This window comes from Camellia sinensis, unplaced genomic scaffold, assembly GCF_055761805.1.
Source record: "Camellia sinensis isolate YWXY unplaced genomic scaffold, ASM5576180v1 Unanchor3, whole genome shotgun sequence".
NCBI lineage: Eukaryota > Viridiplantae > Streptophyta > Magnoliopsida > Ericales > Theaceae > Camellia > Camellia sinensis.
This window is the reverse complement of record NW_028129178.1, coordinates 4258853-4330941: the sequence shown is the minus strand read 5'-3', so window position 1 is coordinate 4330941 and position 72089 is coordinate 4258853. Positions and strand designations below refer to the sequence as shown.

Here is a 72089-nt window from a genome sequence, read left to right as displayed (position 1 = left end):
AGCTGAGCTGGGCGGAGACATGAATCGAGGTGGTGAACTTTCATGCACAGGAAGTAGGAGTTCTAGGGATCGAGAGAGGCGTCAATCTCCTCGACGTCGAAGCAGGTCACCCCGGTGGGACAAGCAGTCGCAGGGCAAATCTCCGCAACTCCGAGTCGAGAAGGGATCTGACGCGAATCTGTGCCCATTAAGCTTTGCGGTATTTGTGGGGAATAGACCCATGACAGAGGCGGACTCGATCGTTCGAGACCCAAATGTAGCGGTCGAGTTTGCTCGACAAATTTTTCCTCCTGAGGTTTAGCAGTCAATGGTAGGCCGCCAGGACTATGACGTATTTCGCGAAGGCATTCACGGGGCGGTGAAGGGGCTTTACACTGCCTATGAAATTGGCATGCGGGTGCGCGCTGCCCGTCGAGAGTTGGCAAAGAGGGAATAACGTATTCAAATTTTGGAGGCTCGCGCGGAGGCGGCTGAGCGTGAGTTAAGGAAGACCAGGGCGGCTCAGGCACAACCTGCCGGGTAGGGAAACCCAATTGTGGAGGAAAGGGTTACCAGTCGGCTTATCAGTACCGCGCTCGCCGATCGTGAGACGGCGAGTATGTTTGCAATGGAGTCTGCGAAGGGGAGATCCTATGAAAAAGGTTTTCATGAAGGCCGAAAAGTTGGAATCGAAAAGATCAAGGAGAAGCTTGTCGAAGAGGTTTGCCGATGTGAGAATCGTGGATTTAGGCATGGTTGGATCAAGGCATCTCAAGCCGCGGAAGCTCTTCGAGCGTCGGGCATTGATTCGGCATCGCCACTCTACCACAGTAAACATTTTCTATTTTCCGTTTTTGAAGTCGAGAAAAGTGAGGATGAGGGTGACACCGTATAAGAATACGCATTGTAAGGTTGAATCGCAATAAAAACTATGTAATTTATCGTTGGATTGAATAAAAACGTTCTATTATAAATATTTCGTCGCAGTTCGTATTCGGCATACACGTGTTTCGTTTTATTACATGGATGTTTGAATGAACGTACAAACATTGATCGTATAGTGATACGCCGGCTTATAGGCGGAGTCGGCCCAATCGTGATGGCCGTTTATTCTTGAATGTGGCCACTGTAATTTCAAGAGGCCAAAAGCAGTACGTAGAGTGGCTGTGGCAAATTCCAGTCGGCGCGGGGTCTAAATGCTTGGCCGGTTAGATTGATAGCGTTGCCCCTGTCCCAGTCAGTGCATGTGTTCCAAAGAGCCGTTCGGGTACCTAGGCCGTGGTGAATATCAACCGACGTTCGTCTCTTGGGGTTTTGGCGTTAATGAAACTGCCTCGGGGTCACCGCCAGCATTTAAAAATAAATGGAATGGACTCTTCGTGCCAGTGACCTCATTAATATAATGCCATTTGTTGCGTGGGGTTATATAATATTGTGGATGTAAAACAGAGTTTCTTTAATCAGCCAAACTCGAACTTTGGCCGAGCTTGATGCCGCAATGGATCGCAGCGGAGAATTCTCCGGTGTGGGAGGTAGGTCGTTAAAAACGAAACGGGAGGCGCGTTAGCCTCCAAGTCGTCGAAGCAGATCGCCCCGAAAGGAGACACAACGACCGTTGCCCTTAACCTTCCTGGTCTTGGATCTTGGCCTTGACATTGTCGATGGTGTCAGAGGGAGGTCCAGAGATACGCTAATTCGGGCACGGTTGGATCAAGGCATTTTGAGCCGCGGAGGCCTTCCAAACAATGTGCATTGATTCGGGGCCTCCGCTGTATCAACGTGATTAATTCCCCTTTTTGCCTTAGAAGTTAAATATAGATATTGCAATGTTCGAACGCGGATTGCGTCTATGTAACAACTGTTTGATCAAATAAAAAGTTTTATTTCAAACATTTGCATCTTACTCTGGATTTTTTATATGCTTAGCTAAGCACCTTATTGCGAATGTTGGCATGTTTTGTTTCGTTTTGTTCGTGCCGAAGGGTGCTCCGAATTCGGAGGTATGATCTGCCCTAGGGTGTCACGCGTCAGAGGCGCTGCGAATTCGGAGTCTTAATTGGCCCAAAGACATCTTGCACCGATGGGGCTCCATAACTGGCATTTCGATGTGGAGACTTTAATCGGCCCTAAGGTGTCATGCACAAAAAGGGGGCTCCGAATTCGGAGACTTAGTTTGGCTAATCATGATATCCACGAAGGGCGCTCTGAATCCGGAGTCTTAGTCGGCCCTAAGGTGTCATGCACCAAATGGGGCTCTGAATCCGGAGATTCAGTTTGGTCAATCGTGATATCCACGAAGGGCGCTCCGAATCTGGAGTCTTAATTTGGCGAATCGTGATATCCACGAAGGGCGTTCCGAATCCGGAGTCTTAGTCGGCCCTAAGGTGTCACGCACCAAATGGGGCTCCAAATCCGGAGACTTAGTTTGGCCAATCGTGATATCCACGAAGGGCGCTCTGAATCCGGAGTCTTAGTTTGGCCAATCGTGATATCCACGAAGGGCGCTCTGAATCCGGAGTCTTAGTCGGCCCTAATGTGTCATGCACCAAAGGGGGCTCCGAATCCGGAGACTTAGTTTGGCCAATCGTGATATCCACGAAGGGCGCTCCAAATCCGGAGTCTTAGTTTGGCCAATCGTGATATCCACAAAGGGCTCCGAATCCAGAGTCTGAGTCGGCCCTAAGGTGTCATGCACCAAAGGGGGCTCCGAATCCGAAGATTTTAATCGGCCCTAAGGTGTCATACACCAAAGGGGGCTCCGAATCCGGAGACTTTAATCGGCCCTAAGGTGTCATGCACTAAAGGAGGCTTTGAGAAATGAATTGAGCGACAAAGAAAAATGGTTTGCATTGCAGAAGTGATATATGTACAAGTATCAAAGCCCACAGGTCGGGTCAGTGATAAGGTTTTCATAAAATCTCTGCTTGTGGCAATTGCGGGGAGCCACGGATTTCTTCAATGCCATGGGCTATCGGGAAGCGCACAAGCTGATGATAAGTGCTTGGAACGGTTTTCATAATATGTAACCAGGTTCGCTCCATGATGACATTATACGGCAAAGAGAGCTTCACGACCAGGAATTCTACTTTGACCGTTCTGGCGCTCGGTCGAACAGGTAGTATGATCTTCTCTAATGGGTACTCAAGATTCGTATTAAAGCTGAACAATGGGTGAGGCACCGGAGACAGATCTAACTTGTTAAAGCCGAGTTTGATGAAAGTTTTGTAATACATAACCTCTGAAGTACTCCTTGGGTCTATGAGAATGCGTTTAATGGTGAACCGATTTACGCGTAATTTGATGACCAACGGATTGATATGGGAGGCTGTTGTGCCGCTAAGATCGGAGTCATTAAAAGTAATTGTCGGAGTTTTTCTGGGCCATTCGGTTGGAATACGTTGCTTTTGGGGGATTGGATAAGATTGAATTGTATGCACGGTTGGGGATGCAGGCAGGCTGTAGATTATATAAATCACACCAAGTGGAGGTGAGTCCTGCCTCAAGGCTAATGCCTTGATTGGCTTTCCCTTTCTCACATACTGTTGTAGTCGGCCGTCTTGCACCAGTTCTTCCAGGTGATCCTTTAATGCATAACAGCTCTCGGTTTCGTAGTCGTGATCTTTGTGATACTCGCACCGCCTATCCCTTCTTCGCGTGTCGGGTGGCCCTACCATCTTTGACGGCCATTTAAAGAATAAAAGGTGTTGGACTTTGGTCATTATTGCAGTGATTATTTTTGACAACTCTGTGTACTTCTTGTCGGCATGCCTCGAGCGCCTGCTGTTGACTTGCAGTTGTTCATTCGTTCGGTGGGAGCATTGATCGCTTGATCAGCGAGAGTCTTGCCTTTTGTCTCGTTTAGCGCGTTGCCGTGGCTTAGGGCTCGGAAGTGGCACGGAACTTATTGGTTGGGCAATTTCAAAGGGGGCCGTTTTGTTAGACATTTGTCTGGCTTTTATTCTCAAGGCATCATCTTCCACTTTGCAATACTCTTAAACTTTCTTCATCAACGCCCAGACTGTTTTGGGGGGTTTTCTGGTCAGGAAACTGCGAAGAGCACTGTCGGGATGTAGTCCCATTTTGAAGGCGGTGATGGCCTTGGAGTCGTTGCAAGCATCGTCGACGAGGTTGAAGCACTCCCAATAACGCGCCGAATACGCTCTGAGCGTTTCTCCTAACTAGATCTGCATAGCCCAGAGAGAGTCGGCCTGTTTCGGTTGTACCTCGTTGGTGATGAACCTGGCCTTGAAGGATTTCTGTAATTGATGGAAGCTTTTGATCGAAGCCGGCTCCAGCTTGTAATACCACCTGACAGCTAATGGCCTCAGGCTGCTGGGGAATATTCGGCACATGAGGGCTTCGTTGTTTGCATGCAATGTCATGGCCAGCTTGTAGTGATGGATATGATTAGTTGGGTCTGATTTTCCGTCGTAAAGAGTAAATGACGGAGCTTTGAACTTCTTGGGCAGGGTCGCCCTTGCAATCCGTCAGACAAAAGGATTGTGCTGGTCCTCTTCGTCTGAACTGCTTCTTCTGCGCTTATTCCTTGTATGTAGACTCTTTTCGGAGGAGCTGGAAGTTTCAGATCCTCCCTTTTTGTTGAGCTCCGTGGGTAATGAGTTGGAGTCGCTATTGGTATCCTTTGGTCGGGCTCGAGGTCATTGTCCACCTACCCTCGGAGGTCGTTTGGGATCTTGGCGCACGACTTCTTTGGATTTTGCTACTTCCAGGGCCAAATCTTGACGGAGACGTTCATTTTCAGCAATCATGTTCTCCAGCCTTTGTTCATTCTGCTTTGCTTGTTCCATGATCGCTTGCATTGTCTGTTGCACTGAAGTCGTTGGTGAGTCGAAGTTCAAGGTGCGTCTTGCAGCGATAGTTTCCTTTCCGAGCATATTTGCTGGAGTGAGGTCATCTCCCTGTGCGGTCTCCTCAGTGGCTATCGGAGGATCTTCAGTCACGCTTGCCATGGATATATTTGATTATTCTCACAGACGGCGCCAATTGTAGAGAAGTGGTTCGGAAATACTCTTCAGATCCTAGGAGACGCTAGTGATCCTCAGCTAGTCACCTGAAAAGATATAAACACTCTAGTCGGGGGTGCCAGAATTAGCACTCCGACGGACAAGTCAGTTCAGACACTCTGGATAGCTTGTTACTAAGTTAAGTGAAGTGATTCTTACATACCTTTCTCAATCCATTGTTCCTGTATTTACACCTGTTCCAGATCAATCCTCGGGGCCAGGGCTTACTTTTTAATCATTGTCCTTTCTCTTATCCGGCTCTAAGGATCTACACTTATTCGGCACATATATTCTATTCGGCTTTCCATTCCTGTAGAATACAGTCGATTAATATCAGTCTTCTAAGGTACGCACCTTCTGATTCTGTCATTATTCGGCTCCCACAATTGATGTTAAAGAAATTGATATTGGTTCATTGGAGTGAGATCCTGGATTTCGTACACAGATTTGGGATAATCAGGTTAATAACGTGACGAAATTCGACGAGCTTATATTAAGGCTGGTCCATACCAACCTATACTTTCAAAGTATCCGAAATCTGGAACAACAACTCATCTCCGTAGCTTTCAAAATGGAAGATGAATTTCTTACAGACTCTTTGCTTGTGTACATTGAAAAGGAAATTGCTGAAAATTTAACCACAGAGTCAATCATTGAAGACTTTCGAGATATGAAAGAACGTCGAGTTCCACTTTGTTAGATGATTGAGTTGATTTGTATAATTAATTTTTTAATACATGCCTTTGTTTTTATGCATATATTAAATTTACAAAATATATGGTTTTATTTTTTACGTACTAATTTAATATTAAATTTTAGTTTACTTTTTGAATTCAAAAAAATAGTAATTTATATCAGTTCATATAAAAAAAATTATTTATGTCTTGGCCCCCCTACAAATGAATTTTTGGTTTCGTCCCTGCTTAGGGCATTTCTTATTTGTTTAACTTTCATATTTTTTTCTCTATTAAGTAACATATGTTATAGATTCAGGGTTATAATTATGAATGTATACCTTCATATGCTACTATTTTCTAAAACTAATTGGAACTAATGGAAGATAAGTATCTTGTCATGTGTTGTTATGTAATTAATATAGCGGATGGTTAATAGTAATTATTTCGAGGCGTTACAACTAAATTTATAGTCAACTTAAATTTATCATACTCTATCAATTGACAAACTAAATTATACTAATACTAGAATATTTTTCCTAATATATATACTAAAATAAATATAAAAATTTAAATATTTCATTTCAATTTTTTTGCCACATCACCTTAAAAATAAAGAGAGATAGAAGACGAGTGGGAGAGAGGAAGAGAGACAAAAATGATAAGTTTGTTATATTACTTGACAAACTGTAGTATGATAAATTATAATTATGAATTTCGTTGATAATGTAATTATAATTAACCGAAAGTGTAATTTTAGAAAATTCATTTGTTTTAATTTTACCAATTGAACTATTATATATCTATTTGTTATATAATACTTAGGACAAAACATTAATAGCAACAAAAAACAAAATAAAATAAAAATTATGTAACTCATGCCATGTTTGAGATGTTATCTCTTTGATAAAAAAGTTAAGAAACTAAAGAGTTGTAAAATGTATTTGGCATGTACTAACAAAAAAAAGTTAAAAAAATCTTTGTACTAATTTGAAAAGATTAAAATTTCGTTTGGCATTGGTTAATATAGTCAATTTTTTTTTTGTGTTGGGACTTTTTTAGACTCGCTTGGTTTAGATTTTTTGACTTTTTTTATTTTTGTGAGAAAAAAAAAGATATAATGATTATAGGTTGAATGTGATATTTTGTCTTATTAATTTATTTAGTCAATTTTGTCATTTTGTACTTTTTTTAGCCCTAAAATGATAGCCAAACCAAGACTAAACAATTCTTGTGAGTGTGTATAGGTGTTTACACATTTGGAAGGATAAAATGGAAAATTTAAGTAACAAACAAAAATATTTGCAATTTCCCATACAATTAGAAAACGCATTCCTAAATACATTAACTTCTTTTATCTCTTAAAAAATGTAAAAAGTCACTTAAAAAATTAATTTCAAACACTTTGTTTGTTAAAAAAAAAGTAAAAACTTACTTAATATTATTTATCTTTTGTTTTATAAAATTTGTTTTAATTAATTTAAAAATAAATTTATCAATCATTATTTAATTCCGTACTTAACACGAGTAATATGCTAATGATTTTAAAAATAAAAAAGGTTAATTACACTGTACCTGGTTAAAAAACACATTACCTCCCTATAATTTAAAATATACACATAACCTCTTTATAATTTGGAGTAAAATTTACAGAAAGTCTTTAGGCCTTGTTTGTCATCTACTATATAATCCATCTTTTTATTTTTTTATCTTTTTTCCATCACATCACCTCTCTACTTTTCTGCACATCTTTTCGTAAAAAGACAAAAAGTACACTTTTTTAGGACACCCCAAACCAGTCCTATTATCCTTATTTTGTTATGTAATTTTCTTTTATATGCCATCACAATCCAATCTTTCTCATCGTAACGGAGCTTAACCCACGAGACCACCAGCTGTTTTCACATCCAAATCCAATGACCATCATCTCTTTCTATTTTCTTCACCTTCTCTTTTTCTCCTTTCTTCAGCACTCACTATTCTCTTATTTATTTATTTATTGTATGGAAGAAGCCATGGTTATCATATCTGAAGCAACCACACTCATCGGTAAGTATATCGGGTAGGATTTTGTAATTGAAAACATTTTGTTTGTCTTTGGATTTCTCTAAACAATTATGTGTATATGTGTATATATACACTATTGACTTACCATTCTTTGCATTGCAATTTGTAACTTTTATTAAACAACTCAAACTATGTTTCCTTTAATTCCAATTTGTTTGGAGATTTGCTTTTGAACCCAGATATGTACATATATATATATATATAGTTGAAGAGCTGGTGGATGGTGTGATTAGAAATAGTGGCAGATGGTGTGGCCTTGGGTTGTTGGATTAATTGAAGGATAAGGAAAGAGAGATGTGATGAAGGAGATGGATAGTAAACTATGGTGGTGTTGCAGGTTAGAAAGAGGAGTAATGAAGAAGAGAAGAAAAGAAACAGAGGATAACAGTGTCATTTTCTCAAAATATTTTGCCACCACACGCATAATTCAGTGTGTGTTAGATACGCATCGCTAATTTAGATAGAACCTGTTGTTTTTGCACTTGTTCAAAAAAAAATAGGGTGCACTTCAAAAAAATGTATTTATCGTAAGAGGATAAAATGTATTTAATCCAAAAAAATAAATAAATCAATCAATTTATCCCTCCTGAAAAATTATACATGTCCCTTATGCTGTGTTTGGTTGGGAGATTTGGGGAAGAATTTGAAAAGAGAAATGAAAAAGGTAGGTGAAATGTGAATAAATCATACCTATATTTCACATAGTTTCATACACCTTTTCCCTTTCTCTTTTCAAATCCCTCCCTAAATCCCCCAACCAAACACAATATTAATCTTTCCTAGATTCTCCATTTTTTTTTACTTTTTTCAACTGAAACCCCATTCACTGATCTGGTAAATAATTTATGGGTACTATTGAATTTGTGGTTTGGAATTGTGTGATTATATGAACTATATTCATATTTGGGTTATACACAAAGGAAGTCATTTTTTATTGCATTGATATTGATATTGATTATCAAGCCAAGTTTTCCAAAGATAAAATTGTCTAGATCAACTTTAAAAATACACATTTGAAACTTTCTTGATGAATTTTTCTAATCAGTCAAAACTCTTGCACCTCGTTAAAGGAGGTCAGTGATTCGAATCTTCCCATCTACATATGGGTCTTATTTTCAGTGTATTTATTTGAAATTTTACTATTATGACTATAATTTATTGGATTTCATTATAATATCTTATATGAATAAAAAAAAAAAAGTATATATCACTTTATTATTATTGATTACCAAAAATGATTTATAAAGTTATGAAGTTTAAATCACATAATTATTATTGATTACTGAAAATGATTTATAAAGTTATGATTAATCGTTGCCGCTTCTGAATAAATTTTTTGACTCTCTCACTGCAAATAATCGTATATAGAGCTTAAAATTTGGGATAATTGATAAGGCTTCGTTTGGGAAGAACGTAGGGTTGGGTTGGGTTTGAGGCTATTTTATCCACAAAAAGGCAATATAGTTTTTTTAACACAATAAGATAAAACATCACATCCAACCCATAATCATTACATTCTTTCTCTCACAAAAAGTCAAAAAAATCAAAAAAAATTCTTCCCAAACGAAATTTTTTTAGCCTGAGGCAAAAAATAGTCAAAAAGTCAAAGAACAAACCTAATTTCCAAACGAACTCATATTAAGACTCAAAAATATATTTGTTAATTGACCATTTTTTGACATGATCATTTTCTAACATATTCATTAGAGATACTCAGTTGTTTTTTTTATTTTTTTTATTTTTTTTATTAGCAAAAAAGGAACCATTATTGATGAAAACACTATACAAAGATAAGATTACATCAAATAAAGGAGGGGAAGAGCAACAAGCATCATAGCAAACTATCCCAATCCCAACTAGGTTGGCACTGAGAAGAAAGTCCAATCATCTGCAAGCACAACCCCAGGAGTTTGGAGAGAAACCAAACCCGACATGAAGAAAAACCAAACAAGAGAAACAAAAACACAAACAGAACATAGCACAGAATGGGTAGACAGACCAAAGCATAGAATGGCCACGCACAGAATGGGCAGGCAGACCAAAGCATACTTGAAGCCTTAGCCAAAACCAATTCAAAATGCATACTTAAAACCTTAACTCAGATCACACACAAGAAGGGAAAAGACCCCAAAAGCTATCAGTAGCAGCAACTTATCACACACATTTTATCAGTTCATAGCAGTCCAAAGCATAGAATCTGCAAGCACAGAATGGATAGGCAGACCAAAGCATACTTGAAACCTTAGCCAAAACCAATTCAAAGTGCATACTTAAACCTTAACTCAGATCACACACAAGAAGAGCACACCAACGGAAAAAACCCCAAAATCTATCAGCAGCAGCAACTTATCACACACAATATATTAGTTGATAGTAGTCCAACAACAGTAGAAATTCCTAACATAGCAAAATTAACCATAACAGCAGAACAGATCAACAATTCATCAGACCAACAGCAGGCCAAAAACAGAACAGATCATCAAATCATTAGATCAAAGCAGAGCAGATCAACAATTCATCACACCAACAACAGACCAAAAACAAAACAGATCACCAAGCCATAACATAGCACAACCTTCCAAAAATAACCGCCCATTGTTTCTGATGCAGGATTGATAAGGAAACAAAACACCAAAGTCCAATCCACAAACCAAATAACAACCAAACATACATCAAAGTTGATGTTTTTACTATTTTCCTTCTTTTTTTGTTCTTTAATAGATATTTGACAAAATTATTTATTTTTTTAGTTTGAACTCGTCTCATTTTGATTTTGGAAATAAGACTTTCTAAGAAGGCAATATAAAATAAAAATAATATATATATATATATTTTTTAATACGCAAAACACCAAAAAGAAGTAGAGAAATGCTTCATCCCTCTAATTTTTTCACCCCCACACTCCCCCAATAATGTGGTAAAGAGTACCAACTAATTAACTCTCTTTAAACTCTTCTCTTTCATTTCAAAATTGTTTGCCACCTCATTAAAGGTGTAATTAAGATTGATGAAAGGAAAGGATGTAGCAAAACTCAAAGTATCCCCATATATAAATCTGTCATTTTAACCATAGATTTGTGAGTTCATCAATTATAATAATGTTCATAAGGCAAAAAATTAAAAATGAGGTATTTTAGAATACCTTTCTTCTTCTTTTTTCCTCTTCTCTACCAAGTTTTGAACCTTGACCGTTGGGGATGTCAGAACACTATCACCCACCAAGCGTCAAAGAAACTTGGTGATATCGAAGCTTGATTTTATATAATTAACTTGAAGGTTGAGTAAAGTTTCAGTATGCATATGTGATCCTCTGGAGCGTTTTACTTAAAACATGTTGGATTTTAAAGTTAAAATCAAACTACTGCTTACAGTTTTATACAATTTGAAACTAAACTAAATCATGAAAACGCAATTAAATAAACCACAACTTTTATAAACATTGTTGTCGTCAAACATCAAATAATATGCAATTATTTTACAAATAAGAATTGTTTAAATAATTATTTAGGCCAAGTTTGGCTATCCAAAAATAATTCATCTTTTTATCTTTTTTCCATCACATCACCTCTCTACTTTTCTGTACATCTTTTCGTAAAAAGACAAAAAATACACTTATTTAAGTTATCTCAAATAAATAATTAATATCTTAAAAATATATATGGAATACTAATATGTTACTTGAGTATCTATAGCAAATAACAAATTATTTATATATATATAAATAGTCCAGTTTAATTTTAAATCGGAACTATAATTATAAAATTAAAAACAAAATCATAGAGTATAGTTCGCCTATTTTAAAAATCAAAATTCAACTGTACATTTAAAAAGTTGAATTGAAAAGGAAGTAAAGACATCAATTTGTGGGTGGATAAGTTGATGACAGCTAGGGCTGTTCATAAAACCATATGACCTGTCCAAACCCTCTAACCCAGTTCGACCTGCCACTCTATACTCTATGGTTGGTTTTGCTGCCTTTCATGGTTGGAAACAGGTGCTAAACAATGAAAAAATCAAGTTACGGTGCGGTCATTGAATTCAAAACGTTCGACCTGAATACAATTCGATCGACCAAAGGTATATTTACACTCTACTTTACACATGGTATAATTTTGTTTGTTGGTGACTTATCACTTGTTGACTTATCACTCACAACATAATTAATGCTCTGCCATCAGTCCACTTTCTCAAATAAAGAGTTTTTCTTCACCAACACACTACGGGATATTTTGGAGAGGTGATTATAATTAATTTTTTGGTTAAAAATTATTTATAAGTAATTTTTTTTGTGAGAGAGGAAGTGAGTTATAATCTGAGAAGTGAATTATAACCTATTTTTCAAAAGGGGCCAACATCTATACTATATATTAAGCAAAAGGGAGTTTTTAACTCCAATCCTTGTGAGAGCTCTAATCTCCCAATCTAAATTTTTTAATTTTTAGATTTAAAAAAAAAAACTTAACATTTACTAGCTTCTCCCAACCTCCAAGCCTTATCTTCATAATAACACTTTAATGCATTAAGAACAATCACAAAAAAAATTCTTTGAAATCCAACACATAATTATTATCCCTCATAATAACACTTTAATGCAATTAAGAACAAGCATAAAAAAAAAAAATTCTTTGAAATCCAACACATATGAATTTCTTGAAAAGTTTCAACACATATAATTATTATCCCTCATAATAACACTTTAATGCATTAAGAACAAGCATAAAATTTTTTTTTTTAAAAAGTCTAACACATATAATTATTATCAAAATATTAAACTTTAATATAATATAATAAAAAAAAAGACATTTAATTCCTTGAAAAGTCCAACACATATCATTATTATCAAAATATTAAACTTTAATATAATATAAAAAAAAGAAAAAAAGAAGACATTTAAAAAAAAAAAAAGATTTAAAAATCGCAATTCACGTATATAGATAATCTATATCTATACTCTATACTATCTATACTATATATTAAGCAAAATGAGATTGTTAACCCCAAGCCTTATGAGAGTTCTAATCTCCCAATCTAAATTTCCTGATTTTTTAATTTAAAAAAAAAAATTAGCATTTATTAACTTCTCCCAACCCCCAAATCTTACTCTCATAATAACACTTTAATGCATTAAAAACAAGTATAAAAAAATTCTTTGAAATCCAGCACATATGAATTCCTTGAAAAGTCCCAACACATATGATTATTATCCCTCATAATAACACTTTAATGCATTAAGAACAATCATAAAAAAAATTCTTAAAAAGTCCAACACATATGATTATTATCAAAATATTAAACTTTAATATAATATAATAATAAAAAAAGACATTTAATTCATTGAAAAGTCTAACACATATGATCATTCTCAAAATATTAAACTTTAAAATAATATAAAAAAAGAAAAAAAAAAAGAAGACATTTAGATATATGATAGAATTATGTGTTATGATATGTATGATTTATTTCTTGATTTTTTGATTTAAAAAAAAAAAACTTTAGCATTTATTAACTTCTCCCAACCCCCAAATCTTATCCTCATAATAACACTTCAATGCATTAAGAATAAGTATAAAAAAAATTCTTTGAAATCCAACACATATGAATTCCTTAAAAAGTTCCAACACGTATGATTATTATCCCTCATAATAACATTTTAATGCATTAAGAACAAGTATAAAAAGAAAATTCTTAAAAAGTCCAACACATATGATTATTATCAAAATATTAAACTTTAATATAATATAATAAAAAAGAACATTCAATTCATTGAAAATTCTAACATATATTATTATTATCAAAATATTAAACTTTAATATAATATAAAAAAGAGAAAAAAGAAGACAGTTAGATATATGATAGAATTATGTGTTATGATATGTATGATTTTTTGATTTGTTATACAACCAATAATGTCGACTCCAATTTTATTATCATATCATTTTGGGTGAACTTGTGAGTTTTAAATATTTCTTCCGAATTCATAAAAAAAAAAAATTACAATGTGTAGTTGTTTTCAACAGATAAATATAAAACAAATATTAAAATAATTCTCTCATTTTAAAAAAATACTAAGATAAGTCACTGAACTAATAAAGAAGCAGAAAAAAATAAATACATATACAAATGACTAATTTTATTAATACATAAATTATACTCTCACAACAACTGATCAATTTTATTAATAATTTTTAATGATATGAAAAAAGATTTCAGTTAATCATTTTGTTAATAAATAAATTATTAAGTCAATTAATAATTTTTTAATGATATGAGAAATATTTTTCAATAAACAATTTTGATAATTTATTATTGCATAGAAGAATAGTTTTTTTTTTTTTTCTTTCTTTCTTTCTTTTCCTTGAGTATTATATTAAATTAAAATTTATCACAAACGATAGTTGTAATTCCTACTATTATATGATCAATTCATATTTTAAATAAATTTTATGGTATATTTGTAATTTGTTAAAAAATAAAAGATTTATGTTTCATAATTAACCAAGAATATCCCAATCTAAATTTTCTGATTTTTTGATTTAAAAAAAAAAAGCCTTAACATTTATTAACTTCTCCCAACCTCTAATTCTTACTCTCATAATAACACTTTAATGCATTAAGAACAAGCATAAAAAAAATTCTTTGAAATCCAACACATATGAATTCCTTGAAAAGTCCCAACACATATGATTATTATCCTTCATAATAACACTTTAATGCATTAAGAACAAGCATAAAAAAAAATTTCTTGAAAATTTCAACACATATGATTATAATCAAAATATTAAACTTTAATATAATATAATAATAAAAAAAACGTTTAATTTATTGAAAAGTCTAACACATATGATTATTATCAAAATATTAAACTTTAATATAATATATAAAAAAAAAGAAGACATTTGAAAAAAAAAAATATTTAAAAATACCAATTTACATATATATAAATAATTATAAACACGATTCATACATAATGCGGATGATTGGCTAGTCATTACATAGACAAAAAACCCCTTTCCTCTCCTCTTAATTAATAAATATCTCTCGTCAATTTACTTTGATAAGAAATGCACTTCCATCGATCCACTCTCCCGATCAGAGAGATTCACTTCACCAATACACCATAGTGTTATTACATACACAAAAAGTCATTTCCTCTTCTCTTAATTAATAACTCGCGTATCACTCGTGCTATGCACGAATTGTATTTACAATTATTTATATAAGTGAATTGTAATTTTTAAATATTTTTTTTTAATTTTAAATACCTTCTTTTTTTTCTTTTTTATATTATATTAAAGTTTAATATTTTAATAATAATCATATATGTTAGACTTTTCAAGGAAGTAAATGTCTTTTTTTTATTATTATTATATTATATTAAAATTTAATATTTTGATAATAATCATATGTGTTGGACTTTTCAAGAAATTTTTTTTATGTTTGTTCTTAATGCATTAAAGTGTTATTATGAGGAATAATAATCATATGTGTTAGGACTTTTCAAAGAATTCATATATGTTGAATTTCAAAGAATTTTTTTTATACTTGTTCTTAATGCATTAAAGTGTTATTATGAGGGTAAGACTTGGGGGTTGGGAGAAGTTAATAAATGCTAAGGTTTTTTTTTTTTAAATAAAAAAATCAAGAAATTTAGATTTGGAGATTGAAACTCCCACAAGGCTTGGGGTTAAAAATCCCCTTTTGCTTAATATATAGTATAGATAGCATATCACCCATGCTATGCACGAGATTAAATTTAAAAAAAAAAAACCATTCATAGTTATGTCAAACATATTTTTAAATTGTTAGCATAAAATATATGTAATTTTAAAAGAAAATATTGACATTGCATAATTAAAGTAATAAAAATAAGAATTTATTACATTTGTTCGAAATTCACCGAATAAGTAAAACAAAAAATGACTAAGATCTAAATTGTTGTGAGCCTTCCATCAGCATTCCTGCATTGTCAACATTATAGTTAGTATTATAATTAATGAACAACACATATATTATGTATTTATAAAATGTTATAAAGTAAAAACGTTATACTTACATGTTTTTTTTTTTTTTTTACTTTATGAAAGGTATAGACTTTCTTCAGACCAATCCATATTTAAAACAAAGGTTACGCACGGTGCACAATCTAGTTGACGTGGCATTGTTGGTACAGGTATGATAAATGCATAGGTACGGTCTTGGCATGACGAAATATAATATTTAATCATTCTAACGCCATTATCCTATAAAATTTTGGAATTATAACTTTGTGTTTGAAAAAGTAAGAATAAGTTATTTATAATAAATTTTATGATTTCCTACCTTTGATCTCATATTCTTCAAATATGACGGTTGACATCGCAAAATAAACTCTGCCCGTTTATCTTGAACATTGAGATTTATTGAACCAGTACTGTCTTTGACCACAGGGTTAACATTGTATCTTATCAACCACAAAAAAAAAGACACTTGTTAAAAGGAAATATTGTACTTAATAAAAAATTAAAACACTTGTTAAGTTTGAATTATTATTGTACATAGTAATTACTTACCTAAAGAAAATTACCTTGTTATAATATCAATATCATCATGTAGGCAGTGACGACAAACAATGTGACCATAATGATATTCAACTTTTTGATAGCAACTTTTGCACAAATCAATCTAAAGGTTGTCAACATCAATTTGTTCGATGTACCCAAGTATTTGAAAATATGAAACCTACAAAATATTTGAAAAAAACATAAATTAATCTCTCTATAAACAAATTATATACATATCATTTAATTTTCATTAATTGGGATGATAACAATTATATTAAAAAATCATATTAAAAAAAATCAAATTATAAACAAAAGGAGATAACTCCAATCATACAAATCACATTTTTTTTAATGCTATCTAACTACAATCACATTTTTCTCATAATAAAAAAAAATAATTGAAAAAAAGAACCATTAAAATAGTAAATAAAAAGATTATTTAGAAGCATTAAACAAACTACAATCACATTTTTTCTTTTTGTGAGTGTTTATGTTTATCTAAGTTCAGTCATATTTAAAAAATCAAATTATAAACAAAAGGAGATAACTTCAATCATACAAATTACAATTTTTTTAATGCTATCTAACTACAATCATATTTTTCTCATAATAAAAAAAAATAATTGAAAAAAAGAACCATTAAAATAGTAAATAAAAATATTATTTAGAGCCGTTGAACAAACTACAATCACATTTTTCTTTTTGTGAGTTAACTTCAATCATATTAAAAAATCAAATTATAAACAAAAGGAGATAACTTCAATCATACAAATCACAATTTTTTTTAATGCTATCTAACTATAACGACATTTTTCTCATAATAAAAAACTAATTGAAAAAAATAACCATTAAAATAGTAAATAAAAAAGATTATTTAGAACCATTGAACAAACTACAATCACTTTTTTCTTTTTGTGGGTGTTTATGTTTATCTAACTTCTATCATATAAAAAAATAAATTATAAATAAAAGGAGATAACTTCAATCATACAAATCACAATTTTTTTTTAATTCTATCTAATCATCATCTATAATTAAAAAAAATCAATCACAAATTAAGTCAATTGATAATTAAAAAATACAATAATTTATTTTTCAAAAACAATAGTGAGTTAAAAAGATCAATTACAATTTTTGTGGGTCAAAATACAATCTAATCATCATCAATAATTGGTACATTATGTGACCCTAATGAGTACAATTCATTTTGTTTTTCAAAAAACACAGTGAGTTAAAAATCAAATCACAAATTAAGTGAATTGATAGCTAAAAAAACACAATAATTTTTTTTCAAAAAACACAATGAGTTAAAAAAATCAATTACAATTTTTTTTTTCAAAATACAATCTAATCATTATCAATAATTGGTACTTTAAAAATCAAATAAGAAAAAAAATCAAATCAAATCACAAACATTTTTATGCTATCTAACTACAACCATATATTTTTCATAAATAATTGTAAAGAAAAACCATTAAAACAATAAATAAAAGATTAAATCACATTAAAAAAAAGAACCATTGAACAAATTACAATCACATCACATTTTTCTCATAAAAATAAATAAATAAATGAAAAAAAGAACCATTGACTAACTACAATCACATTAAAAAAAAAAAGAACCATTGAACTAACTACAATCACATTTTTTTCTTTGTGAGTATTTATGTTTATCTAATTTCAGTCATATTAAAAATAAAATTAAAATAGTAAATAAAAAGATTAAATAACATTAAAAAAAAAATCATTGAACTAACTACAACAATCATATTAAAAAAAAGAGTCATTGAACAAACTACAATCACATCACATTTTTCCCATAATAAAATAAATAAATGAAAAAAAACTATTAAACTAACTACAATCACATTAAAAAAAAGAATCATTCAACTAATTATAATCACATTTTTCTCTTTGTGAGGGTTTATATTTATCTAACTTCAATCATATTAAAAAATCAAAAATAAAATTAAAATAGTAAATAAAAAGATTAAATAATATTAAAAAAAACCTATTGAACTAACTACAACAATCATATTAAAAAAAAGAGTCATTGAACAAACTACAATCACATCACATTTTTCACATAATAAAATAAATAAATGAAAAAAGAACTATTAAACTAACTACAATCACATTAAAAAAAAAAAAGAATCATTCAATTAATTATAATCACATTTTTCTCTTTGTGAGGGTTTATATTTATCTATCTTCAATCATATTAAAAAATCAAATTATAATTTTTTATTCGCTAGACAAATCACAAATATTTTTATGCACTATCTAACTACAATATTAAAATAGTAAACAAAAGGAAAAGTCAAGAAGGAGAAAACAAAAAGAAGACTTACTGTTTGCATACGTGGTCACTGAAGTTGAAAGTGTAGAAGTGAGAAGTCAAGAGGAGAAAACAAAAAGGAGACTCACTGTTTGCAATAGGTATGTGAAAAGTTAAAAAGAGTGTATGTATTGGAGAAGTTAAAAAGACTTTGAAGAATTTAATAAGTGCTACGTTTTTTAAAAAAAAAAATCAAAGAAATTAAGAAATTAAGGTTCAGATATTGAAACTCCCACAAAACTTATGAATTAGAGATAGAAATAAATAAATAGATAGATATAGATATAGATATTTATATTTGTTTTAAATTTTTTTAATATACAAATTATTTGTTTTGGAAAAAGTACTGCAATAATTATGAGAGAAGTCAAAAAGTCTTGTGGGTTGAGAGAAGTTAATAATTTTTGTTTAATATATAAATTATTTGTTTTTGAAAAGGTACTGCAGTAATTATAAGAGAAGTCAAAAAGTCTTGTGGGTTGAGAATGTTGAGATTAATTTTTTTTTTAAAAAAAAAAAACAAAAACTTAGAAAATTAGGATTGGCATATTGAAGCTCTCACAGGCCTTGGGGGTTAAAAATCCCCTTTTGCTTAATATATAGTATAGATATAGATAGATAGATAGCATATCACCCGTGCTATGCACGAATTGTGTTTACAATTATCTATATATGTGAATTGCGATTTTTAAATGTCTTTTTTTTATTATTTTAAATGTCTTTTTTTTTTCGCATTTTATGTTATATTAAAGTTTAATATTTTGATAATAATCATATGTGTTAGACTTTCAAGGAATTAAATGTCTTTTTTTTATTATATTATATTAAAGTTTAATATTTTGATAATAATCATATGTGTTGGCTTTTTCAAGAATTTTTTTTTTATGCTTGTTCTTAATGCATTAAAGTGTTATTACGGGGAATAATAATCATATGTGTTGAGACTTTTCAAGAAATTCATGTGTTGGATTGCAAAGAATTTTTTTTATGCTTATTCTTAATACATTAAAGTGTTATTATGAGGGTAAGACTTGGGAGTTGGGAGAAGTTAATAAATGCTAAGGTTTTTTTTTTTTTAAATCAAAAAATCAAGAAATTTAGATTGGGAGATTGGAGCTCCCACAAGACTTGGGGTTAAAAACCCCCTTTTGCTTAATATATAATATAGATAATTTTTTCTCATTAATTTACTTTGATCATGGAAATGTCAATTCACCGAATACACTACATTACCAATACAAAGCCTTTTCCTCTTCCGTCAATTGATCTCTCTCTCTCTCTCTCTCTCTCTCTCTCTCTCTCTCTCTCTCTCTCCCTCTCTCTTTACTTCAGTAAAAAATCAAATATCTCTCATCACTTCTTTCTAACAGACTCTCTGTCTCTCCTTCATCTTACTATTTGTAATATCTCTTCCCATATTCATAATAGCTGAGCATGAGGTGATGAGATGTTGGCGTTGACATGTTGGCTTGGACAATGGCGGTGAAATGGTGGTGTTATTGTTGTGCTCATTTCTCGTAATTTGCTTATTCTCTTTTGCATCCCCTCCCATTCTGCCTTTGATGTCCCTTTCTTCAAATCCTAATCTTTGATCCAGTTGAAGAAGATAATGGAAAGCACTACCGACCGAATCCCGACCGATTTTTATGCAACCTGAAATCAATGGTTTTGAAGCAGTAGAGGTCGATATCAGTTGACGTAATTTCTAAGCCGAAGTGTTCGGTTCGGTTGACGGATGGTCGGGAAAACCGACCCGACCCGTCAACAATCTAATGTCTGTAATGCTTTGTGTTAGGGAAAATATGTGATTCATTACAAGTAAATCAATCAATTGTTAGCGAAAATATGTGATTCCCCCTACAAGTAAATCAATCAATGAGAATAAAAACTAATGCGAAAAAATTAAATCAAAAGCAACACAAGAATTTTTACGTGGTTCCCTCAATGTGAGGTACGTCCACGGGATCGAAATCCGATTCCACTATCAACCAAATAAGTTTCCAAACGATTACAAACAAGACACGAATGGTCTCACAAACCACCGTTAAACAAGAGGAAAGATCTCACCAAATAGATGAACAAAAACCTTCCGAAACAGAGTTGTAGAAGATCCAAAATAACAATCCAAATTAACTTCACCAAAGCAATCAAGATGTACACGTACAGTGCTTCAAAAAAACAATAAACCGCAGGATAGAGAACTTCAAATTCAGCAGCCGAAAAGTAACACTTTTCACTCACCCAAAATTTGATTCTACCAAATTAATTTTCAATTTCTCTATAGCAGCGACACTCTCTATTTCGGGAACAAAAAAAAAAAAAAAAATATATATATATATATCATTATTAAATCTTGGACTTGTTTATCAAAACCCTAATTGTATCCGAATTGAATTAGGTCTCCACAAATTAGATATATTATATAAAAATATATTATAACTAATACCAAACTAAATTAAACTCTTTTAATAAACCAATTGGGTCTCAAACTCCAATACGGAGATATACCCCAACAATTTTTCCCCTATCGACTTAGGTGGAGACATCAACCATACCCGCTAAAGTTCGGTACTTCAAATGTTTAACCCTCGACAAAGTCTTAGTCAACATATCCAAAATATTATCATCCGTGTGAACCTTTTCGAGTTGTAACAGTTTCAAATCTAACACATCATGAATCCAATGGTATCTCACATCAATGTGTTTCGATCTCGAATGAAAAGTAAAATTTTTACTCATAGTACTTTGACTATCACAATAAAGCACATACTTTTCTTTCTTTAAACCCAACTCTTGCAAAAATTTCTTCAACCATAACTCTTCTTTGCAAGCTTTCGTAATGGCAATAAATTTAGCTTTGGTAGTTGAGAGAGCAACACATTTTTGTAATTTAGATTGCTATGCCATAGCTCCCCCTGCAAAAGTCATCAAATATCCCGAAGTAGATTTTCTAGAATCAACATCACCGGCCATGTCAGAATCTATGAACCCATCAAGCATCGGCTTACCATCCCCAAAACAAAAACATACCTTTGAAGTCCCTCGAAGATACCTCAGAATTCATTTTACCGCTGCCCAATGTTCTTTACCCGGATTAGAGAGAAACCGACTCACCACACCAACAGCGTGAGCAATATCCGGCCTTGTACAAACCATGGCGTACATCAAAGAACCAACTGCTGAAGCATAAGGAACTTTCAACAACTTTTCCTTGCCTTTCTCACTTGTAGGACATTGATTCAAACTAAAGCTTGAAGTGACCTACAAGTGGACAACCAACCGGCTTTGCTTTATTCATGTTGAACCTCTCAAGAACTTTCTCAATGCATTTTTCTTGAGACAACCAAATCAGCCCCTTATTGCGATCACGAACAATTTTCATACCAAGAATTTGCTTTGCCGGTTCCAAATCTTTAATTGTTTGGTCTTCAAGAAACACAACATCACGGCTTCGAATGACTTTCTTGACGGCTGGATCCCACAATCTATACCCGAATTCATCATGCCCATAGCCAAGAAAAATACATTGTCTTGACTTACTATCAAGCTTGGATCTCTCATCCTTTGGAATGTGAACAAAAGCTCAGCAACCAGACACTCTCAAGTGCTCATAAGACACATCTTTGCCGGTCCAAACTCTTTCAGGAACATCACCATTCAAAGGATAGAAAGGAGACAAATTGATCACGTCAACTACTATCTTCATTGCCTCACCCCAAAAGGATCTTGGTAATTTAGCTTGTGAAAGTAAACACTTTCCACAATGGTGCGATTCATCCTTTCGGCAAAGCCATTTTGTTGAGGAGTCTTCTTAACTGTCTTTTGGTGCCGAATACCTTGATTGTGATAATACACATCAAATGGTCTAATGTATTCACCACCATTGTCTGATCGAATGTACTTCAATTTTTGCCCTGTTTCTCTTTTAACCATGGCCTGAAAATGTTTAAATACTTCTAGAACTTGATCTTTAGTTTTTAGTAGAAAAGCCCAAACTTTCCTTGAATAATCATCAATGAAAGTAACAACATAAAGTGCACCACTATGTGTTCTAACTTTTAAAGGACTACAAACATTCGAATGAATCAACTCCAAAACATTTTTTTTTCTAGAAGCAACATTTTTATGAAAAGAAACTATGTTGTTTACCCGCCAAACAATGAATATAAGTTTTGAGATGTGTACCTTTCAAACCGGGTAGAAGCTCTTTCTTGAACAAAACTTGTAGCCCCTTTTCACTCGTATGGCTAAGCCACTTGTGCCACAATTCGGTAGAAGTATCATCTTGAAATGCATTGACAACACCTTTACAAATTTTTCCTTGCATCGAATAAAGTGTATGAGTCTTCTTGCACTTAGCCACCACCAAAGAACCCTTTATGAGCTTCCATATTCCATCACCAAATTTGTTGTTGAAGCCTTTATCATCTAGCTTCCTAGTAGAGATCAAATTGAGGCGAATGTCGGGAACATGCCTCACATCTATAAGCAATAACTTGCAGCCCAAATTTGTTTCCAAGAAAACATCACCATGCGAATAATCTTGGACAAACCTTCATTACCCATTCGTACAGAACCATAATCTCCTCTGGTGTAGGTAGTGAAGAAATCAACTTGAGAAGTCACATGAAAAGAAACACCGGAATTAATCACCCAATTGCTCTCTTGGCCCACAAAATTGATACAGTCATCTTCACAAACGACCATGAGATCATCGGTAGTAACTGTCATTGTGTCTTCTTGCTTCTTATCCACACTTTTGTCACGCCTTTTCTCTTTGTTCTTGAGCTTTTGGCATTCCCGCTTCATGTGCCTTTTCTCATGGAAATAATAGCACTCAATGTCTTTCTTTGAAAAAGAACCATCTTTTGATTTGTTACGGCTTTGATCGCGACCATGAGGAGTCTTACTCCTCCCCCTTGTTTTGCTTCGTCCTCTCACAATAAATGCTTCCGAATGAGAGGAACCTGCTGATTTTCTTCTAGTTTCTTCATTTAACAGGCTACTAATGACTTGGCCCATTGTGACAACTTCATCGGGCGCCGAATTACTAACTGTTACAACAAAAGTCTCCCAACTTTCGGGTAAGGAACTAAGTAGTATCAAAGCCTGCAACTCATCATCAAAAACAATTTTCGTAGAAGCAAGTTGGTTAATAATACTCTTTATTTCATTCAGATGTTCCGGAATAGGACTGCCCTCTTTACATTTTAAATTAACCAACTTACAGAACAGAAAAGCTTTATTTGTGGCTGATTTCCTATCATAAAGGCCTTCTAATTTTTTCCATAAATCATGTGCTGAAGTTTCAGTAGTAACATGATGAAATATACTGTCATCAATCCATTGACGGATAACACTAATGGCTTTTCGATTAAGCCTCTTCCATTCATCATCTTTCATATCATCAAGTTTGCCACTATCACCCTCAATAGGCCCATTCAAATTTTTACAAAATAATAGGTCCTCAATTTTAGTTTTCCAAGTTACCCAATTGCTTTCATTGAAGCTAGACATATGACTTACATTCCCCTCCATTGATTTACACAAATAATTAAACCCAAATAAACTATAAGCTCTGATACCAGTTGTTAGGGAAAATATGTGATTCCCCATAAGTAAATCAATCAATGGGAATAAAAACTAATGTGGAAAAATTAAATCAAAAGCAACACAAGAATTTTTACGTGGTTCCCTCAATGTGAGGTACGTCCACGGGATTGAAATCCGATTCCACTATCAACCAAATAAGTTTCCAAACGATTACAAACGAGACACGAATGGTCTCACAAACCACCGTTAGGTGAATTCTAAATAATCACAAATAAACAAGAGGAAAGACCTCACCAAATAGATGAACAAAAACCTTCCGAAATAGAGTTGTAGAAGATCCAAAATAACAACCCAAATCGACTTCACCAAAGCAATCAAGATGCATACGTACAATGCTTCAAAAAAACAATAAACCGCAGGATAGAGAACTTCAAATTAAGCAGCCGGAAAGTAACACTTTTCACTCACCCAAAATTTGATTCCACCAAATTAATTTTCAATTGCTCTATAGCAGCGACACTCTCTACTTCGTGAACAACAAAAAATATATATATATATCATTATTAAATCTTGGACTTATTTTATCAAAACCCTAATTGTATCCAAATTGAATTAGGTCTCCACAAATTAGATATAATATATAAAAATATATTATAACTAATACCAAATCAAATTAAACTCTTTTAATAAACCAATTGGGTCTCAAACTCCAATAAGGAGATATACCCCAACACTTTGCCGTGAAAAGAAGATGGCTCAAATTTTGTGGAATTGGGCAATTGTTGTGCGGCCAATGAGGGGTCTCATTTTAATAATTTAAATCAATCATTTTGTAGGATATATCGAGTAGAATATATCTACAAAAAATAAGTTAATTGGATATTGGTACCCCTTTGATAAAGGGTTAGAACTATAAAGTGCATTTGTATCTAAAAAGATAAACGATAAATGTGATTTGAAGTATAAAACTGTAGGGCTGAACAAGAAAATCAAAAAATCTGTAAACTGAACTAGTCCAGATCAATATGGTAGGTTTGGTTTTGTTTTTTTAATTCGTGCTTCGGTCTTGGTGTAGAAAATTAGAGAACCAGTCTCCACAAATCAATTTCAGATTTAGGTTAATGATTCCAGATTTAAACAAAACCAGACCGTATAACTTAAACCATAAATGTTTATTTTCTAAATATTATATTTGTTTAAATTAATGGTGGAACAATGTGCATGTTTATGTTTTGAAAGTTTATATTTCGAAAAATCATGACAGATTAATGTTGAACAATATTTGTTTATTGTTATGTTTTTGCTTAACTAGTGAATATTATGAGAGTAGTTTGTTTAATGTGTATGTTATTATTATTTTTATAATTTATGATAGGTTAATTTTTTATTTTAAAAGTGTTATATTATTTTTCTTGTGAACAGATTATGTGAAATAGTGGTTCCAAACTGAACCGAACCGAACCGAACCGAACTGTAACGCCTCGACTTTTATTACTCGAATAACATTACCATATTCCTTAAATGAGTCCATTTCAATTAGGGGTGGTCGTGGTTAGGATTGGAGCGGTTTGCGGGTCGGTTTGGACCCGTCGCACCTATGCGATTTGAGGAAAAGTCAACCCGCAACCGCCCGCAGTGCGGTTTTTGTGAATAGGGTTCGCAGATGTGCGGACAGTTGCGGGCCTTTTGCGGATTGAATTTTTTTCTTTAAAAATTTATTTTTGAGCCTTTTTTTTTCCTATTTTGTAAATATTTATTTTGGACCATTTTCCTTCCCATTTTCTAAAATGTTCCAACATTAATAATTAATGAATTAAAAAAACACCGATATCTAATATATACGACAGAAACATACTGAAGTAGTCACTCCCAATTAGTTTCCAGGAATAATGCTAAGGTATAAAATCACAGAATCACAAGTCCCAAACTAGAGACTACATCATCAAATTTCCAACCACAGACAACTCAATATCACCTAAAAATCCAAAAAATGATAGTTTTACAACCCTTTCCACATAGATCGGTCTAATATCACAATCATTCATTGAAAACTCAAAAATGATAAAACAATAACCTCCAAATCAATCTTCAACTTATAATTCAGCAAGTAAATATTGACAATTTACTCAGTCCAATTAACAATTTCATAGAAATCAGTAGATAACACACCAAAATATTCATTTCACTCATGGGCAAAAACACAAAAAATTACCTTATTATTTCTTGACAAAAATGGCACATTTCACTAACCAAAAAGAAAATATTCCTGAAAATCTTTCACACACAACTCTCTCTCTCTGTGTCTCTCTATGTATGTGTGTGTACATATATTTGAAGTGTAGACAAACATAATTCTTGATCACATCACAAACAAAACAAAAATATCTAGGATAGATCATAGATGAACGGTCTAGGTTTAAAAAAAAAATATATTGTATATTTTAGGTGTAGGCGGGTTTGTGGTGGGTGCGGTTCAAACACGCAACCCGAAAACTTGCTATATTCCAAACCGCACCCTACCCTATTGTATTTGTGAAACCGCCCATACATGTGCAGGTCAGGTCGGGTCGAGTAGGGCGGGTTGTGCGGGTCAGATAACGCTATGCCCAACCCTAATTTCAATATTGATAAATATGCTGAAGCAATGAAGAAATAAATAATTTACGATGTTCCCTCTCATATACATGTAATGAATTACGATACGCGCCCGCAGACTTACATTATTAAATATAGATAAACAAAAATAAGCAAAGGGATTAACCCAATTTACAACACATTGGCATTCCACCTACAATTATTAGGCCCCATGGTCAACAAATAAAAGACTTCAAGTCTTGTGCAAGTGTTCACTTTTATACCTGAAAAATGATTAGCAATGCGTGATGAACACAAAGGTTCACTAGATATCCCAATAATCCCAAATATAGGTAATGTGACATTTTATATTTCAAAATGTGGGGACATATTTTTTAGGATGTCCACATGGCCGAGGTGGGTTGCCGAGTGTCACGTGGATGAACTAGGATGTCGAGATATGGTGCGACTATATCAGAATCTGAGATATTCGAGTAGAGAACAAGAGTCCTAGATGGTTTGAGGCTCTCTGTTTGGATAGAGATAAGACTCGTAATAGAGTTCATTCTAATTTGAATAAGAGGAGTCCGTGATAGATGTTATCATGGTAAGGGATAGAGTCCTATGAAGTGATACTTCTAAATGACGATAGCATTTCTGATTATAAAAGTAAGGCACCCTCGTGGATCGAAGGTATGCTTTTTGCTTATGCATTATTACTTGAGTTGTTATGTTGTGAGATAAGTAGACTGACTTGATCGTTGGAGTGCCCCCAAGTGGACGAGCCACTGTGGTGTTTGTTGTCTTCTTGTGTGCAGGTGTTGGGCTTAATCTATTCTTCCTTATGTTCTACAGCTGATTCTCTTAGATCTCAGCTAGGAGTCCAGTTTGGTTGTGAGGTCAAAAATCAACACCCATAATTTGGCACTGTCTGTGGGAACTTAGTGAGAATAGATGGCCAACATCGAATAAGGAGAACAAGTCAGAGATGACCTAGTCAGTGAGGAGGAGGAGCATGTCGATCTCAGTGCTAGAGAAGGAGAGAAAGGCTACGATGAAGTGCACGAAGTGAATCCAGAGGCAAACAACACAGCCAAGGGCCATCACGGCCTGAGGAAGGGCAACAGAGGTAGATGAGAGCCTGATATCGAAAAATACAACAACGAAAGTGATTTCCAAGTATGGAAGGATTGATGCTTATGAAGGGACATTGAGGTCAAAGAGCTAGCAGACAAGTTGACCAATTAGCAGACAATGGTAACTTTATGATGTTGAGCAAAGTGATGCAGTCGGTATTGCCAACACCGACTACGCCCCTGGTCGCTGTGAGCGACAAGGTCCAGCTGGTAGGACAAACCATGGCACAAAATAATAGAAAAAGAGCCGGAAACTCACCACGACAGTCTCAGTAAGTCGGCACGGTGGAGCCACTAAGAGTGGAGCCTCTAAGAGTCGCGATATCCCAGATTAGAGGATCATGCTAGGTAAATGGGTAAGACCATCAAGTGGAGAGAACGATGGACCACAACAAGTCCAAGAGAACACATCCAAGCACAAGGAGTAATATGCCAAAGAGATTGAAGTTAGTGAACATCAGAGGAACAGGGCGATCAAAGGATGATCTGCATGATTACCTTTAGAGAAAGAGGAACATGGCTGAAGTGACATTCGTAGCACAATTGAAGTCACCATTCTCGGTGGAGTTGAACGCTTTTGAAGCACTAAAGAGATTCAACATGCCGAGGTTCTAGATATACGACGGCTAGTCCGATCTCAATTTCATGTCGGCTTGTATTTAAAAAATATGTCCTTATAGAGTAGGAATGACTCGCTATTGTGCAAGGTGTTCCTTTCAACTTTGGGAGAGATAGCGTCTAATTGGTTCTTGAAGCTGCCAAAAGGGCCAGTCAAGAACTGGGAAGGTTTGGCTGAGATGTTCGTAGCCCAATTCATGACCAACAACATACAACCATTAAGAGTGGTGTAGACACCCCATTTTGACCGCCCTTAGACTTGGGTGCCTCATGTTGAACACTCGATGATGAAATGTTACGCTGTGCAAATTGTTCAAATTCTTCAACAAAAGGCTTCGGTTTTCAAGCTTAGAACCTAAACCTTGCACCCCTTTTGAGCAGAAAACATAATTTTTCTAGCCTGACCACGCAGAGACCTATTGGCCAACAAGTGGCCAGTAGGCCATTTTTGGTTGGTTGGTTGGTTGGCCGGCCGCCCTTTTCCATGGCCGGCCGGCTGTGTTTAGCGGCTGACAGATATTTTGCAGCCCGCTGTCCCCCCATGTGCATGTCTTGCACTAGCTGGCTTTTGTTTATATTTCCGACGTGGGATAGTGTTTTTCTATAAATAGATGACCACCCTTCTTGGTTTGGGATTAGAAAATTTTGGCCAAAACCAAAAACTTATCCAACACACTTCCTCTCTCTCTCTCTCTCTCTTGCATTACACATAAACTATCCATACACTTCCTACACCAAAAACTTGAGGCCTCTTGTTGAGATTCTTGACCCTAAATTTCAGCTCTTGAGAGTGTTCACCTTGTGATTTGCTTAACCAAGAGTTCTTCTTTTCAAGAGGTATAACCTTTGCCATCTTTTGCCTTGTTTACACTACAATTTTCTTCTCTTCTATTCTCTTTTTCTTGTCGTATATACACTGTTTTGGACTAGTTTTAAGGGCTGAAACTTCTGATTTAAAAGCTACCAAAGGTAGAGGGTTAACCACCATTTCTTGAACCTTATCCCATAGCTTATATCCTTATTCTTCCCACTTGTTTCTTTGCTTTTGGCCACTATTTTTCAGAGTGTTTTTCAGCTTAAAAATGTGATTTTAAGTCATAAAAGAAGGAGGGGTTAGCCACATTTTCTTTGCTTTGTTTACTAGGCTTCTTTCCTTCTATTTTGTTCAAGTTTTCTCCCATTTTCAAGTTGATTTTCAGCACTATTTTGTGCTATTTAGGAGCTGTTTAGTGTATTTATTTAATTTATGCTTTGAATATTATGCTTGTATTGTTGTAAGTCTTTATAGATTTGGTTGTTTAGGCCATAGACACTAATCCATTTGAGTTGATAGCTCTCTCTACATAGTTTTTATACATAGAGTCTGACTTGTAATAATCACCTTTGCATAATCACTTCTGCAATCTCCCTAACTTCTTTGTTTTCTTTGATTAAGAGTTGTGTCCAACACTAGATTGTTGCTTAAAGCATAAGAAAGAGACTTTCCATGCCTAATGGTTGAATCTCTTCGGAGGTTCATTACCAAGGCATTACATCTCTCTCATGCTAAGTGGACTCCTCGTTAGCTCTGAAAATTGACAATGACGAAAGCCTTAAGGCCTATGCCAAGATATATTATGAGGTCTACAACTGAATTCCAGGATTTGACCAGGAGTTAGCAGTTGTTTCTTTCAAGAACGGCTTGGATAATGATACCCCACTTTGGCAAGCTTTGGTGAAAACCCTCCCGAAACAATGGAAGACTTGATGGCGAGGATTGAAAAACATGCCAGAGCAAAGGAGGATAAGAGGTCGAAATGGGAAAGTATGACCAAGCAAGATAAGAGAAATAGCTCGCCCAAACGAAGTCAAAATGGGGCTGGTAATGACAATGGAGAGTCAAGGTTAAAGGCGATACAGGAAGTTTGCACTATCTTCAAGATCCTGATTTACAAAATTCTGGAGAGAATCAGGAACCAACTCTACTACAAACCACAACAGAAGGTCCCAGGGGAGTTGATGAGAAGGTTCCATACTAAGTCATGTGCATACCATGATGAAACAAGGTATATAACTCAGGGATGTTGGGTTCTGAGCAACACTTATAAGATCTTGTAAGATAGGGACATCTGGGGCATTTGATTGATAAGGAGAAAACAAGAGGAGCATGCCAAGTTGGCACAAGCACCACCCCCGCTGCCCACTACTCATCGGGCTGAAGAACCTCAGGTCATTAATGTGGTCCATTTGAAGGTGAGCCCAAATGAGATCAAGAGGAAGACCTGGAGGGTGAAACACCTACAACACGTGTTTCAAGTCCAACAGAAGAAACCTCAGATAGAAGAATGTCAGGGGCCAATGATTTCTTTTATAGATAAGAACTTGGAAGTTGTCCAACATTCACACCACAACACATTGGAGGTGACCTTGATGATTAGAGGATATTAGGTGAGAAGAATATTGATAAATCAAGGCAGTTCTTGTGACATCATGTACGTCAGGTGCTACAAACAACTCAGCCTTCATAGGGACGATTTAGAGCCATTTGATAGCCTAGTGGTCGGATTTAATGGGACACTGACTTGGCCGCTGGGGTCAATGAGTTTGGATGTACAAACAAGAACCAAGACAGTAACATCGGAGTTCACTGTGATAGATACTTCATCTCCGTAAAATGTGATCTTGGGAAGACCTTGGTTGCATATGATGAAGGCCATCCCTTCAACCCTACACCAACTATTGCGATTTCCAATCGAGTATGGCGTAGAGGAGGTTAGAAGAGACCAAGTTTTGGAAAAAGATTGCTCTATGGAAGTAATGAAGTACACCTACAATGTCCAAGATGTGAATACTACAAAAATAGAAGATGAAGACTGCGAGGTCTTGGAAGATGTCGTCAAAGCGACAGCCGGCAAGAGTTAGGAACCATTGAGGAAGATTATGGTGAACAAAGAAGATGAATAAAGATTTTTCCTTCTCGGCTCTAGGTTAGCTGAGGAGGAGAAAAGGAAATTGGAAGATTTTTTGAGAGAGAACATGGAGGTGTTCGCAAGGACACCATATGAGATATCGGGGGTGGAACCTAAAATCATCTGTCACAAGTTAAAGGTAGATAGATTGGTGAAACTAGTAATTCAAAGAGCAAGAAGATCTACCCTAGTCCATGTGGAAGTAGTAGAGGAAGACATGGAAAACACTACAGGAAATATGGGGTTAGGTGGCGTTTTTTTAACGGCGTTTTTTAAAACACCATTGTTTCTAATATTTAATGGCGTTTTATAAACGTCTTATTTTTTTGTAATTGAAACGGCGCCGTTTCAAGAATCAAATACATTTTTTAAATGCCTTGGAATGGTTTTTGTTCAACGCCCTCCTTCTCTCTTGTTTCACCTTTATTTTGAATATGATAAGCAAGTATAAGCAAAAATCTCACTCTCACTCTCGCGCTCTCACTCTCACTTTTGCACTCTCTCTCTCTCTCTCTCTCTCTCTCACCCTTTTTGCGCTGTCTAAGATCTTTCAAAATCGAAGTCAGAGCCATTTCGAAGCTCTCTCTCAAAATCGATTCAGATCGGTGATTCATCAGAGCCATTTCGAAGTTCTCTCTCAAAATCGATTCAGATCGGTGAGCTACTCTCTCTCTCTCTCCCCCCTCTGTGTGTGTGTGTGTGTGTGTGTGCTGTCTAAACCCTAGTTATCTCTGTTAGTTCAGCTTTGTGATTCAGAGATTCAGCTTTATAATTTTACTCACAATTCACTTGAATTTGTTGTTGCTTTGATTTTACAAGCTGATTTGTTGTACATTTTGCATGTATAATTTAAATGTTAATGGTTTTGTGCAGCCGATTTGGCCTTTTTATCAAATTAGATATGCTTGGTCTAATCAAGTATGTTTTGTACTTTGAAAAATTAGCAGATTGATAATTTAAATGTTAATGGTTTTGTTTATCATACATTCTCAAATGGTGGAGGCTGGCCATCACTTGCTTGTGCTTTGTGTTTTTAATTAGGATTAAGATGCTATTATGTTGATTTGAGTTGCCTAGGGTTATAACTTATAAGAGCTTGACATTGATACATAGATGGTTATTTTAAAATATAAAAAATTATTTCTACCTTGCAGCAAAAGGTTCTTATGGGAAAGAATTTATTGTGGAGGACCTTGCTACTGCTTTTGTACAAAAAAAAATTGTTACAGTTTCATCATATGGTGGTAGTGATATGAAGCAATAGTCCCTCCAGGGAAAGATGTTAAAAGCTAGGGTGGGACTAATAGCCTCCCTTCATAGAAAGCATGGAAATTGAGAAACTACCCCCAAAACAAATTCATATTGGTTTTTTGTACATCAACTGAATTAGAGGAGAAAATACATCAAATGGAGAAGGAACCTTGATTTAGGGTTTCCTCACCAGAAGACTTAAATATGATCTTTTGTTTTAGATGGCTTCTCATTATGTTGTTAAATATGGTTGCTTCTTTTTCTAAGCTAAGGTGCTTGATATGTTTACTTTTGAAGCAACAAATTGGGTTGAAAGTAGTCAACTCTGTTTCTAGTCATTTTCATTCTGGAAGTGGTAAATAGACAACTCTTAGTAACTAACAAAAATGCTCTCTTTTTGTTGCAAACATTAATGCAACAGAGCTTTGCACTTGCAAAAATGAGCAACAGTAGGAACTTGTCCTATTCCTCAATAGTTGAGGTCGAGTTAACAATGATTACTCCTCCAGTCTTTTGTTCTCTCTACTTGAATCATTGTCATGTTGCTTTTCATTCCTCATTTAATTCTCTGTTTTTACTTTCAATTCCATGTTTCTCCTTGTTATTTTTTCTCATGTTCCAAAGCTTTTTGAAAAATTATCCTACTGTGCATGCTGCAACTAATGTTTTTCATGAATGGCTTGTATTAGAGTACACTGATGTAAAAGAAACCGAAATTTGACAACACTGGGCCTTTTAAATGATATGGTTTTTGATGTTCTTTCCTAGGAGGGTAGGCCCAAATGAAATACCTTCAATAGTATGTCTACTTTAACCCTTTTAGATGTCTTTTCATGATTGCTGAAGTTTTCTTTTCTTCTCTATTGTAAGACAAATTTGATAGGTGATTCTACTGGTTGGTATCTGGTTAGTAAGTACTGGAAGAAGGATTGGTTGGTTGGTTGAAAAAGGGTTTTACCTTTATCTGTATGGATCAACCAACAAGTAAAAGAATTTATTATTTTATGATGAAATATAGATGATGGAAGTGAGTAGTACAAGGACTAGAAGCTGTTCTGTTCTGTCTAATTAAGTGGTGTAGCGGCAGCCAATTAATGATCTTTTATTTTAGTGAAACTGCACTCTCAAATCAAAACTCTTTTTACTGTTTCGTTAACTTTCTCTCTCTCTCACAACATTTCATCAAAGCTGCATTTATACTCATAGCTTGCTTCTAAGTTCAGTGCACATTGGATACAACATTACTACATATTTATAATTATTTATTCAAAATTTATTTATAGTTAATAATAAATAATTTAAATTTATTTCATTCTTGAACTTTACATTTCATCAATTTAATTAAAATGGACAAAATACCTCCTGTGATGTATTTATGTTTACTTCACTGTTGCTAATGCCTTTTTCAATTTTGATAGTTTTTCAAAACATATCCTTATCAGAAAAAATAAAAAAGAAAAATTAATCTTGGATAACACATGACCATATAAGAATAGACATTTTACTAATTAACCCTTTAATTAATTTCTAATTTTATAATGTCATGATAGATTAATTTGAGAGAGTGTAGGCTACAATTAACTTCATTTGGAGGGTTATTTGACCCAAAATAAATAAATAATCATCTAGCTAGCATGTGAAAGAATTGTCTTGCATGTAACTTTGTCTTGATTTGAAGTATTATATGGTGAAGTTTGGTCTTCAATTCAAACAAGTTTTCTTCATAGTTATTAACGTGGATAACTATGATTGTGATTGTGATTGTGATTCCTCAACTAATATGATTGTGATTGTAATTGTGATTGTGAATGTGATTCCTCATTTGGTGGTTGCTCTTTGGTGTTTTCTGAATCATCATCATTATCATCATTAGAAGTATTCGAGCTTTGGTACACTTATTTGTTTGGGTAGTGGGTTTGAACTTCCCACATCCATGAGTTCCTGCCAAAATTATTCCATTATTGATTGATTTGAGAGAGCAATGTATTTCTTGAATCTATCATAATCTATGAAGAGCATTGTAGAAACTTTTGGTTTCTTCATTAATATGCTTCATACTAGATATGCTTCTAGTATGCTTGATAGTACTAATTTAGATTGCACCACTGGGATGCAATCATTAATGGTGCATGCATGCATAAATAGCCTTAGACCCGTCCAAGAATCTTCATTAGAGATACCTAGTCATCTTTAACGAAGCTCTTCTTGGATTGTCCAGTTGGACAGTTCAGGAGCACAAATCTGTATTGTAATTAGTAGTTCTACTGCTTATAGTCCATCTCGTAGAGATTTCGTGTAGCAACTCCTTGTGTTCTCCGAGTGCATACTAGACAAGGTGTAACAATACACCTAGTCTATGTCATGTATTTGAAGAACCATGGGGAGATGCTGCCGAAATTTCGTTAGAGATGAGCAGAACGGTATGAGCTGCTTTTTACAATATAGACTGTGCATTCTTGAATGGGAAAGTAGGATGAACCAACATATTAGAGACCAGTTAGAGGTGAATGATGTCATATTGCATGCATTATAAGGTACTTAATTGAGGTTAAGATTAATTAAAACGGAACGGTAATTTTGAACTTTGTTGATTTGGCAGTGGCATTTGTAGTGTAAGAGAGAATCAGATGGATAAAAGTTGGATAAATCAACATATGTTGCACCTGGAATACATACAAGGGGTTAAGGAATTTATTAAATTTGCATGTGAAAATGAGCCGTTGTTGAATGAAGCCACATGCCCATGTAAACGGTGTCTTAATGTCAAATTGGTGGAGAAAGGCCTGTTAGGGGAACATTTAATGATCAACGGGTTTCTTCCAAGTTACACCAGTTGGATTTTTCATGGGGAGAATTTGTCATCGCCTATGCCACACAATGTGAATGTCGGGCAAACTGATTCGAATGATAGTGATGAAACTTATGAAATGCTATTCGAAGGATTTGGACTTCCTCCACCAAGCTTTATTCACGAGGCAGCAGGTTCTGGTATTAAACAAGGTCCATATGAGAAAACCAAAAAATTCTTCAATTTATTGAAAGAGGCCGAAAGAGAGTTGTATCCTGAGTGTCAGAAGTTTTCAATGCTCTCATTTATTGTTCGGTTATTGCACATCAAGTGTCTTAGTGGATGGAGTGACAAGTCTTTCATGATGTTGCTCGAGCTTTTGAAGGATTCGTTCCCAAAGGGTGAAACTTTGCCAAAGTCATTTTATGCAATTAGTAAACTTCGTAGGGACTTGGGCCTCGACTATCATAAGGTACATGCATGCCCAAGGGATTGTTCACTATATTGGAAGGAAATAGCTGGTATGGATGATTGCATAGTGTGTCATATGCCTAGATACAAACAGTTTGAGGGGGAGGAGAATGATGTTAAGAAGAAGCAACAAAGAATTCCACATAAGATTGTTAGATACTTTCCATTGATTCTAAGGCTTCAAAGATTGTTTATATCATCCAAAACATCTTCTTTAATGAGATGGCATGTAGAGGGTCGAATTGATGACGGCAAAATGAGACATCCCACTGACTCTCCAGTTTGGAAAATTTTTGATAATTGTATCCCAAGTTTGCGAGTGAGCCACGCAATGTCAGACTGGGTTTAGCAGCGGATGGATTCAATCCATTCAAGGCAATGAATGTCTCTCATAGCAGTTGGCCAGTTATTATAATGCCATACAATTTGCCACTATGGTTGTGCATGAAGCAGCCTCATATGATGACAACATTGTTTATCGATGGTCCTTCTTCACCTGGAAATAATATTGACGTCTACTTACGCCTTGTAGTGGATGAATTGAAAGAACTGTGGGAAAACGGTGTTGACACGTATGATGCGGAAACTAATCAGATGTTCCGAATGCATGCTGTGTTATTGTGGACTATAAATGATTTTCCTGCCTATGCAATTTTGTCTGGATGGAGCACGAAAGGCGCTTTAGCTTGTCCTTGTTGTAACACACATACCCGTTCTCGATATTTGAAGAACGGAAGGAAATTATGTTACATGGGGCATCGTCGCTGGTTGAATGGGGGTCACACATTTCGGAAAGCTAGTGCGTCTTTTGATGGCACTCATGAATTCGAACCATGTCTAACTCGGTTATCAGGGGCTAATGTGCTACAACAACTAGGCCCTAAGTTAAAATTGAATTCTAAGCGCCAACAATCTAGTAAACGGAATAGAAAGGGGAAAGAAAAGGAGGAAAATGAGGACTCAGGTCATAATTGGAAGAAGAAGAGTATTTTCTTTGAGCTATCATATTGGGAGCATAATTTGATTCGCCACAATCTTGATGTGATGCACATTGAAAAGAACGTGTGTGCTAATGTATTGTGGACGATATTAAATATTGATGGGAAAGGGAAGGACAATTTAAATACTCGTCGAGATTTGCAAGATATGGGAATTCGGAAGGCACTACATCCTCATAAAAGGGTTGGGAACAAGTATTATTTGCCTCCTGCATGTTTTGCCATGAACAATAGAAAGAAAAGTCTATTCTGCATACTTCTAAAGAATATCAAAGTTCCAGATGGTTACGCATCCAATATTTCTCATCGGGTTAACCTCAAACAACGTAGCATATCTGGACTAAAAAGTCATGATAACCATATACTCATGCAACAAATACTTCCAATAGCAGTGAGAAATTTGTTACTGAAGAAAGTGGTTGAACCATTAATTGAGTTAAGCAATTTCTTCAGGCAGTTGTGTTTCAAAACCCTAGAGGTGGATGGTCTAAATCGTCTTCAGTCCCAAATCGCTCTTACACTTTGCCATCTTGAGAGAATTTTTCCTCCATCATTTTTCGATATAATGGAGCACTTACCCATTCACCTAGCAGAGGAAGCAAAGATTGCCGGTCCAGTGCAATATCGATGGATGTACTTTATAGAAAGGTGTGTAATTCTACTCCAATGTCCATTTTGTATATATTTGATTGTTTATACTTGGAAGTCATGTATGCATCTTTTTGTTTATAGGTACCTTATGACGCTTAAATCATACATGCGTAATCGAAGTCATCCTGAAGGTTCAATTGCACAGGGATACTTGGTCGAAGAATGTATGACATTTTGCTCAAGGTACTTGCATGATGTTGAGTCGAAATTGCATCGATCGTTAAGGAATTGCGATGTTAGTGACAATCTTGAGATATTAATGGGGCGGGCTTTAGGAAAAGGAAAAGGGTTTGTTCTTGATAACACAACATGGGTACAGGCTCATCGGTATATGTTATTTAACATTGTTGCGGTTGTCCCATATCGAGAGTAAGATAGATGCAACCTTTGTCTCATTGTGAATGTATTTATACCAGCTATAATTATAGTGCATTTTACAAGTAGTTTAATTGTGTAGGGAACATCGTGAATTTATTAAGCGGTCACATCGTCATCTCAGAGATTATGATGTGGATCGTCGTCACAATGATGAGTTTCCCAAATGGTTCAATTCTTATGTAAGTGCATGTTAAGCACAAGTCTTCTACATTTTTCCAATCCATGTGCTTCTATATTTTTGAAGTTGTTAATTGATGTTTAATATTGATAACTTTCTTTGAAAAATAGGTTGCTGAGCTATTAGCTACTGAAAATGTAGCGTTGTCAGAAGAGATTAAAATTTTGGCTTTGGGACCCAGCCAAAAGGCCACTAGATTTAATGGGTATATGATTAATAGTACTAGGTATCATACTAAGAGTTGTGAGTTGAGAAGAAAAACTCAAAATAGTGGGGTTATGGTGAAGGTAAAGACTTCTAGCTATGCAAGTACGAAATACATTAATCCAGTGGAAGGTGATGTAGCGTACTATGGATATGTGACAGATATTATTGAATTGTATTACTCTCACTACCATAGATACATGTTATTCATGTGCAACTGGATTGATAACAATAAGGGACTCAAGCAGGATGATTTTGGTTTTACACTTGTTAATTTCAATCACTTGTTATATGCGAAGAAACAAGACAGTGATGAGCCATTCATCCTAGCATCTCAAGCACAACAAATCTTTTATGTTAATGATTCTGTTGATGAAGATTGGAATGTTGTACTCAAGATGAAACCTAGAGACTTGTATGAGGTGTGTGGAGAACAACCAACTATTAATGAAGGACTACATCACAACGAAGTGGAAGGATTTGGTGATCAAGAGTTAGATGTAGCTTCTTTCACTTGTGAGGAGGATATGGATTGGGTTAGGCAAGGTATTGATGGAACAACTGTTGATGAAACTATTGGACCTCTTGAAGCATCGATAGAGGCACAATTTGAAGATGACGAAGAACTGATATGATATTGTAATTGGCAGCATATTCACTTTTACATTTGTGTTTTCTGTATGGATATTCATAATAATAAAATCTTTGTATTGTACCTTTGTACCTTTCTTTAAATGGCCATTTTTACCTTTCATGTACTCTTATTTTGTTTTGAATGCAGTAGATATTAATAGATTATCATGTCCTTACTCTTATGTTTGTAGTTTTTTTGTAGATATTATCTATGAGTTCTAGCTTCGACCATTCTTCTAGTGAAAGTGAGCAATCAAGCTCTAGTAGTTCTAGTTCAGATGAGACTCAGACCACAGTCAAGATAAAATTCATACCCGATCCACTGGCATCATGGCATCCACCAGACAGTCTTCCTACCACATTACGTAGCGGTAGTACATCACATGGCTCTGTTTCAGCTGGTATGTATCAACTTTGCTTGATATTTTCTTATGGTATTTTTGAGTTAGATTTGTAGTCCTATCTATCATACATCATGCATGGTTATTTTAAAAAAAATTGAGTTTGGATAATTAAAAGCATAATGTGTGGTATAGAAGCAAGGATAGCAGAATTTTAACACCCCATGGTATGATATGTTGAAATTTGTTGAAATTAAAAGCATAATTCAGATATTCAACTGAAATGCATATTATTTGATTTTCGTTTAGTATAAAAGGTATGCTATAGCTCAATGTTACACTTGACTGCATCTTCAGTGACCAATTGACTGCATCATAAAGAAACTGATATGAAGCTTACTACTATTGTTTTGTAGGTCCTAGCTCAAGTCAAGCCACACAAAAGCAGACAAGGGGTCCCACATATATGCATGGTCAATGGGGTACTAGTGAAGATGGCATTTTAAAAGTTGTTCCAAATGAGTTGAATCAAGTAGTTGAAGGACACACATCCCTTGCTTCACATTTGGGCGTTTTGGCACGAGATGGGAGTCTTGCACCACTCACTTTTACGACTTGGCATTATGTTCCAAAACAAAACAAAGATAACATATGGAGGGAGATAAAGGTATATATGGATATTTAATATGAAATAAGTTACAATTGTATTCCATATGAAATGCATATTACAAGTGTAGTTGACATTGCATATTACAAGTGTCTATAATTGTAATGCAGGCTCATACGGATGCAGATGAATCCATGAAGAGAACAATAATAGCTTCATTTGGAAAGAAATGGAGAGATTGGAAAAGTCGAGTGAAAACAATGGGATACAAACCCTTCAAGAATGATGCAGAAAGGTTGGCTCATCGACCAGATAGAGTACATGAGGATCAGTGGCGGGCTTTGGTCTACTATTGGGGCACTCAGAGTGCATCGGTAAAATTTTATTTATGTGAAAAAATGTTTATATATGATAATTTTTTATAACATCTTAAATAAATTTCATATTGGACAGAAATCAAGCAAGAAGAATAGAAAAATTCGGAAGAGGAAGACATTACATCATAGAACAGGCCGAAAGCCTTTCTCAGTAGTTCGACTGGAGGTATAATTATTCTCTCTATTCATCCTTTTCATTCTTTGTCAACTATATCTGTCTATATGTGCTAAAAAGGTGTCAACAATTTGCACCATAATGAATTTATACCAGTTCTACAAAAACAGATGTTATTTGCTTAGTTGTTTATTTTATTTACTTAACTTGTTCACATATTTAATTGCTTAATTATTTAATTTTCTTATTTATCTTAAGATTTTGGTTGTCTTTCATTTATAGGAGACAAAAAAGAACAATGGGGTTCCTGCTAGTCGGTCACAGGTGTGGATGGCCGCATACATGAAAGATGGGACGTCAAATAGTGATTCAGTTAATGAGGTTATGGTATGTGATACTACTTTATCTTTGGACTTTTAATATGATTCATATTTATATTGGAGGCTAATTATTGAATTCAAACTTGCAGACTCAAATGAATGAGTTAGCAAAGCACATAGAGGGATCTTCTACTGACCCTGCAGCATTACAGGAGCAAATCTTCACACAAGTTATGGGCCCAGAGCGACCTGGCCGTGTTCGGACGTTTGGATTGGGACCGTCACCCACTGATGTTTTTGGAGGTGGATATAGGCGGTCACAAGAGCAGAATCGTCTCTTCCAAACTCAAGTTCAGGAACAAGTTCAAGAGCAACTTCAATGGTATCAAATGCAGTTTGAGTCGAAGATGAATGAAGTAATGGAGAAACAAATTCAGGCTATACGCACAGATTTTCAGTCACGAATTCAGTTTTTGGAATTGCAAGCTGCAGGCGTGCCCGTTGATCCAGTTGTTGCACCATCAAACCCATTACATAGGCAGTAGGTATTTTAATTATTTTTACTAGTTATTACTTTAAATTGCCTAGAGCTAATATACAACTTAAGTCTCTTATTGAATGATAGGTTGTGGATTCACTTAGTAGTCATCCCACTGTTCGGCCAATGTCACATCAACAACAATCTCATGCATTTTCATCCCAAGAGGTGAGCAATCATTTAATCAAAGCTTTTTTGACAAATAACATATCTTATTAATTACAATACGTGCTCTTATTAAATATAGGTTCACCTTTCAAAGAAAGAGAAGAAGAATAAGAAGAAGAAGAATAAGAAAAAGAAGAAGAACTAGCAAGGTAAAAGTACTAATATCACTAGTTCGTGGTTTATGTTCATTTGATTTGTAAGGCATTGTTGGTTCTGAAATTAGGGTTTTGGTTGTTACTATTGTGACTAGTGACTAAATTTGGGTATTTTTAGAGATGGAAAATTAACAATCTTTGTTAATGTATTCACTGTTTGATTTCCAAGCAACATTAAGAAGAAATACAAGAACTTGGAAGCTCACAAGAAGTTTGGGTTAGAATGGTAGTTGTGATGTGAGGCTATTAATCTTTCTTTCATTTTCCATGTGTATATCGATATCTAACTGCTGTGTTAGTGTAATTTTTGCTTGAGAAGCTCCAGACATGCGAACTCTTTTTTGGTCAGTGTCTGAGTCCTGTTCTATATTTATCAAAAGACCTCATTTTCGTTTTCTACGTTCATCTGAGTTTCTGGTTGCTAGTGATTCTTCTAACTTTCCAAAATGATTTGAGATAGGCTTTTCCCCGAACCATTGACCCTTGTTTGGGAGGGAAAAGTTGATTCATTCAATGGAGTTTTATAAGTAACCCTGACACTGGTGTGAGATTAGCTAGCAACTTTGTCAAGCCAACACTGCTTCTTACTGATTTATATGATGTCTTGAACACTTCAGTTGCATACACAAACTGATATTTTCTACTGTCCAAGTGCGAGCTTTGGACAAATTTAGTTGTCATCCATGGTTTATGGTGGACCTTCTATGTAACTTATGGTGGCTTATGCATAATCATGTGATTGTCAAATGTTGACTTAGCTGTTGGCTAATCATGAGAGCTTAATCAGAGTAGTGAATGTTTGTCCTCCCCACACCAATTGAGTGTTAGAAGCCTACAATTTTTACATTAAAGGGGTGACCATTTATGAAGTCATCTTTGCATTTGAAGCTTTGAATTTGGGCTCAGGGCTTTGCTTTCATTGTTGTACTTGAAGTCTCTCTTGCTATGTAATGGCTGCCAAAATGTGCACTCAGCAACATGTGCACTCTTAGAGATAGTCTTCATAACTACAGATAAATGTCATAATCATTTTAAGAAGTTTTTTGTCTTGGATTAGGTTTGAGCAGTATTATGTTTTTTCCTTCAGTCTACAAATATTTGTCAAACCAACTCTGAATAAAGCATTAGATTCTGATTTGAGTGCGGGAAGAATGATTTTGACTTGTGCTTTTGCTGCAGATCTAGATGATCCACTGAAGACTACTGATTAGACCAGGCGTCTTGGCTTAATCGTATGTTCTCTGTAGTCATTAAAATTTGAACATAAACTTTGCAATGGAGTTCTTATCTTTAATGTACTGCAAAGTTTTTTAATTTTTGTGGAAAACCCTCTTTATGGGATTTTAAAAAAAAATCTAAATTGGAAAATTCTTGCATTTTTGTTTTGATTAAGTTTTAATTAGGGTAAAGAACTGGAGTATTTAGAGTAACTGAAACCATGAAATACCTTAGCCGGGACATAGATAACAAGTTTTATATGTAGTAGGCTCCTTTCACAAAAGTTCAGTAGCTTGGTATGTTCAACAAGAAATTTGTTTTCATAAATGAAGCTTTGCATTGTTTCTTTTTGTTTTTTTGTTTTTTAAATTTTTTTTTATTAAGCAGGCAACAAGTTTTGCTGCATCTTTGGGAGAGCATCAAATTATGCACGAGTCTTTAGGTTTTGATACTACAAATTCTCTTTTCTCAACACTTAAATGGGAAACAAGGGTTATTATGGGCTTTGTATTTGTTGGAGTTTTTGAAAACCATTTTCTGTTCTAGGAGTCACGTAAAACAGAAAATAGAATTGAAAATTTGTTAAGTTTATTGTTCTCAGGAACTATTTTGAGGAAAAAAAAAAGAACCAGTTTTTAGAGAAACACCATAATTTTGTTCTGTTTTTTTTTTTAGCCAGAAATACTAAAGAATAAAAATACCGTCTCATAATTTTCAATTTTCAGAAAATTGAAAACTATATTAGTGAAGTTTTGGCTGTTATATAATTTTTCCGATGTTTTGATTCAAAAGGTTTGATGGAAATTGGTGGTGCATCATGTGAGGTGGATTTTATTTAAGGAGAACTGCTTCTTTTATATAAAATTGGATAAAATATCTTGGGAAGTATGCTTAGAAGTGCCATCCAAAAGTTGTATATACTTTTCCTATCCCAAAAGATGAGAAGAGAAGTTGCAATACTTTGAAGAATTCTTGGTTAAATATTTGTTGTTGGTTCTATTGCAGGTGTGTAGGGGAACTGCCGTGATGCTTTGTATCACCTACTGATAGAACTGATGAGATTGCGAATCCTTTCATCCAGCCAGATGGGGCTTAAATATCTGGACTTATTATGTAGCTGCCTTCTTAACATTTGGTTTTTTCTCATTTAAGATATTCTAGAGTTTGAATTTAGTTTCTGTTTTGTCTACTTGAATGTCATTGTCTATTAATGTGAAATAGTAGCAAATGCCATATTACATTCTGTGATTTCTTTGAACTGATCAGGTGTTTTGGTGCCCCTACGAAGTGAATATGATTTGAATAGGCGGTCTTTCTAATTGTAATTACTTGCAAGTTATCCATGGTATGATTATACAACATTTACTGAAATTGCAAAACTACTAGTTCCAATCAAGTGTTGACAAAAAATGCACATATGAAACAAACAGGTGATGAGCAAAATGCAGTGTTGATTTGATTTACTTGGGACATTCAAATGCTCCTTTGGTTTCTTCTTCTTTTTTTTTTTTTTTTTTTTTGCAACTTATAATTAGAAGCAACTACCTGCATATTCCTTGATTCGAACCTTGGTACGAACTCAAACTTTGTGAAAATGTTCTGGTTTTATCTATGCGCTAGAATACAAGTTCTTCCTCAATGTTTGAGGATTTTCAAGGCTAAATACATCCCATTTTTTGAGGTCTACAATTACCTTTTATGGTATATCTGGTTAGGAGATGAATATAATTTATTGTGGTGGATATATTGGTTATGTTAAAACATGATTTTTGGATTTGGATATGTTATTTTGTGGGTAATGGTGATTGGATATTAATTGAATGAGAAACTGAATTAATGCTTCATTTGTTATTTGAATGAGAGTTATTATTTTATCTGTTAGTTTTATTACAGGTATTTGAATGGGAGTTAATATTTTGTATGTTAGTTTTATTACAGGTATTTTTTTTATTAATTGAATGAGAAACCAAATTCAATATTTTCTTACAGGTATTCTTTTTAATTTAATCAAATAAAACTAGCACAATCTCAAAAAAAAAAAAAAAAGATATGACGGCGTTTATGGAAACGCCTCCTAAACCCTCAATAGTAACGGTCATACTTTTTAAACAGATACGACAGCATTTCAAAACGTCGCTAAATATCGTTGGTGACGTCAGCGTGTGTATAGTGGGACATTTGGCGGCGTTTTTTAAAACGCCTCCTATACTAATATCATGACGTTTTTAAAACGTCGCAAAGCTATAGCGACGGCCGCAGCTTTGACATTTGGTACTAAACGCCACAAAATGAATTAGTGGTGTTTTGATAGATATAGCGGCGTTTTTAAAACGCCACTAAAAGCCCGATTTCCAGCATTGATAGTTTTTAGAAGCCCAAGCTATTCAAGAGGTCCATTACTCGACATGGTTGTCCAACACGGTTATTGTCAAAAAGAAAAATGGGAAATGGATGGTTTGTGTTGACTTCACGAGCCTAAATAAGGCATGTCCAAAAGATTGCTTCCCCTTACCTAAGATGGACCAGCTAGTGGACGCTACTTCAGGGCATGGCAGGATGAGCTTCTTGGACGCATATCGAGGCTACTATTAAATAGTGATGTATGGACTGAATGAGAAGAAGGCTACCTTTATCACTCCAAAGGGCCTCTACTACTATAGAGTCATGCCCTTTGAATTGAAGAATGCAGGGGCAACGTACTAGAAGCTGGTAACCGTGATTTTCAAACATCTAAGTGGAAAGACAGTGGAGGTATACAATGACGATATGGTCATGAATAGTAAAAAAAAAAAATCGTGGGATCACCAGGTTGACCCCAATGAGGTGTTTGATATCTTGAAGGCATTTTGGCTTCAACTGAACGCCTCTAAGTGTGCTTTTTGGGGTTGGGTCAGGTAAGTTTCTAGGATACCTAGTGACGAGAAGGGAGATCGAAGCAAGCCTTGATCAATCAAGGCTATACTTGATCTGAAGAGCTCGATAACAGCGAAGGAAGCCCAAACTTTGATCGGCGAGGCAACAGTTCTGAACCGATTCATAAGATGGAGTTCTGACAAGTGCAGACAATTCTTCCAGCTCTTGAAGAAAGCCACATACTTCATATGGATAAAATCCTCCAATTGCAGGAGATGATTTGTTTTTATGCTTGGTAGTCTCAGACTATGCAGTTGGTGCGGTGGTAGTCCGATAAGAAAAAGGAGAACAAAAGGTAGTCTACTACATAAGCAAGACTTTGGTGAGTGTGAAGACAAGATACTTGTCTTTGGAAAAATTGGTGCTTGCCTTGGTTATGACAACCCCGTTCTACATTATGCTTCTATTTCCTTAATTGTGCATGTGCTTATGTGCTAAGTTTGAATTTGAGTGATTAATATGTTATTAATATGATCTTGACTTTATATCTGTTGATCGTAGAAATTTTTTTATGATTTCTGCTTTGATCTGAAAATTGAAGGCCTTAATGGCATCAGAAATCAAAATTGATTAATTTAATGTGATCAACATAATTTTTGAGCCTAATAGGAAGTTTGATTAAAATTTGATTAAGACTAAATTAATTAGATTAAGCTAATTAGAGCGAAGTGTAATTTGTTAATCTTAAGCTTTGCTTAACACTCTAATCTAATCCTCAAGTATAAATATGTTGTAATTAAGAGCTTGAAGCCTTAATCATAAAATTGAGCTCAAAAATTTGAGATAGAGAGCTTTAAAGAGAGAGAATTCAATCGTAGAGAGAGAAAGAGCTTGGATTTGAAGAATTTTGCTTAAGGATTGAAGAATTAGGAAGACAACTCAAGAACTTGCTAAATTGAGCTCCATTGAAGACCCTAGGTAAGCTTTTGAACCCCAATTCATGAAGCTAAGTTATTTCATATGTGAATTCAAGAGAATTATGTGATTGAGTACAAGAATTAAGCTAAGATTGTTGAATTTAGAGGCAATTCATACATGCATGCATAGTTTGGTTGAGTTTTACCATTTTTGAACATAATTATCTCATCCATGCTGAATTTGAAGGATGAATTGTACATGCATGCATGAATTACAAGATTTTGAAAGTGAATTGCATGTTTTTGAAGCTTTACAGAAGAATTTGAAATTTAAAACCAACATGCATGAAGATTCGAGTTTTATTTAAAGAATTCTTGAAGCCTTGAGATTTGGTTTTTGAGAATTGACTTTGTATTCATGTTTTTGGAAGATTTTCTAAGTGTTTTCAAAGTTTTGTCAAGCCATTCGAGAAATTGATTTGAAAATACAAGCTTTGAAGCTCAACTTTGTTCTGGAATTTCTAGAATTTTGTCTCATTGCTCCAACGAACAATCTGTTGCTCGAGCACACATTGCATGCATTCAGTATTTTTTGCAAGCATTTGTAGTTGGCTCAAGCGACCGCCTTTCATTTTGCACCTTGGCTTGAGCGAACATCGAGCCTAGATTCGAACCATTCAGTACTTTTGCAAACCAAGTGGTTCACTCAATCGACTAATGTTGTGCTTGAGTGAAGTGCTCTGTCTCAGCAAATTTTGAAAAGACATATTCTGATCAAATGTGCATTCTCATTCCTTTCTGAGCATTCTTAGGCATGAGTTGAACATCCTAAATTAATTAAAGGGTTAGAATGAAACCCAGGAGAATTGAATAAGTTAAAGAACAATCCGGTTAAGCAATGTAATTCAACATGTATATGTTGATGTATTGTGTAGGATCATCTGCAAGGTGAAGTCAATAACTAAAACTGTGAGTAATATCTTAGTAAAGATATTTTCTTACTTTATTTTCTGAATGCCTTTATGTGGTAAGCTTTTCCGAAATTGTGATTTTGCAAGTGTGAATGAGTTTCTCTCTATCTGATCAATATGATATATGTAAATATAATTCATGCGACATGAATGTGTATGATAGACCTAAGGTCATTCTGTATGTTTGAATTAGACCCAAGGTCGTTCTGTGTAATTGAAATGGACCCAAGGTCATTCTACACATTTGATAAAATAAACCCGAGGTCATTCTGAATATTTGATAAGTCTGATTATCTGATATGAGTTGGCCGAATGGTCATTATACAACTGTAAATGATTGGACTCAAGGTTGTTCTATTATAATATGATCAATTCCATTCCATATATCTATTATACGTTAGACCTGAGGTCATTTTGTTATCTGTTGGACCCAAGGTCGTTCCGTGATGAATCACTTATGATATAGAGATGCTTATGTCATTTATTAGATCTCATTCACATAACCCCTTTGCTCTGATGTTATTCATTGGGTGTTAGCTCACTCTGTTTATATATATGTATGTAGGTGAGCAACAGGATGTCCAGCCCCAGCTTAGTGAACCTATGAAGGATACCAAGTTTTGTGAAGTTTGTTATGACTGCCTCACGAGCGAGGCTTTTGTTCTTTTGTCTTTTGAATTTCTATTTTCTTTCACTGGTCATGTTTGGCCTTGTATACGTACATAAGTTTTGGTTTGGTATGACAATGGCGTTTGAAAGAGCTTGGACATATGGGATCTTATTATGTTTGTATGAGTGTGAGTTATTAATGTATGAGAAGTTCTATTTATGCCATTTATGCATAGCTCATTGGACAAAATTTTATATTTCTACTTTCGCTTCTGGCCCCATATAATTAATTATGATTTGATTTCTGTCTGAGGTTGTAGGTAATCTCATGATTATTGGTTGGTTATGATCCAAACCTCTATGGGTGGGTTTGGGTCATGACAGAGTGGTATCAGAGCATGAGTTAATAACTCATACACTTGTCCAACTGAGCAATAAGGTGTCTAGAAAAGATTTAAGGTGCTTTCATCTGATAAGAATCTATCTATGTGCATTGAGAAGATGTGAATATTTAGAACATGAACTGTTGTGTCTATATGTGTATATGTGTAATTTTTGTGTCTACTATAATGAAAGTTTATATAGATAATGGTGAGAACAAGGGTTGATGAGATAGAAGAGTCGACTACGGCCCAACTGGATAGAATGGAAAGAATGATTATTAAGGCAACAACAGTAACGACCATATCCACCTTCGCCAATGACAGTATCGCCTATACAAGACTATCAGACTGATGACCGTACAATCACATTGACTAAAGAATTTAAGGAAATAAAACCGCCATTGTTCCATGGGGGAATAGGCCATTTAAAAGCTGAAGCTTGGATCCTTGGAATATAGAAGTTATCTGAGGTATTTCCATGTGCAAAGGGTTCAGTTGGATGCATTCACTCTAGAAGATGAGGTAAGAAGGTAGAGGATGCTAATCTGAGAAGACGATAAGGGGATTGATTGGGCACGATTCCTCGAAATATTTTCCACAGCGCGTCCGCGATCGAAAAGTGTCTGAGTTTGAGGGACTTAAGCAAGGTAATATGACAGTGGCCAAGTATGAAGCAAAGTTTACTGAGTTGGCCAAATTTGCACTGCACATGGTCGACATCGATTATAAAAGGGCGAGGAAGTTTGAGGGTGGACTTCGAAATGCAAGTTTAGAAAAAGTAAATGTCTTGAAACTGCCAAAGTATATAGATGTTCTTGACCAAGCTCTAATGTCTGAGGCAAATTTGGCATCCTATAACTGACCATTTGAATGGAGAGGAAAAAGGCATGGTTCTTATTCGAATAAAGGATCATCGTATTCAAAGAAGCAAAATCGGGAAGCATCTAGTACCTCAAATTCAACAAGAGATTCTGCACCAACCTGTACTGTGTGTAGCAAGAAACATCAGGGAGTTTGTTATCATACATCTAGGGTATGTTTTAGATGTGGCAAGACTGAACATATGGTCGGAGATTGTCCCTCAAATCAACAAAGAGGTGGAAGGCCAGTAGCTAGTTTGACTGGATCTATCCTAATGCTAGGAAACGTTGCAAGACCCACAGCCATGAGAGACACACTGGGGCAAGGGAGACTTTTTGTACTCGTCCTAGGTGATACACAAAATACTGAAGCTGTTATCTAGGGTATCCTCTCTATTTGTAACCAAGATACTTATGTGCTAGTTGATTCGGGTTCAACACATTCCTTTGTATTTACTACATTTGCATCTACACTGAATCGACCCATGGAATCATTGCCATATATGTTGTGTGCATCTGCTTCATCTAGGGAATCTATTCTGTGTTCATCTGTATACCATGCTTGTGAAATACTTGTTGAAAATGATATGTTATTTGTAGATTTGTTGCCTTTTGATATTAGGCATTTTGATGTGATTCTGGGAATGGATTGGTTGTCTAAATATTGTGCTACCATTGACTGTGTAACGAAACGAGTTTTGTTTAGAGCTTCAGGACATGATGAATTTGTATTTGTGGGTAATGGCGTAGTATCTCCACCTTATCTAATTTCGGCGATGAAAATATGCAAACTACTTAAGAACGGATGTCAAGGTCATCTGTGTAGTGTTTGGACTGATCAGCCTATGATTGTTATGTTGGATGATATTCCTATTGTTAGTGAATTTCCAAATGTGTTTCTAGAGGAACTACCATGGGAATTAGTTATCAGGGAGATTGAATTCACTATTGAGGTTGTACTAGGTATCCAACCTATTTCAAAAACTCCTTATAGAATGTCAACTGCTGAAATGAAAAAATTGAAAGAACAGTTGTAGGATTTGCTTGACAAGGGTTTTATTTGACCAAGTACATCGCCCTGGGATGCGCCAGTTTTATTTGTGAAAAAGAAGAATGGAACCTTACATTTATGTATCGATTACTAGGAGTTGAATAAGGTAACGATCAAGAACGAATACCCTCTGCCTCATATTGATGACCTGTTTGATCAGTTGTAGGGTTCACAAGTGTTTTTAAAGATTGATTTGAGGTTTAGGTATCATCAATTGAAGGTGAAAGCTGAGAATGTTAAGAAAACTGCAATTTGAAAAGGCGTGGACATTACGAATTTGTGGTTATGGCTTTTGGGGTTACAAATGCACCTGCAACATTTGTGGACCTTATGAACTAAATTTTTAAATCCTACCTTGATAATTTGTAGTAGTATTTATTGATGATATCTTGATTTATTCAAAAAGTAGAGAAGAAATTATATGCAAAACTGAAAAAGTGTGAATTTTGGTTAGATGAAATTGTGTTTCTAGGGCATGTGATTAACAAAGATGGGATTTTAGTAGACTCGCAAAAGATTAAAGCAGTTATGAATTGGCCTACATCGATGAATGTGACGGAAGTTCGAAGCTTTATGGGATTGGCTGGGTATTACAGAAGATTTGTGAAATATTTTTCAAAAATAGCTATACCACTTACCCAACTTACTCGAAAGGGACAACCGTTTGAATGGACTGATGAAAAGGAATCTTCATCTCAAGAACTGAAAACAAGACTGACTACAACACCGATTTTGACATTGCCCTAAAGTATATAAAATTTTGTAATTTATAGTGATGCTTTTTACAAGGGTTTGGGTTGTGTTTTGATTTAGAATGGTAAAGTGATAGCCTATGCATCTTGACAACTGAAACCTCATGAAAGAAACTGTCTGATTCATGACTTAGAATTGGCTGTAGTTATGTTTGCATTGAAGATTGGGCGCCACTATCTGTATGGAGCAAAAATGTGAGGTTTATACTGATCACAAGAGTCTGAAGTAATTTTTCACTCAGAAGGAACTGAATATGTGACAGAGAAGATGGCTCGAGTTGATTAAAGACTATGATCTTTAGATTCAGCATCATCTGGGTAAAGCTAATATTGTAGCCAATGCTTTGTATAGAAATTCAACGGGGAACATGGCATGTTTCCTGACTGAACAGAAAGAGATATTGCAAGACTTAGAAATATCTGAGATTGAAATACTGTTACATGATTAGGGCGGGTTGATAGCCATTATTTCAGCTCAACCGACAATCATTGATGATATTAACCAAAGGCAAAGAGAGGATGAGTTCCTCAAGAAAGTGATTGATGAATTTGAATCGAATCCGAAATCGGGGTTCTGTGTTGAAAGTGAAGTGTTGAAATTTCAAGGAAGATTGTGTGTCCTTAACACTCTTAACATGAAGAAGAGAATTTTGGAGGAAGCTCATAAGTCTAAATTTGCAATGCAAAGTTATTGGTGGCCTAGCATGAAGAAGGAAATTACAGAATATGTGTCTGAGTGCCTTCAGTGTCAGCAAGTCAAAGTTGAACATCGAAAGCCAGCGGGATTATTTCAACCTCTTTCCATTTCAAAATGGAAATGGGAGCACATAACTATGGACTTCATTATTGGTCTACCTCGAACACTGAGAGGTATGAACTCTATCTAGGTTATTATAGATAGGTTGAATAAATCTGCCTATTTTCTACCTGTAAGAACCAGTTATCATGCTTATAGATTGGCTATAATTTACATTGATGAAATTATTCGGTTACATGGAGTATTGATATCCATTGTTTCGGATAGAGACCCAAAATTTGTGTATAGATTTTGGAAAAGTCTTCAAAGAGCAATGGGAATAGAATTAAGGTTTAGTACTACTACATTCCATCCGTAAACTGATGGGCAATCAGAAAGAACTATTCAGACTTTAGAGGATATGCTCCGAATGTGTGCTCAAGACTTTCAAGGGGGTTGGAAAACTTATTTGCCACTGGCAGAATTTGCATACAATAATAGTTTCCACTCTAGCATTGGCATGGCACCATACGAAGCCATGTATAGCAGGAAATGTTGGTCTCCGATATGTTGGGCCGAAGTTAGAAATAGGGTCTTACTTGGACTCGAGATTAGGCAAGTAACATCTAAAAAGATTAAAGTCATTCAGCAAAGGCTCAAAACAGTACAAAGTTGACAAAAGAGTTATGCGGATCATAAGAGAAGGGCTCTTCAGTATGAAACAGGTGACCGTGTGTTTATAAGAGTAATTCCAATGAAGGGACAATCGAGGTTTGGCAAGAAAGGCAAATTAGCATCTCGATACATTAGGCCATTTTAGATCTTGGAAAGGCTTGGCCTAGTTGCGCACCGAGTTGCTTTATGTAGACACCCTATTTTTGACCGTCCTCAAGACTTGGACATCATCGTTTGAACACCTGATGATTTCGCATGTTCGTGTTTGTTTTGAGTCTTTGAAGGTCTCGGCTGAGTGCCTTGCCTTGGAGCCTCTCAACTTGTCTGTTTTGTGCTTGGTTGTGGACCAAGAGCTTGTTGCTTTGAATTTGGAGGAGAGGGTGGCCTGTCGGCCATCCCCAATGTCCATCGGCCATGGCTTGTGCCTGCGGGCCAGCAGTGGTGGCCGGTCGGCCACACTGATGGCCGATCGGCTACATTTGTGGCCGGTCGGTCACTAATGATGGCCGATGGTCATTTTTCTCCTTTTTCAGATATTTATTTGCTAGTTGTGCCACCTGTTGATCACTGATGCTCATCTCCATACACGTGTATGGAAGGATGAAGGCAAGCTTTTGGCATGTTTTCCTATATAATGGGGGGTCTCTCCCCCATTTTGAGGGTTACGAAAATTTGTGAGCAAATTTCCTCTCTCTCTCTCGCTCTAGAATCCTTTCTCTCTTCCTATTTTGTGCCTGAAAGTGAGAATTCTCTACACATTTGCACTAAGACCCTTGACCAAACACCTTCACCTTGGAGCTGAGGTTCTTGGAGGTCTTCTTTGAGTTCTTAAGGCTGGTTTTAGCTCAAAATTATTGCTGTTTGTTGCTATGCTTCAAAGCAAAAAGGAGAATTCCAGGGAAAGGGTGGTTGACAGCCACAAACAGTGACCGACCGGCCAGTAGTAGTGGCCGACAGCCACCTATGGTAGCCAACCGGCCATTAGTGGAAAAGTTGTTCAAAATGTTCCTGTGGTGGAGCAGAAGCAGTCTAAAAATTGGTGCAATTCTCAGAGATCAAAGCAAAGAGCAAACAGAGGCATCCAAAGGCAAGGCAGTGGATTTTCGGGAGGATCGACCGAGCATGTATGCGTTCCTCGCTCGCGAGGCCACTTTATTGCTTCATTAGCTAGTTGTAACTAATTAATACATGTGTTGTAATTAATTAGTTTAATCTGTTTTGTAATATTTTAATTAGCTTAGCATAGCTAGTTATTCATTTTGTTGTAATAATTAATTAGCTAGAATAGTTAATTAGTTGGTTTGTAATAATTAGCTTAGCTTAGTGTAGCTTAGCTTATTTATTCGGACCCTCATTCGAGAGGGCGCAATGTTGTAAAAAGCGTGCGTGTGTGTGTGCATGTCTTCCAACCCCACTTCTTTCTCCCTTTTACTTAACCGCTTTCGATGGTTAGTTTAGGGCACACTTAGATTAACATACCTTATGCTTTGCATGTTTGCATCATTCAATTGTTTTGCATGTATCGGGCTCAGCGCATCATTCAAATTGCATCATATTTCAATACCTCTTTGAATACGTGTATCAAATCCTTGCATTCATATGCCATCTTAGATAGCCGAACCTATTAATTGCATATTGCATATGTTGCATTAGGCATATTGTATAGTTAGGATCATGCATATTTCTAACTAGCTTTTGTTTTGGCTCGGAGTACACTGTAAGTTTTACGCTTTAGCATACTTGCATGAGTGTGAGTGTTTCCATAATAGCATGCTTGTCATGAGGCTATGTGCTTATTTTTTAAAACTACATGAATGCCTGTGGATGAAGGCTTGATTGCTTGGATTGGAACAATTCGATGATTGTGAGTTTTAAGCCCACTTTGCGAAGTGGCAAGTCATGTTTTAAAGCCCACTTGAGGGTGGAAAATCCGCGCTTTAGCCCACTTGCAAGTGGCACTTTCAAACCATTTTCGAAAACAAACATGAGTCGATTTGTTCCAATTCTCGCGACTTAGTCTATACTTACTTGTGTGCGTCATATAGTAAAGTTAGCTAATAAGTGGATAAGAACACATGAGGTTTATAAAACAACATATCATGCTTAGTAGAGGCCGATCCTTTGATCGGGCGAGTAGGGGTGCTCATGTCGTGACCTTCCCCTCTCGTACCTAAGTTCTCGAGCCGAGGTAATTTTGGTGATGACGGACACGTGGCCTTTGGCATGAGTCAGGGTTTCCTAAATTTTCCAAAAAAAATAAAATATTTAGGTGGCAACTCTGTAATCTAGCAAAGCAGTCCAGTTTGGCATTATTTGATTTAAAATCTGATTTTCCAAAATGATTTGTCGGATTGGACTCTTTGGTGTTTATCAGTCTCACATTGCACTTTGTGAGATTAGATTCAGAACCGTGACAGGAGTCCGAACTGTAGAAGACCAATTCGCGCCTCTTCGAAAGGGGGCGCGCGAAGAAAGTCGGGTCTATAGTTTTTAAAAACTCTGCTGGGGGTTTAGAGAACTTGACTCGAACTCATGATATGTGGCTTTATCTACATTTGTGTGTTTCTTTGCATTGCATTTGCATAGGTGCACCTAAATCACAGTGTTTGCCATATGCTAGTCCTGAACAGTTTGCTGGAGGCTCACTTTGAAAAGTGTGCCGTAAGGCTGACTGGTTACGGGCTCTGCCACGATGGGAACACAAACTTTGGATCTGGACTACTGCTGTACCGTTTCATCCTCCTTTCACTTCTCGATGCTAGGAGCGAGAGGTATATTAGGTGGTCTTGCTGAGGCACCCTTTTTGACCAATTGGCCTAGTTGCATATCGAAAACCATAGAGACCGTTCCAAACTAGGACAGGTTGCTCACCCGAATACAAGATTGTTTGAAACCACATGCGTGCGTAGCGAATCCCTAGTTCTTGACGAAACTAGGACAGGGAAACCCTACCCCACCATAGGGGTATTTTGGCTCTCACTTGTTTGATACGTGCTGTTAGGGTGTGTCTCTAGAAGAATGTATGTATCAGTTGCAAGTATAAGAAGCTATCCCTCTTTGGCCGGACCCTGTTGGGTATTACGGCTATTTGGTACGCCAAACTGGAGGATTTTGTGAAAAGGAGCTGGGAAGAAATGGCCGAGGCCTTCATTGCCCAATATTTGTATAAAACTCAAATCGAGGTCACAACTCGTGATCTCGAGGCAACTAGGCAAAAGCCGAAGGAGGGCTTCTCCGACTTCATCACTAGGTGGAGGGCCAAGGCCTCCATAATGACAACCAGGCCAGCTGAGAAAGACCAGATAAGAATCGTCGTCCGTAATCTAAAACCGAAGCTGCTATAGAAGATGATTGTCTTACCGCTCCCTACCTTTGCTGATCTTCATGAGATAGGGGTACAGATCGAGGATGCGATGAAACAGGGTCTGATTGACCATGAAAAGGAGCAGCCCAAGAGGGCTTTTACATGCAGTTCAAATGCGGCTACGAGTAGCAACGCAACTGCGAGGACCTCTGACGTTGGTATGGTCACTACCACACCAAAAACAGCTACATCATTTACCGGCACATCTGGAGCCACCGTACAACCTGCAAAGTACCCACCCCGAGGCCAGAGGGTTTTCACCCCACTCTACATGTCTCTGTCTGCAGCCTTGAGGGTCCTAATTAGAAAAGGGCATCTGAAGCCCCTGGAACCACGCCTATTGCCAAATCCCCTCCCTCCTACACACAACCCGGCCAAGTATTGTGTCCTTCATCAGCAGCATGGGCATGATACCGACCTATGCTTTAGACTTGGTCATGAGATTCAAGATCTCATTGACAACAAAGTGATAGCGCCTCCTGAAAAGCCAAACGTCACTACAAATCCCCTCCCACCACATAACCAACCCCCTCCATCCAGGCAAGTAAACCTGATCCAAACAATGGCCGTCCCATACGACCCCAGCATATACATCACTCCCTCTAACCTGCCTAAGCCGGCGCCGTTCATCCCAGAAATCACAGACTTGTGCATGATGAGCGCGCCCATATCCCAACCCGAACCCGTGGTGGTGGCTGTGATAGAAGAGGGTATGCCTGAGGGTTCTGTGAGCTTAACTGAAGAAGAGTATAACCCTTGCCACTTTATTACACCAGTTGGTCAAGCCAGACTGAGGGTGGAATTGCTGAAGGGAACTGAGGTTAATGTAGTCCTGGAGGACGGGCCAAGCCAGGGGCTGGATGATTTAGCTGAGCTTGAAGAGGACATCGCTAATCTGCAATTTTTCCATGAGCAGGATCTGGGGGATGTGCGCATCAACTGGTTTGACTTGAATGGATCAACGGATAATACATGATGGCTTAGTGATGAGCCAGATGTTGATGAGGGGTCTCAACCAAAACAGGAATAGGTGGAAACAGGAACATCTGCAATGGCCAGAACGGTCGACAACTAGGGGAAGTTGCCGGAGAGCACTGGTACAAAGAATTTTGCTCAAGAATTGGGTAGCTTGTGTACAGCTGATACAGAACAGAAGGCCGCACTGAAGCGGTTCGACTAGGAAAGAATTGAGACTGATTAGAGGGCTAGAAAAGCCAAAGCCCCCGCGGGGACTGAATGTGTTGTGAACACATGAACAATTACAGCGAAACTGGACAGTTGTTTGTCGGTTGCCGAGGGAATGTGGTGGGAAGACAATGATTTGCGTCTCTCCCATACCGATGAGGACTGGGGACATAATCTGCCAGATGATACGTGGTATGCCAAGGAAGTCGATCACATCACTCGGAGTGGGCGGTACTTTAAGCCCCCACACCTCGACCAACTGGAAACATCAGGGAAAGACAAGGAAGCAGAGAAACAGAAAGAGAAACTATTAGAGAAGGAAGCTATACTGAAGCAGCTGAAGAAGATTCAAGTAGACATCTCCATCTGGGGATTGCTCATGGCCTCATGGGTGCATAGATGAACCGTCCTATCAGCAATGGATAAGGCTAAGCTCTCTATTGACACAACCACCGAACAGTTAGTGGGACTGGTGTTCCCGGGTGGCGCTTCACCGACTCTGACATTCACAGATAAAGAATTACCGCCTGAGGACTCTGAGCACAACAAGCCACTGTACATCTCTGTGGAGTGTAAAGAGAAGTGGATACTAGTTGTCTTGGTTGATACAGGATCTGCAATTATTGTGTGCCTGTTGCGTACGGCCTATGCCATCGGTTTGAAGCTGGCAAATTTCACACCAACAGCCCAGGTGATTCGGGCTTATGACAATACAAGTCAGGAAGTGATGGGGACAGTGCGGATCAGAACTCAGGCTGGCCCGGCGCAACAGGACATTGAATTCCATGTTCTAGACGTTCCAGCAACCTTTAATTTACTCCTTGGACGACCGTGGCCGCACCAAGTAAGAGTTGTCTCTTCCACTCTGCATCAGATGTTGAAGTACCCCCATGGGAAGGGGGTGGCTATTGTTTTTTGGAATTCTTCCATACATCCGCCACCGGTGGTTACTACCCCAGTCTGGAAATTGCACACGGCGAGGAGGATGTCTTCTTGTCTGGGTTCATTTTGGCCGAGGCCCGGGTAGTGCAAGATATTCTAGCTATTGATGAGGGACTATATATCAGTGCGCAATCCGTTTACCTCATGAATAAGCTTCAACATGTACCCAGAATGGGATTGGGAAGGAGCGGCCGGAAGGGCGTCGCTGCATTGGTCGAAGTGCCACACAACCCTTATACCTTTGGTTTAGGTTACACGCCTACCAAAGAGGATTGGGTAAGAAAGGGAAAGGAGATGGCAGGAAGAGCCAAGGCTAAACATGCTGGGAAGCACTATGAGTTGGTGCATAGACCTATTCAAGGAACCCTGAACGACCGCTTTGTCCGGGAGGGAGAAGATTTCCCATTTTTTGGCTTTCCTGAGCCATGGCTAAATTTAGAAAAGCGGCGTTTGCTCGGCTTCAAGATCTTTTTTGACCTACAGTTGCAAGGGGATGGAGTTACAGAAGAGCAGACTGACCTACCAGTTGAGGTTGAACAGTGCAAAGAGGATGAGTCCGATGGCACAGAACTTGAGATGGGGGCAGCGCTGGCTTGTCTCCTCTCAGATCCTCAGATCACACCGGAGAGCTCGGGGGGTGACTTCTCTGTTTCCATGATTGGAGATCAAACGGCAGTGGGTCCTTCTTTTGGCATTTTGGATGCATCTATCGCAACCTCTCTCATTTGGCAGTACGAGGAAGGCTTTCTATCTAGCAGTTTTGGGTCAGGTAGTGAACCGGAATCTGATTCCACAGAGTCTGTAGAGTCGGAATCAGAATCTAGTTCTTTTGAGTCAGTGTCCGGTATTCCTGGGGTTGATAACCCAGATGCCATTGTTTTGTCCAGGTCATCTTTTTCCTTTTCTTTTGAGTCGGTTGTAACATAGGAATTGGACGAACTGGAAGTTGTGAATGAGAATGGTACTACTGTTATTTCTGAGTGCTTTTCTGTGCCACTCGTTTATTGCATTAATCAGGACTTTCAAAACTTTGATAAAAAAGACGAGGAAGAAATCCCTCTTGTTTTGAAACATTTGATTAATCGAGAGGAAGAGAGGTTTGTAAAACCTTTGGTTGATGAAATCACTTCAATTAATGTTGGTATTGAGAAGGATCCGCGTCTGGTCTAGATCGGGTCCACGTTGTCTTCGGAGGAACGCGAGCGCTTAGTCGCTTTATTAAAAGATTTCAAAGATGTTTTCGTGTGGTCGTAGGAAGATATGCCTAGAATCGATCCTGAGATTATACAACACCAGATCCCTCTTGACCCTGAGGCCCGACCTGTTAAGCAGAAGCTTCAGAGAATACACCTGGATTGTGCTATGAAAATTAAGGAAGAGGTCACCAAGTAGATAAATGCAGGGTTCCTGTTAGTATCTGAGTATCTTACTTGGTTGGCCGACATTGTTCTGGTACCAAAGAAAGATGGCAGAATTCGGGTGTGTGTGGATTTCAGAGATCTGAACAAAGCTAGTCCGAAGGACGACTTTCCTCTATCGCATATCAGCGAATTGGTGGACTTCACAGCAGGGCATGCGTTGCTCTCCTTCATGGATGGGTTTTCTGGGTACAACCAGATCTTGATGGCACTCGAGGATAGGGAGAAGACTGCCTTCACCACGCCGTGGGAAACCTACTGCTATAGGGTGATGCCGTTCGGTTTGAAGAATGCCGGGGCTACTTATCAACGGGCTGCGACCACGATCCTACATGATATGATCCACAAAGAGGTAGAGGTGTACGTGGACGATATGATTGTCAAGTCCAAGGAAAGAGAGGGCCACTACACCGCCTCGAAAAAGTTTTTCCAACGGATGAGAGAGTATCGGTTGCGACTGAATCCTCAGAAATGTACTTTTGGCTTCACAGCAGGGAAAATGCTGGGGTTCTTGATTATACAAAGGGGCATTGAGGTAGATCCTTCCAAGATCTAGGCCATCTTAGAAAAGCCACTACCAAGGACTGAAAAGGAGGTGCTCGACTTTTTAGGAAAAGTGCAATTCATAAGACGATTTATTGTAAAATTAACCTTGACTTGTGAAACACTATTGGGTCTCCTGAAGAAAGGAAAGAAATTCCAATGGGATGACCGATGCCAAGTTGCTTTTGAGCAAATCAAGCAGTATCTACAGAACCCACCCGTGTTGTCACCGGCAGAACCGGAGAAGTTGTTGATTTTGTATTTGTTAGTAACCGACATGACCATGGGCTGCATGCTTGCATAGGAATCTGAGGATAAAGTGGAGAAAGTTATCTATTACCAGAGCAAGAAGATGCTGGAATACGAGACCCGTTACACTCTGCTCGAGAAGGCTTACTTAGCCTTGGTATGGGCTACCAGGAAGTTGAGGCACTACCTGTTAGCTCACTCTGTAATTCTGGTTTCGAGATTGGATCCCATCAAATATCTCTTCGAGAAACCAGCATTTACGGGTTGGCTAGCCCATTGGTGGCTTCTTCTCTCAGAATTCGATTTGAAGTACATGACTCCCAAGTCTGTGAAAGGGAGAGCGGTAGCAGAGTTCCTAGCCGATCACCCAGTGGAGGGAGATGAAGCAATAGAGTATCTCTTCCTAGATGAGGCCATTCTGTAGGTCGAAGAAGAGATTTGGTCTATGTACTTTGACAGAGCGTCTAATCAGTATGAGTATGGGATAGGGGTGTTGCTGATAGCGGCTGACAATTACCACATACCTTTAGCTTTCAAACTCCGGTTCAAGGTATCAAACAACGAAGCAGAATATGAGGCATGTATCACTGGCTTGGAAGTCGCCCTGGAACTAGGGGCAAAAAGGTTGGACGTCATTGTGGACTCGAACCTGGTTGTGTCTTAAGCAAAAGGAGACTGGAAGGTTAAAGAAGAAAGGAAGAAAATCTATTACCAAACTCTGGACGTTCTAATTCCCAGGTTTGAGAAGTTAACCTTCACACATCTGTTAAGAGAGAGCAATAGGTTCGCTGATGCTTTATCAACTCTATTTTCCATGATAGACATCCCTTTGGGAGTCCGAATGCGTCCAATCATTATTGAACAGAGCTATGTGCCGACCTATAAGCTGATTGTCGCGATAGATGAAGTACAAGATCAGAACCCTTGGTACTTTGGCATCTGGAACTTCTTGGAAAAGGAGGCTTATCCATAAGGGGCAAATGCCAAAGATAAAAGGGCAATATGGCAAATGGCTGTTCAGTTTATCATCTGCGAGGGTAAATTGTATAAACGGGGCCATCTGGGAATGCATGTGTGTTCATACTGAAGAGTCGAAGCGCTTAATGGAGGCCATCCACGGAGGAAAGTGCGGATCGCACATGAGCGGAATCATGCTAGCTCGAAAGATTCTCAGACAGGATTACTACTGGTCAACCATGGAGGAGGATTGTATTAGTTTTGTTCGGCGATGCCACAAATGCCAGATCCATGCAAATCGCATGAACATCCCGCCGTCGAAGCTATACAACATGACTTCGCCATGGCCATTTTCAGTCTGGGGAATTGATGTTATTGGGGCAGTTACTCCGAAGGGGTCAAACGGGCATGAGTACATTAGTGGGTCGAGGTCCAATCCCCCGCAGTGTTGAAAACGTCGCATGTGGCCAAGTTCATCAGGAATAATATCATCTGTTGTTATGGGGTCTCGAACGAGATCATTTCAGACAATGGTTCCCACTTCAAGAAAGAAGTGGTTGACTTGTTGGAAAAATACAACATGGCTTTTCATAAGTCATCTACGTATCAGCCGCAAACAAACGAAGTTGTTGAGGTCGCCAACAAGAACATCAAGCACATTCTACCGAAGATGGTGGAAACCTACAGGGACTGGCCATATAAGCTACCATTTGCTCTTTGGGGCTATAGAACATCAATTCAGACTTCTATTTGGGTAACTTCGTATTCTCTGGTTTATGGAATGGAGGCTGTTCTGCTGATTGAAGTTGAGGTTCTGCCACTGTGGGTTTTGGTTGAGTGCCAGATAGCGGAAGCGGATTGGCAGCAAAGCAGGTTCGAAGAACTTATGATGTTCGACGAGAGGTGGTTGAAAGCATTGTACCACGTCCAAGGTTATCAAGGAAGGATTGCTAGGGCTTTCAACAAGAAAGTTAAGTCCAGGAATTTGAAAGAAGGGGATTTGGTGCTTAAAGACAACCGAGCTCCCATCCACGACCATAGGGGCAAGTTCAGACCCAATTGGACTGGTCCTTACATCATCAAATCTATTTGGTCGGGTGGAGCTGTCGTTCTTATAGACTTAGATGGACTCGAATTCTCCCAACCAATCAACATGGACAAGTTGTAAAAATACTACCCTTGAGAGGCTCGCTAGGCTGAAAACTTGAAAGGCCGACCTAGGCAAAAGTTAGAGCACAAAAAAATTGGAAAAAAGAAAAACTGAGCTCACAAGGTTGAAAACCCGGAAAGGGCGACCTTGGCAAAAGTTAGAGCGTAAAATAAGAGTGTTAAAACCCGAGTGAACACGAACCGAACTACATAAGGCTTGATTCCCATCTTTGGGATACGTAGGCAACTTCATTCTGAAGTCTAGCCATAAACACTTCCAAATCAATTATGTCCAGGTGATTGTTTTGGTCATCTTTGTCTTTTCTGCATCCAAGAGTTCGGTTGTGATCCCCAGTGCAGTGCTATTCAGACAAGGGGCAACTTTCTAGTTATTGGATTCGGGATTGTGCATCTCAAGGATAGGTTCCGGGTGTGTCCAGTTGTGATCCTTATCGAAAATGGTTTTGAAACTTTTTAATAAAAGTTGATTTTGTTCAAATTAATCTTTTTACAACTTAGACCATTTTTGGACCAAAAGGAAAATTTTTAGTACCCATAACCTTCAATTTCATTGATTTCAATACAGAGTTCTCAACCTCTTGATACAAATCGAAATTGCTTTTTATTACATTCAAAAGGAAAACTTGAAAGTACAGACAAAAGTAATAAACTTGGGGCATAGTTGAGTCAGGTGTGTCTGCGCCCCCTCCTGGAGCTTGAGGAACTTCAGATGCCAAAGTAGGCCCGGTTTGTGCCTCATCTTCAAGCCAAGCTATGCATTTGCCAGAAAGGGCGCAATTGAAATTGGGAGCAGGAGCCAGAAGTTCTCTTGTCCTCCATGTAGTGGAATATCGAGCTAGCTGTGTGCCTCGGATTGGAAACGAAGTCGGGTATTCTACCCATTCTTCTGGGCAAGTCTGTGTGTTCGAACTGACGCCAGAACCGGAATAGAAAGTAGAAGACACAGTGCGTCAAACCATTCAGCTGAATGCCAGGTTGGCGAGACATGTTGTAGCTCATCTCAGGTAGACCAAACTAGGGGCAACGCCAAGCAATGCCAACAACGGACTTGTTGCACATCCATTGTCACCACCACCCCTCGTTCGGGAAATCAACTAGCTGTTGGCGAAAGAAATAGCCGTGCGCTGAATATGTAGGACAAACCTGGGAGCGATGAAAAATAAGAGAGATTAAAGAATAGAGAGCTGTACGTGGAGAGAAAAGTGAGAAAGGATTTTAAGAGAAAAATAGAGCCTGAGGACCGAGTGATGTGAGAAACACATGTTAGAAGGGTAGGAAACATTACCTGCAAGAGTAGTGGACTTCCTGCGAACCTAGTCATCTCCCGGCGATGGAAAGCATCTAAGCCCATCAAAGTTTCAGCTAGTGTCAAGCCAACGCAGCTCTTGCCCTCTTTCAAGCCTTGAGCTACTTCGATCAAGTGAATGCTAGACCCTCTGAAGCTAGGGGTAAGCAGGAAATGGGCCAACACACACAAGCAGAGGGCATGCTACCGAAAACTTTGCCAAAGACGGTCGTCACGATCGCCAGCATCAGAAAACTGATGAATCAAGCTTGGGATGTCCAACTCCCCATTGTGAACCAAAGATCGAGCATCATGTAAAGCAAGCCCACACACTCGTCCTAAACCTTGAATGTGGCCAAAGCGAGACTAGGGCAAGATTTCCTTGTTGTGCCGAGATTCCATCAAAGTTGTTGCCTTTGTTTATCGAGTTGTATTTGTTTTGACTGTTGAGTCGTTGTTTTGTTCATTGAGTTTGTTTTACTCTATTTTTTATGCTTTGGTTGGTTCATTACCTGATTAAGTAGTTGCCAATACAATTTTTCAATTTCCATTAATCCCATTTTTGTGAAAAATGGTGTGATGCGATGAATGCTTAGAATGCGAAATGCAACACTTTTTCAACAAAAAGCTATTTTCATTCCAATCATGGTTTCTTTTTACAAAGAGTACAAGTTTTAAAGAAAATTAAACTGCCTAAGGTTGTACAATGTGCTAAAACAACTAGCAAAAAGAAATAAAGCAAAAAACATCTGAATCGGCGCCAGCCACCTCAAGATTGAGAGGCCCTCTTCGTCTTCTTCCTAGGCATGGACCCGGAGCTATCGCCATCAGCGCTACTATCTGAATCGGAGCTGGAGCCCTCCTCGACATCTCAGCACCCTTCCTCGGAGCCATCCTCAGCATCGCCACCGCCCTCAGAACCCGAGTCGGTGCCGTCACCTCCACCCTCAAATGACTCTGACTGCGGGCTCGCTGGCTCTTCGTCCTCATTTGTCTCATCGTCATTAGGGATAGGCTCTGGTGGACTGCTCTCATCATGAGTATGCCTAGCTCTGCCTCGGCTGTGTGTCGGAGTCCCTCTCTCTCTCTCTCTCTACTGTCGGGAGAGGCACTGAAGGTCCTGCTGTAGCTCCCACTGGGACGCCCGATGGGGCTGGCATCTGAAAAGGGACCTGAAAAGAATAGTTTGCCAAATGCATCAGTTATGGTATGCGAAGATGAGTATAGTGCTGAATGCAGTGTGTGGGAGCAGTGTATCAATGCAATGATGTAATGTGTTCAGATTAGTATGGGGGAGATTGCAGTTGAAATGCTAATGTATCAACAGAAAATTTCATGGCATGAAGTGCAAATTGAAGGGACTTACTGGAATCCTGTAAAGACTGAGTAGGTTTAGGCTTGTCTGAACCATCCCCATCAGAGAGGCCGCCAGCTCGAGAGCATGTCCAGTGTACTCTATGAAAGCCTGCAAATGTGTTGAGATGACCAGTGATCTACAAAGCATAGCTGAAATGAATTGAAAATGCAAAATGTAAAGTGTGGTACATACCGGGATTGGACCTCGAACTCCGACAAGCTCGTGACCAGCTGGTGCGGGCTCAATGGGAATCTGATAGGTCTCCCTGGAACGTTCCCAGCAGGTCAGTGTAGTGGGCAGCTTTGGCCACCCCGCCCTTTGCCTTGCCTGGAGACCTCTCCTATCATGAGCCCGGGATGCTCTGGATCCCCCCGCTCTCTCTGTTGCCACTGGAGCACTGGCTCTCTCACCTCCACGGGCCCCAGTCAGAGGCGGCATGAGGTATGTCTGGATAAAGGTGGTGTAATCACCCTCAAGCCTAAAAAAGTCAGCATCCCAACCTCTCGTGAAGTTGATCATTTCTTGCGTAGTGTACCTCTCCGTGACTCTTATATATGTGGGAGGTGGCATCGGAACTACCAGCTCAGGTAAGCCGAGGCTCTGTCGTAGGAATTGCTCCCCTAAGAACCATGCTCGACAAACTGGGCCCTCGAGCAAGATCCGAAATCGGGAAGCCTCCCGTGTGCCGGCAAACTGATCTCTGATCCCGTCAGGCATCACTGCCCACGGTTGCCAGGTGATTTGCAAATAGTCAATATACAGACTGTTAGCTGCTATTGTATATGCAATATGATGTAAAGCTGAAATGATTGAAAGGGTTGAGTTACCTCTACTGCGGTCACAGTGTCGAAGAATCAACGGTAGAAGGAGAATGACTCTCGTGGCCTCCGTTGGCATCTCCCGTCATGTCTGTGTGAGTATGGCACCATGGGTGGTATCTCTACCTCTAGCTCTGGGGCGAGCCTCAGAAAATATGCATATACCCATAGCTGCGGAAGGCAGAATGATAACAGTGAGTATATATCAGATGAGTGCAAAAATGTAAAGCGTATAGCGTGTGTAATGTACAGATAATGTAAAGCAGAAAGAAGATTGTGTGCAGTGCAGTGTACAGTGTGTGTGGTGTACCGAAAATGCAAAGCAGAAATGTAAAACAGAAGGGTAGGAGATACCTCACAGGCCCTCCAGTAGCCTTTTACCAGATGCTCGCTCTGGCGAGAAGTGGAGCTCATGTATCCATATAGTGTGGCCAAGCCTGTGCCGCCCCAGTTGTAGAATTGGACGCGAGACAGGTCCACCAAAGTGCTCATGAGGTAGAGCCCAACAGTGTTCGCTTGGTCGGCGAATAGAGTAATGCCAAACAGGAACATGAAGAAGCCTCGGGCGTAGTACTCGGTCTCCTCGCGGGTTGTCGGTATCGACCCTCTGAAATGATTGGCAAACCACATATATTGCACCATCCCTGATCGGGATATGGGTGGGCGAATCCCTAGCAGATAGATTTGAGAGGTCTTCCACTCGCCCATATCGGTGTCGTAAGGAATCGGATGACCCCCTACTGTTATGCCGGTGAGCATAGAGAAGTTAAAGGGAGTCATCGTCATCTCCCTTGCTGTAGGGAAATTGAGGGAATCGGTGGTATCCCACCACCTCTCGACTAAAGCACCCAGTAGAGACCGGCTCACGATGAGACATGAGAGCCCCATACAAAATGTGCCGAAGTCGGCCTCGTCGACGATGTGACGGACGACGTCAGGAAGCTCCATATACCACTCCCTCACGGAAGTGGTCCTGTATCCGCGAAAGGCATGTGAATCCCCCTGTAAGCAGGACAAGCAGATGCAAGGCAGTGTAAGAAATACAGTGCAAGGGTATGTCCAGGACAAGCAGATGCAAGGCAGTGTAAGAAATACAGTGCACAAGTGTGTTTGGGATGAACAGGTGAAAGGCAGTGTGAGCTATACAAGAACTGTAACCTACATTGCAGAAAATAAAGAGAAAGTGTATACCTCAGAGGTACTGTGGGATAGATGTGACTCTAGCTCGCATAGCAAGAGGTCCTCTGGTGCACCTCACGCAAACCCCCTGAACTGACGGATGCTATCAGGAGGTAGCACGTATACCTTAGGATGGTACATCGTAGGGTCAAATAGCCGAATGCTGAGTGGCAATGGCTCGAACTTAGGATCCATCTCCATCCCCGGAGGAACTCCATTGTGTGGGATGTCGTCCGCTATCTTGAGGAAAGAGGAGAGAATAGCCGAAAATGTGAAAAATGGGCGAGAATGCCAAAAGTCAACTCTGAGAGAGGAAAAATGAAAGAAAATGTCAAGGCTCGGAAGAGGGCATGGAAGTCAAGGGTAACTCGGGGGAAACAAACCCCAAGTGATGGAAGTTAAGAAGAGAACACCGAAATCACTTTTCAATAGGTTCAAAGTGTTGTAAACTATGAGGGTTTATCGAATCGGACGTTTGTGGGACATTGGAAAACACGTTTAAAGCTCGAACCGGAAGGGGAAAATGGTCTAGAGCAAAAGGGGAGTGTTTTTCAACAAGGGAGAAGTGAAGAAATAGGGTTTGGAACCTTATATTTAAAGACCCGTGGTGAAATGCCAAAATTGCCCCGAATCTGTCATCGGTGGCCGCCGGCCACTAGTGTTGGCCAATCAGCCACATTTGTGGCCGATGGCCTTATTTTTTGGCCAATGGGTGGCCGGTAGCATCCCATAGTGGCCGGCAGGCCTCTGATGCTCTCCATGGATGTTATTTTGCTGTTTTGTGCCTTGATCCCTCAAGAAAGTGCAAGGAAAGTACATTTTTTAGCTCAAGTGGCCTCCGCAGAAGCTCCAGACTGTGTTTTCAGTATGTGATGCTCAGCACGTACGAGGTGTATCCTTTTAACTTGTTGCAACTCCTCCGAGAGGTAAATTGGAGGTCACAATTGAATCGGTCTTGTTAAGATGCGCATTTCTTCACTCGGTGTTTTGCGTTGAACATGCTATTGATGTTGCATTGAATAATGTATAGTTGTCATTGTACCCAAAATATGTATGCTGCGTTACATTACATTACCCATCTTCTCACGTTTGCATAGAATATGCATGTTGCATTGTATTGCATTGTGCATGCCCTTCCATTCGCATAGAATATGTGCTTTTCATGTTCGCATAGAACATGCTGTCAATCTTGCATAGAACATGCATTCCTATTGTCTTGTTCTTGTCAAAGTTTCTTTCTTGTGCATGCACGATATTGTATATACGGTTCATTTGAAGCTCATGCAACCAGACGATATTGTATGTACGGTTTATTCAGAGGAATTCCGGGTAAGATCATTCCTGTCCTTTGAACCTCCTTCTTTGGTTATAAACATTCGGGTATGCCCGGTGTTTACACCACACCTCTTTGGTTAGAAACATTCGGGTATGCCCGATGTTTACACCACACCTCGTTGGTCAGAAACATTCGGGTACGCCCGATGTTTATACCACCCGTTTGGTTAGAAACATTCGGGTACACCCGATGTTTATACCACCCGTTTGGTTAGAAACATTTGGGCATGCCAGATGTTTATACCACCCCTTTAATTAGAAGCGTTTGGGACGTGTGTCCAACGCTTATACCGCCTCTTTGGTTAGAAGGATTAGGTTGTGAGCCCGATGTTTATACCACTCCCCTCTAGTTAGAAGCGTTTGGATCATTTGTCTGACGCTTATACCACCCCCTGGGTTAGAGGCGTTTGGGACGTGTGTCTGATGCTTATACTGCCTCTTTGGTTAGAAACATTCGGGCACACCCGATGTTTATACCACCCCTTTGGTTAGAAGCGTTTGGGACGTGTGTATGATGCTTATACCGCCTCTTTGGTTAGAAGCATTGGGTTCTGAGCCCGATGTTTATACCACTCCCCTTTGGTTAGAAGCATTTGGGACGTGTGTCCAATGCTTATACCGCCTCTTTGGTTAGAACCATTGGGCTGTGAGCCCGATGTTTATACCACTCCCATTTGGTTAGAAGTGTTTGGATTGTGTGTCTGACGCTTATACCACCCCTTGGGTTAGAAGCGTTTGGGACGTGTGTCCGACGCTTATACCGCCTCTTTGGTTAGAAGCATTGGGTTGTGTGCTTGATGTGTATACCACCCTTCTGATTAGAAGCATTAGGTTGTGTGCTCGATGTTTATACCACCCTTTCGGTTAGAAGCATTTGGATCGTCTCCTGACGCTTATACCACTCTGTTTTGGTTAGAAACATTAGAACGTGCTCTGATGTTTATACCACCCTCTGGTGTTTGCACTGCTCTCTTTTTCCCTCTCACATGTGGCGCATTAGGACAGTTTGGTTAAATGCATCTGAATAGGTTCCGATGCTTATACCGCTCTTTGCTTTGATTGCATAATTGTTGAATGTGTTTCGCTTGTTATTACTATTCTCTATGACTCGGAACCTTGGGGTGTGTCCCTGGGTTCACACCATTTCTTTCCTCATGTATGCCATGCGTTGGAATCTTATTTTCCGCCTCGAGTGTGCTCGACGGTTGTTGCTCTTTATCTTTCCTGCGTAAGGCGTAGTTAAGAATGCATAATTTTCTTACATCCTTTTTGCATGAAATATGGTTTGGTTCGTGTTAACTTGCTTATGTACGAGTTTGCTGTAACGTTTCTCTGCATAACATTTACATTTAGACGTTTCGTTACATTCTCATTGCATGATCATAAGTTATGTTCTGCATCATGCATGTCATTTGCATCTTGCCCCAAAACTACGCTGGTTTGATTCATTGCAAAGGGATAAGTAGGCAGCCTACGGGCTCAACCGTTCTTTGTTTTGGTTGCTTGTTTGTCTAAGTCTTTGGCCTTTTCAAAAATGGGTCATCTCTGGGCTTTGACATTCACTCCTGTCATTTCATGACTTCCGAGTTCTGTCAAAGAGGGGCAACTGTAGACACCCCATTTTGACCGTCCTCAAGACTTGGACATCATCATTTGAACACCTGATGATTTCGCACGCTAGTGTTCGTTTTGATTCTCTGAAGATCTCGGCTGAGGGCCTGTCCTTGGAGCCTCTCAACTTGTCTGTTTTGTGCTTGGTTGTGGACCAAGAGATGTGTTTCTTTGAATTTGGAGGAGAGGGTGGCATGTCGGCCATCCCCATTGTCCATCGGCCATGGCTTGTGCCTGCCGGCCATCAGTGGTGGCCTGTTGGCTACATATGTGGCCGGTCGGCCACTAATGATGGCCAACGACCATTTTTCTCATTTTTCAGATATTTATTTGCCAGCTGTGCTAGCTGTTGATCACTGATGCTCATCTTCATACACGTGTATGAAAGAATGAAGGCAAGCTTTTGGCTTGTTTTTCAATATAATGAGGGGTCTCTCCCCTATTTTGAGGGTTACGAAAATTTGTGAGCAAATTTCCTCTCTCTCTCTAGAATCCTCTCTCTCTTCCTATTTTGTGCTTGAAAGTGAGAATTCTCTACACATTTGCACTAAGACCCTTGACCAAACACCTTCACCTTGGAGCTGAGGTTCTTGGAGGTCTTCTTTGAGTTCTTAAGGCTGGTTTTAGCTCAGAATTATTGCTGTTTGTTGCTGTGCTTCAAAGCAAAAAGGAGAATTCCAGGGAAAGGGTGGCCGACAGCCACAAACAGTGGCCGACCGGCCAGTAGTAGTGGCCGACAGCCACTTATGGTAGCCGACCGGCCATCAATGGAAAAGTTGTTCAAAATGTTCCTGTGGTGGAGCAGCAGCAGTCTGAAATTTGGTGCAATGTTTAGAGATCAAATCAGAGTGCAAACAGAGGCATCCAAAGGCAAGGTGATGGATTTTCAGGAGGATCGACTGAGCATGCATGCGTCCCTCGCCCACGAGGCCACTTTACTGTTTCATTAGCTAGTTGTAACTAATTAATACATGTATTGTAATTAATTAGTTTAATCTATTTTGTAATATTTTAATTACCTTATCATAGCTAGTTATTCATTGTGTTGTAATAATTAATTAGCTAGAATAGTTAATTAGTTGGTTTGTAATAATTAGCTTAGCTTAGTGTAGCTTAGCTTATTTATTCGGACCCTCCTTCGAGAGGGCGCAATGTTGTAATAAGCGTGCGTGTGTGTGTACATGTCTTCCAACCCCACTTCTTTCTCCCTTTTACTTAACCGCTTTCGATAGTTAGTTTAGGGCAAATTTAGATTAACATACCGTATGATTTGCATGTTTGTATCATTCATTTGTTTTGCATGCACCGGGCTCGGCACATCATTCAAACTGCATCGTATTTCAATACCTCTTTGAATACGTGTATCAAATCGTTGCATTCATATGCCATCTTAGATAGCTGAGCCTATTAATTGTATATTGCATGTGTTTCATTAGGCATCCTGTTTAGTTAGGATCATGCATATTTCTAACTAGCTTTTGTTTTAGCTCGGAGTACACTGTAAGTTTTACGCTTTAGCATACTTGCATGAGTGTGAGTGTTTCCATAATAGCATGCTTGCCATGAGGCTATGTGCTTATTTGTTAAAACTGCATGAATGCCTATCGATGAAGGCTTGATTGCTTGGATTGGAACAGTTCTATGATTGTGAGTTTAACCCACTTTGCGAAGTGGCAAATCATGTTTTAAAGCCCACTTGAGGGTGGCAAATCCGCGTTTTAGCCCACTTGCGAGAGGCACTTTCAAACCATTTTCGAAAACAAACATGAGTTGATTTGTTACAATTCTCGCGACTTAGTCTATACTTGCTTGTGTGCGTCACATAGTAAAGTTCGCTAATAACCGGATAAGAACACATGAGGTTTATAAAACAATATATCATGCTTAGTAGAGGCCGATCCTTTGATCGGGTGAGCGAGGGTGCTCATGTCATGACCTTCCCCTCTCGTACCCAAGTTCCCCGAGCCGAGGTAACTTTGGTGATAATGGACATATGGCCTTTGGCACGAGTCAGGGTTTCCTAAATT

The 72089-nt window shown here is 37.6% G+C and overlaps 2 protein-coding genes and 1 long non-coding RNA gene across 4 annotated transcripts; all 3 read left to right on the top strand.

The window, feature by feature from the left end:
* The first annotated feature begins 35329 nt into the window (after positions 1 to 35329).
* LOC145816215 (uncharacterized) lies at positions 35330 to 36310 on the top strand. The gene has a single exon (XM_082912511.1). The coding sequence runs from the start codon at positions 35330 to 35332 to the stop codon at positions 36308 to 36310; it is 981 nt and encodes a 326-aa protein (XP_082768637.1).
* A 4930-nt stretch (positions 36311 to 41240) lies between these two features.
* Positions 41241 to 44100, top strand: LOC114265489 (uncharacterized). Of its 2 annotated transcripts, none has more exons than XR_014358574.1 (3): positions 41241 to 41308; positions 41389 to 41469; positions 43848 to 44100. It is a non-coding gene; the product is annotated as an uncharacterized LOC114265489 (long non-coding RNA). The 2 variants fall into 2 exon arrangements; XR_014358573.1 differs by lacking the exon at positions 43848 to 44100 and adding an exon at positions 41549 to 41620.
* A 5820-nt stretch (positions 44101 to 49920) lies between these two features.
* On the top strand, positions 49921 to 50472 carry LOC145816214 (uncharacterized). The gene has a single exon (XM_082912510.1). It carries the CDS (start codon positions 49921 to 49923, stop codon positions 50470 to 50472), a length of 552 nt encoding a protein of 183 aa, XP_082768636.1.
* Positions 50473 to 72089: the final 21617 nt, after the last annotated feature.

Excerpts from the sequence above, each read along its gene's own strand:
- LOC145816214 (XM_082912510.1), top strand. The coding sequence starts at position 49,921 with ATGGAATCATTGCCATATATGTTGTGTGCATCTGCTTCATCTAGGGAA.
- LOC145816215 (XM_082912511.1), top strand. The coding sequence starts at position 35,330 with ATGGATAAAAGTTGGATAAATCAACATATGTTGCACCTGGAATACATA.